Here is a 60,948-nt window from a genome sequence, read left to right as displayed (position 1 = left end):
TTTCCAATTGGTTACTTTCCTTCAGCAAAGAAAACGAAAGGCATTGATTGCGATTCGTCACCCACCAATAGTGTTATCATAATATAAAAAAAAATGGTTTTAAAAATCCCGGTTTAGAGGAATGGCAAAGGTCAATTTTAACTTCATTTTAAAAAGGCCAGATTGGCGCCCATGCGATGCCACTCCACGTGACGTCACAGGGACCTAGTTTCTATACGAAAAGATAGGAGTTTTGCATCGTCTGAGATTACCAATGCATGCATGAGGCACAGAGCTCAGGGAAACATCTATTAATAACCACCTATTAAAACTGGCTAAGGTCGGAAAGTTTCGTTCGTTTGATAAGGTATTAATAATCCTTAGTTGAGCCAAGCGCTACCTGCTAGCAGGCTACTCTGCTACAGGCTTACTCTGCTGCAACCTTTGTCGTATCAGCGCTCAAAGCCTCGCCCCAAGATCACCTAACATTGCGGCAGCGGGAACCAGAACGACGTCACACGGGCTTTTCCCGGCATTCATACTTACCCATCGCGTTTTCGCGCGCTTGAAAATTTTCACTCTTCATTTAATCGCGCAAAATAGATATTATCATCAAAAAATCTAAAAGCGTGAATTACGTATGACGAGGAATAATAATTTTTCATTATAGGCAATAAAAAAATAAAAGGAAACCATTCTATTGAGATTAGTCATAAAAAAAGGTACGAGCGTAGGTCACTTCTATGATGAGCGGAAAACGCACGAAAGGATGGGAAGGGATGCTTAGCTGCTGATGAAAAGAGTAGTGCTGACTTTACGGGCAATGGCCATGTTTCAGTGATGGGAGAAGGACTACGAGAAGGAATCTGCCACAATTAAAAATGTAGGTATTGTCAATTGTGAAATAATTACAAATTACTCTTCGAAAAAGTAATCAGTTAAAATTCCATTGCGATCAAATTGATTAATAATTTTGGTCCTGTGATAGTTACGATCGCGGTAAATATATTCTCAAACTCGGAGAACTGACGTGCAAAACATTGATGTGAAACGATCATGGTGGGCGATAGAAATTAGGTGGCTTGGGGAAGAGATAAATGGTCGCTATCGCTCAAATTCCATCGTTATCGTTCTCGAAGCTTTGTGCAGCTGATAAGAGGTTATTCCGGCTGCAAAGAGTTGTGTCCATCCCTAAAGTTAGACGTTAAATGCGTTTACGCCGAATAAATTAAGAAATTGGAGGTATATTTGATGCTTCATGACTCGTAAGTCCCTTACCTCGATCACAGAGAAAGTGTAGGAGGAAGAGGAGCAAGTAGTGCATATAGTGCCACTTAAGCTGTAATCCACCCAGTGCAGTAGACAGATTGATAAATAGAGGTAAGATCTCATTTTATTAAAAACTAATCCAATATGGGTTTCTTCCATTGCTTTGGTTCCACAACTTCCATTTCTGGTTGTGAATTTCTTTGGTTAGGAAATGTGGCTCTTCATGCGACCTTTAGCCTTGAATAAAGATTTACAAATATGTTAGTGATTTGATACCTCAGTCGGTGGTCGACTCGAGGTCGTCCGTTGTAATCGTTGAATCCAAAACACCACCATCATTTTCTTTAAGTGGCTACAGTATTTTGAAGGAAAACGCCAATTATTCACGACAGCCATGATCACCTTTTTCGATAACGTAAGTTAATCCACATCCAAATTCACATATTACGTCCTCAACCGTTATTATAGGCGTGTTGAGAGGGATGTTAGGCTAAGGCCTTTCACAGAGAACAAGCACAGTATGTCACTGCTGAGTATGACTTTATTTTTCCGAGTAACATAAAGTCGTATGCCTATACAGACGGCAAAATATCTCTCCCTCTATAATGCAGAACTTCAATTCTCAGGTACTGCCAGTAATCCGGCGTTTTTATACAGGTGCATATAGATAGCTCGGTACTTTCAAGTAGCCTGGTATGCTGGTTAATCTAGTCCAACTCAGAAAATAGGGCATGCAGTGATAGTAGTGCTGAGAAGGGAGCCTTCTTTTTCAATCGAATAGTATGGATTATTGATACGAAACAATTCTGTACAAACTTTAATGTGAGTTTAATTTTTATGTATTGTACCTTGCGTAGACATTCCAACTACTTGTAAGCACTAATTTAGTGTATAATAAGATATATTATATACTTGTAGGCATACAAAAAAACATAGCTTCTGCCGTTTATTTGCGTAATTATAAGTGATTTCCAGGGATCCGTCAGTTCCCTGGTCCGATATCTGCCAGATTACCAAGATACTACTTTATCTCCATTCCGTAGGACCTAGAAACATACAGAGATTCTAAGGTGATTTTCTCCGCGTCGCTCTGAAATACATCTGTTCTGAGCATCTCAAAGAATCACAGCATAGCGCGTAGCCTCAGAATCTTTTGCGGATCCCAGTCTAATTTGAGTGATAACTGTGCAGCGATTTCTGTTCGCTCTTATCAATTTTTAGACGAATCGAGCAGCTTTCCTTTGTTTTTTCTCGGCCAGAACATGAAAACGATAACTCTCAGTTTACGTGAATATCTCGTGAATATATATTACCATTTATTTTATTACCAGTGGCTCTCGTTAACTTCAAAGATCCAACTCGTAAGTAGGCATAGTAAGCAACAGAGAAGCAATTTATCTAAATTTTCTCCCTAATGATGCACTTCTTCCTGTTTCCTTGCCATATATAATGCTACCTCACTAAAAAATAGAATTACATACTAGCTCCACCAGAATCAAATGGTGGCATTTAACACTGGCAAATACAGAATAATGAAATTGAAAAATCGCCGCAGTGTCGGACAAGGATATGCTGCCATAGGCACTCTTCATCATGCACAGTAAGAACTGCAGCGCTTGGAAGTGAAGATGAAGAAATCAACGTGTAGCAATTAGCTTATGATATCACCGGCCCAGCAGGGGCCTAAGTCTGTAACTTTGTTTTCTCCCGAGTTGGGAGAAAATAGACTCGTGAAAATACCGTTTCATCCAACCCGAAGTCTGTAACTCGTTTCTCCCGGTAACGGAGAAAGTGTTTCTCCTGGAGAAAATGTTTCTCCCGACTCAAGTCTGTAACGCGATTGGAGAAACTTGTCGCACCCTGGACGGGTGCCAGGGAGTCACCCGCCCGGGACCCGCCGACTAATTTTCTCCCTGGGAGAAAGCGAGGAAAATAGCAATGGCAGTGTAAGGGTTGTGTAAAATAGGTTTACCTTTCAAATTAAGTTAAATATTCCAAATATGAATCAAAGAATTTGTGAGAAATTGAATTTCCTTCAAAATAGTATGATTGTCTCTTTCGCTGAAGTTTTCAATTGAAAGATGTGAAATAAAAATGCCTAAGTGTACCTTATTACCCGCTCTCTCCTAATTCATTATTCATTGTTCGACTTAATGAGCTTGGGGTGTCTTCCACCTCCGTAATCAACCTATTCTCTTGTGGTGTACCGAGTTACAGAAATTACCTCAAACCCTTCTGCCATTACCTCTTCTCTCTGCCTCTGGTATAGAAAGTGACTGGTGTGATTTTCTGGGACCGTGAAAATGATGTCATGAACTATTATATTCTATGTCTCACAGGTATTTTCCCCATCACTTGGGGAATCGATGGAAAAATCAATTCGGCGTAATTTTTAAGCAACTGTTACCGATGGCGTGAACATTATAATTTCTTTTAAAGAAATGGAACTGCTGCTTGAGTGTAGGCACATTAGATTGTCAATATGTTAGGAAACATTTAAGTGGATTTAATTTTTTTTTCTTGTTTGGGAAATGTAAATTTATATTACTGTAGAATATAAGTGCTGACAAAAGATATCACTGGGATATTTTTAGTAATACACTCAGGTATTGCACAGGTACTCCTTTGTTAGGTAGTAAAATTAAGTTTTCTTTTTCTTGCAATTAATTCTCTCATTCCCCGTTAAAAAAACTAAATGACAGTCTTAAAAAAACTTGGTACAGCTGGGAACGATGCGCAAAAATTAAAAAAAAATTATAATTACCTTTTTTGATTTTAATCATAGAAACATATCCAATATTGGAAGAACCCGCGATCCCCTAGGTGGAAGAAGGTGGTGTTGGCTGTGTAATCAGGCTCTGGCAGAGGGGCGGTTTTATCAGGCTCTGGCGGAGGGCTTGGCGGTAACTTTTCAGAAAGAATTAACTGCATGCGCGGTAGAGATGGAGGATGAACAATCAATAAATTCCAGGGCGAAGAGGACGAACTGTCATACGAAACGATTTCGCAGTCCGAGTCTTCGAAAATTTCGATCGGTTTAATTGGTTTTCTGATGTTAATTCTTTTATTTTTGTCCTTCCTTCTCGGGCACCTAAACAGGGCCTGGCAGGACCCTGGGAAAGACAAAAAAAGATAATTAGCGTAGGAATATAGACTTACGGGCAGACGAGCCCCCATGACTTTTAAGGAGAATGAGTAGTATTTCATTTAATAGCATTCGTATTATTAAAGTCAAATCCATGAAGTGATATGAATTTGTATTTTTCGTGATACATCATGCGAAGATGATGATTTATTTTTCCCACCATTTCTTCAAATTTTTTCTTTATATGATCAAAGTCAACTTTGTAAACCAAAACTCATTAACTCACCTTTGCTTCCTTAAGTTTATATTCAGTTAGGTGAGTAGTCCTAAGCGAGATAAAAAATACTCGCGCCCTGTGTCCATTCGGTTTTAACCTAATTAAAATAACTACTCTTAAAGGAGAATACTTTAGCCACCACCGAAAATTTATGAGTAGTTCGGTTGTATGTATGGTTCGTGGAATGTTCCTACTTTCTATCGTGAAGTCTATCGTAGTCGTCCATATTATTTAATTACTACTTACAACAGCAGCCCATGTTTAAGGCGGGAACCTTTGTTCTTCAGGTCTCCTATAGTTTACGTTCAAAGTTTTTAGTGTAGCGCTGGAACCGTCGTGCTCCTAGGCTATTTTTCTATCGCTGGAATCTTTTTGCTTGTCAGTTACTTTTTCAAATTATTGTTACCTTAGTGACGGTAGCCAAGAGTCGTCAATTTTTAATGCATCGTTTGGAAAAAAGATAGAATAGATCGATTTTATCAGCATTTTCGATTGTTATTCATCCTTTATAATGGAAGGAAATTGAATCTGAGTTATTTGAATGATATTTGTTTTTGTTCAATTTCTTTAATAATTAGATTTATGAGCTTATCTGGATGTATTTCGGGAAAACTCAAGTAATAAATTTGCCAGCAATATTCTCGCCAGTTTTTCTAAATCTTCTTCTTTTTTGGGAAATGGGAAATGGGAATCATTTAAAACAAATTTCTAAATGGAATCTTAAATTTTTTATAGCAAACCCTTTGAAATGAATCAGTTTCAACACGTCTTCTGGAGAATTTAATTCTTTCCTCCTCAAGTATTGACAATGAATGAAAGGAATAAATCAGCCTTTTTGGAAGATTTTGTAGAAAGTCAACCTAATTAAGTGGTGACCTGTCGCTTTGAAATCATTGTATACTGTACTCTCTATCACTTTTTGCCGTCAAATTAATTACCTTAATCTTCGCCCTTGACCTCGTAACTTTCGCATGACACACCAAGTTTCTTAACGTCGTACAAGTTCGTTATCAGATGAAGTCAATAGCAGTAATCGGTGAACATATTTAGGAATTGGAGTTAAAATATCTCCTTTGGTTTATAACGTAATGTTTTGTATGGGTAAACTACTTTTATAAGGTTTACATTTAGCTTTTACAAATGTATATACTGAAAATCTTCCTACTCCAATCAGTAATAGCTATCGGTAACACGCACAGGTGATGCGGGTATACATGCCTTCCGTTGATTATCACGTAATGTTTTTTTACGAAAAAATATAATTTATTAGCGCTTGTAAATATATGTGGCGGGAAATCCCCCTATTTCCTCTAGGCCGAGACAAAAGGGAATTTTGCACCGCGATCAAGAGTGTTAAACACTTACTGCTAGGCTAAAACACGTACTAGTAGGTGTATACAAAAGCGTCGCAATACGCGTCTGTGATTAAGATAACACTCGTAATTATTATATGCGATGTAATACTAACGAGTGCGAAAGGCTAGTTTTCGGTGTCAAAATAAAAAAACCAGTCGCCTTCAATAAAATAACTGTTCATTAAAAATTGTTGTCATAAATTAGGTATTTAGAGATATTAATCCTTAATGTATTTCTTCATAAATGGTGAGAAAACTTGAAAATCTTAAAAATTCAAACCAATTGTGAATGAATGCACGAGGAAATATTACATTTACATCATGTTCATTGCAATTAATTATTTGGACTTCATAGAAAATTTCACCATAACGGCAATCTATCGCGTATGGATATAGCAATGTAGGCCATGAACAGCTGAAATAGGACACACCTTAGAATGACACGTTTCATCCTTTGATTCATTGATTGCCATGAGCTCCTTATACTTACTTCTACACTATTTCATCCAGCAGCTTCGATTCTCTTCCTTTTGTTATCATCAGTTAATTACTGAGTAAATGATGGAGTCAGGGCTTGTTTATATCGAAATTCAGAAACGTTTAATAATTAAAATGATTTTTTACTTTGATTTATTTACATAGTCACGTATTTACGTATTAAGATTCAGTTGCATATATTTTCTATAAATTTGATACAATATTTATTTTTTGTTTCTCCTGTGAAGCGACTGGGGACAACCACTTACAACTCCTTTTCATAAATTGAAAAAGTATATTTAGAGCGAACGTTAAATGTTCATTACATACCTCAGGCTCATATTCCATCTCCAACTCAAGGAACCTCTCTGCTTTTGAAAGCATTGAGTCTCTCAATTTCTTTTATGAGGTGTGTCACAAAATTAATATCTGAAAATTAACAGAGCTTTTTTATTTACAAATTCTTATAAACCTCTTTTATGGACACGGCAAACTCTCAACATCATTAGTTATTCCTGGAAATGTTCTTTCCATAATTAATATCTGACTCCTGTCCTCAAATGTTTTCTTCGCAGAAAACTTATTCTTGCAGTTATTGCATTCAGTTTTAGCCAAGAGTCTCTTAATTGTCAAAGCATTCAAAATAAGGTTAGGGAATTTGAAACATTGGTCGACGCTTGTAATCCCAACATTGTGGTCGGCACGGATTCTTGGCTTCGCGATTATATCAAGTCAAACGAGATATTTCCAAGAGATTTTACGGCATGTAGAAGAGAGAGGAATGGTCGTGGAGGAGGTATAATAATTGTGTAAACGACAAGTTAATTAGCACTCAGGAAAGGGTTCGGGATGATTTTGAAATGATATGTATAACACCAACCCTTTCAACCAACAAAGCAACACACTGCCGTTCAATCTCCGAAAACCATCTCCTCACAGGCGGCCAAAAGATTAAAATGCGTTTCTTGTGGCCATGGAGCAGGGACTTCCAGGATGAGTGTGGTACACCCTCCGAAGGGTTGCAAATCGGGGACCCTTTACTCGACGAGCTCACCCTCGCTGGCCCTTATCTTGGACCCTCAGAGCGTGGGGTCCCCCTTCCGAAAAGTGACCGCTCTGACTGCATTTTGAAAATCTATCAATCGATCCGATCATCAACTAATGATTGTTTACATCGCACTCCTGTCAATCAAGCAATCAACAACGTCTTTGAACCGTGATTCTGCGATGAAAAATAGCGATTTTGTTAACTTTGGTAAAATGGCCATCCGGTGGTCCGCAGCCACGTTTAGATGAATTTTTAGCCATCAATGAATTTATGGAAGAAGAATCGGACCCTACGCATATCTATATAATTTGGGGCACCCAATTAAAGGCAGTTGAATCCGCGAAATATCTATGAGTTAGACTCAATAATGATCTATCCTGGAATAAACATTATGGGGAAATAACCGGTCAAGCTGATCGTAAAATGGGTTTTGTTGAAAGAATATTAGGAATTGCGACGACTAAGTGAGTGAAATTAGCTACTTTTCCCTCGTTAGACCACATTTAGAATACGCTGCCAGTGTTTGGGACCCTCGCGAAAAAGGCTTAATAACAGAGTTAGAACGAAGAAGTGCAAAGAAGAGCGGCCAGGTTTGTGAAAGGTCGTTACGATAGTCTTCCAGTGTAACTGACCTCTTGGATAAACTCAGATGGGGATCTCTGTCAGACCGTAGATTGAAAAATAGACTAAACCTTTTAGATAAATTCAAGAGCAGTGTCTTTTCAAACGAAGTAAGCCATATCATACGGACGCCTACGTTCTACGGAAGATCAGATCAGATAAATAAAATAAGAGAGATAGACTGTAGAACAGACAGATACAGGATCTCTATTTCTCCACGATCAATATGAGATTATAACGACAGCAATAAAACTCATTAATAGATTAGATGACTAGTAGTGTAGCCTACTAACCTATGTAAAACTTAATGCGTTTGCCTAAATTTTATTAATATATCTAACCGCACATGGTAGTATCATTTGTTAGTATGCGTGGTGTTTTTGGTACGGTGTGGTGTGCATGTTGCATTGCATGTGCAATTGCATGCTGTATGCTAGTGATTGATCACCCCCTGCCAAACACCCTAGAGGTGACTCGCAGGGTATTATGCAGATGTAGATTGCATTTCTGTGCTTATCGTCGAGCTATCTTCTGCAGGTGGAGGTTGGAATTATAAGGTATTTTATTCAATTTCTGTCATGTGTTCCCAAAGTTGAAGGAACTCTAATTATTCAATTGGCCATATAAATTTTCATCATCAGCCAGACAGCAGACCATGAAAATTGTTTGAAACTGATTCCTTTAAAAGAAAATAGTCTCCAATGGCCATAATGTAGGGATTACGCCACAGGTACCTGTGAGCTGCACCAAAAAAATACTGTGCTGGTTTGCTGGAACGTGAGAACTATAAGTAGTGACCAACCCCAGCCTCTAAACCGGAAACCCTTTACAAGAACTCACTAGACTCGGAGGAAACCGTTGCGAGGGTTGAAAGTACCACGCTAAAGTTTCTTCAGTTGGGACACACACATTCACTCAACGCAAACTTTTCGAGGGTTCTAAGGGGCCTCGCTGAGGTCGCTTCACTTTAGATTAACACAGACACTTATACATACCAAACTCAGTCATTGGGCTATTTTCTGGGAGAAAATGCTCCGTCACTGGCGATGGAAAGGTAAATCTGGACTAGAAAAATGGAGTTCTTCCGAATCAAAGATTTCCTTCACAACACAGTTGAGGGTCTGATCGCCACGTCATCACTCAACATTTTGTTTTCTATAATAGTCTTCAATTTTTTTCTGTAATTTAGCAACTTCACACTACCACGCTGACAACCATCAGGTGCATTTAAGTTTGTAGGCATTAGTGGTTTATTTTTTCCGTTGTTACCTTAACGAAGAGAAATGCACCTGATGATTCTAGCATTCAAGAAAATATATGGGTGCTGACTTAAAACCATCGGGGCTTTCTGCTAAACGGGGCCATACTTATGGCCGGCCGTATGCTTTCTATGGCCTGACAAGAACTTACGACCTACGCCGATTCCATTCACGAGGGGCCATATCGTATGGCCCGGACTAAGGTCTTTACGACCTTTCTGCAGGTGACTATGAAAATAGAGGTTAGTACTATATGTTCGGTTCACTTTTTTAAACACTGGTCATCTTTTGAGAAGGTAGTTTGTTCCAACGTTGAGAAAAAAATATTTTATTCTCCTTTACCTAAATGGACTCTTACAAAAGGATAAATTAGGATTTTCTTTAAACACTGGTCCGGCGGAAGACGCTGAAAAAAGCCTGAGACAGTAGATTCTGTCCCAAAAAATGCTTATCATGAGGAAATAAAGGCCATAAAATACCCGAAAATGATAGGATGGAATAATGTCTGCCTGCACTGATAACTACCTCAATTCACCATAAATACGTCAAAACGACTTAATTTTTCACCCAAGTGACATTACTAGCACTATGGTTTTATTCTAAAATTGGTGTGGCAAGTGACGAAGTATGAAGTGAGTCAAATAAATGAAAAAAATCAACAGTGATTTTTTGCGTTATTTAGACAATTATGAACTGGGAAAAGTTTGGCCAGTTACTATCATTAAAATTCGGGTTGATGTTTGGACTTAAATTTTCATCATCTTTAGTGCTATAAAATGTCTATATCTTGAGGGAGAGCTCTTGGTGTCCACAGTGGAAGTGGCCCCCTACTTACGAGCGAATTCTCTGCCGCTTCCCAGGGTGGAAATGTTCAGCGGGAGCTACTAAAGAAGAGTGTTAAGAATCATATAGCAACACACCATTGGCTACCTAATACTAAGACTTGAACCTCCACCAATCAGTGACGAGAGCTCAGACAAGTAGCCGCCGAAAAGACAACTCAGAGGAATAACTGAGCGATCACTGAGGGCCGCCCTGAATAGCGGTCGCATTTAGGGGAACTTTAACAGCTTCTGTTTCAGCGATCGCTTCCCCTACCCAAATTCACCATCTCCTCACATCATTTGATGCAATTTTGTGAATGTCTCTTTCTTCAGGTATGAGCGACGAAGAGGCGGAGAGGGAACTGGGCCTATCAGACGGCGAGGAGCAGGAGACCCCCCAAGATGAAGAACCTGAAGATATTTTGGAGAGCCATACAGATATATTCTACGAAACAGATGGACCAGAGGCTGTGGTATATGGTCCCCTTGGGCACCCCTTCTACGCTGTCAGCTGTCCGTTCGTCTGGCCGGATTTACCTTTCATCGATGAGTTTGCTTCTCTCAAGAGTGTTAAGGGATGTGTTTACCAGTATATGGAGGGGTGGGGAATGTTCTGCAATAACGTTCACGTCGCTTGGGTCAACGCCCGAATGGGAATGCTGCAAGACGCGCTGAAACAACTGGATGTTTGCGAGAAGAAGCTGCACGAGAGCAACGATGATTTTTACGTCGATATAATGGACGGATTGACTCATTGCATCCAAGCATCGCGAGCACATATTTATTTCCTGAAAGGAGACGTTGAGATGGCGGATGAAGCAATCGCCAAGGTTTTTCCCCTTGAGGTGAGTCTTATAATTAAGTGATGCGACCGATGCGCTGTGAGTGACTCACATGCGAAATCGTAACCTGTGTGATCAATAAGTGAACGGGAGAACTCCGAAGAATGACAGAATTTTTGCAACGAAGCCGTTTGTCGGTCATTAACGATCAAAGTCAGTCATTCGCAAAACATAAGACATTGTCGCTCTTGATAAAAGGAGTCCAGTGATTCTAAACCGAAAACTGTCATTGGCGAATAGAATTCTCCATTTACTGCCACGTCTCGGATAACCGTGGTTTTTCTAACTTTGGAATAAAGTGAGTAATCATGGAGTTCCACGCGGAATAAGCATGGGGAAATGCACATGGGCGTTGGTTGACACCCACATAAGCATCAACCGATAACGGTCGTTATGGGCATTGACAGAGACCAACGATGGAGTCCGTTCCCGATAGAGTCACTCGGGTGAATGGTGAGCGGTGATCAATACGACTGAAACGTCCGAATTGGCCCATCATCTTAATTGCTTCAAACACGCTTCACATCCATTATTCTAATAATAGGTAATAACGAGATGGTTAAAGCTCGAAATTTTTATGGGATATGTAGTAATATGGTTTCCTATTTTTTTGTTGCCTAGATCGAAATATTGTTACTCCTGGAGTGCGCATTTCACGCTTTTAGATTTTCGAATGACGATATCTATTTATCGCCATTAAATGAAAAGTGAAAAATTTCAAGCGCGCGATAACGCGACGGCTAAGTAAAACTGATGGGAAAGTCCGTGTGACGTATTTCTGGTTCCAGCTGTCGGCGTTTGAGGTGACCTTGGGGCGAGGCTTGAGCGCTGATACGACGCAGGCTGCTAGCAGGTAGCGCTTGGCGTAAATAAGGATTATTATTCCCCTATCAAACGAAGGAAACTATCCGAACGTAGGTATTTTTAATGTGTGATTATTATGAGATGTTTCTTTGAGCTCTGTGCCTCATGCATGCATTGGTGATCTCAGACGATATAAAACCCTTATCTACTCGTAAAGAAACTAGGTCCCTGTGACGCCACGTGGATTTGAACTGCATGGCCGAATATTTCTCAATTTTTTAAAAATTGATCGTGGCAATTCGTCTAAACCGGGATTTGTAAAACCAAATAATTTGCATATTATGAATACACTAATGGTGTGTAAGGAATCGAAATCAATGCATTTCGTTTTTTTGATGAAGGAAAATACCCTTTTGGAGAACAGATATAGTTTTGTAACGTGAGTTCCATTATTGTGTGCACAAGCGTTTCAAAAAGGAAAAAAGAGTGTTGGTATGCCGTTCAACGGTAATGGATAAGCTGAATAAAGCTGCAGGTCGCCTTAGTAGCCATTTCGAAGGTGAGCATAAAATGGTCGAAATATCATTTTGAATTGAATGATTTGTTATAGAATTACTCGTGCGGATAAAAATCATACCTATTTCTGTCACATTTTTTGTGACAGAAATACGAATGTAAAATAGGCAAAAAACGCAAAGTAAAAGCTTGTAATTGGCACCTAATACTCTTGTATTCTGTGCGAGTTACTCGCCTTTACAATCAATGTTAACAATTCCGAAAGTCTTGTGACCAGCCATTACAAAATTAACGATGAAAGTGTCGAAAGTTCCTTTTTGAATTGAATGGTCGCACATGCAAGTGGGTTGTAAATGTAATTAGTTAAGACACATTTTTGTGTCACATGTATTCAAGAATCGTGCCTAAGAAAGGTTAGGAAATTTTCAATGAAAAAAAATATCGATTATATGCAAGAATCTTAAACGAAATGCACTTATCTACTGTAAACAATGCTGGAGGTCGCGTTATCAAACATGCCGCATGGAAGAGTCTGAGGATATTTTGAAACTGACTTATTTCAATGAAAGAGCAATGACTAATGAACACAAGGAGTAACCATTATTGTCCCCGAAGTAGTATTTTGACGATGATAATAACTCTTTGATTCCAGCATAAATAAGACGAATAATGCAACAAAAGATAGATGGTGCGGATACTGACCAAACTGGAGATGCATAAGTTCCTAACGGCAGGAGGCAGGCTCTTTTGGGGTGAAATTTTGTGTCACAGCTCAGCACAGGAGGACTCAGGACTTCTCTTAACCTGTGTAATACAGCTAAGACTCCTATATCTTCCCTTGCCATCTCCACTTGCTGCTTTGAGATCAGGCCTCGCTCGTGTACGACTCCTATGTAAAGGACCTCCGATTCCCATTGCAGAACAGCGTCGCGTCACCTGCAGTGAATTTGCCTGCGTATTTCTCTGGAAGATTATCGACTTCGCGTTCCCGGCGTTGACCGTGATCCTCCATGGGTGATGTGAGGGTGAGATATCCTCCATGGTGATTTGCGGTCTAGTGGCTGGCCTCTCGCTCATCCTGGAGAGGCAAAGCGTCATCTGCGTAAAAAGAGGGCAGTGAATCTCTTCCTGGGCAGTGGATGTCATGTGAATGGATGCTATAAAGTAATGGTCCTCGCAAAGACCCATGCGCATGCCAACGAGTATCCGACGTGTCGAGAAGTCCCTGCCGAGCCATAGAACGCAGACTATATATTCCTTCTGGCAACATGCGGCACTATGGCTTGAACTGGAGGAGGTGTATGTTGATCAGAAGGGGTTGGCGCCATACACGATCTAAAGCTTTCCGCGTGAAGAGAAAAAATGCAACAACTGAGCCCATCTTGTTGAAAGCGTCGGTAATGAATTCGGAGACCTTAAACAGCTGATGTATGACAAAGTGGCCTTCTTGAAACACGAGTTGAACCTTCGGATACGTGTTTTGCTGCGTACGTAGTGCAGTATGAGATGTAGTAGTATGTACTCATTGGCATTTCCGATGTCGTCGAGGAGAGGAATGGGGTAAAAGTCTGTTAAAGCCATTTGACTTCGTAAGGCAGATAATTCGGGCAGGTTTCTCTTTGGCTGGAAGCGGCTACTCGTTGTGCATATGGTCATGATGCTGGCCAGGTACAACATAACCACTATTGGTAGCTCGCGGATGACGGTATTTGCTCGGTCTGGGAGCTTTCCTGGAGGGCAGTATTCTCAAGAATGCTTCGACCTCTTATCGTTTTTTTCGATGGCGGGTCATCTCTTCTGGCTCCAGTAGTATCCGCTCCGTTGTAGCAATGGTGTTAGCTCCTTCCCGGGATTCACCGTCCCTGTGTTTGTGGTGAAGACAATCTTCCGGTGATGTGCAAGCATTTAGGTTTTGTCCACCGGAGTAGTGGCCAACTTCTTGCCACTGAATATAACTAATGTAACCCTCAAAAGTTGGAGAATGAATCCCGAAAGTTCGGAGGCAAAGGAGCAGGTGGGAGGTGTTAGGATTAAAAGCTATATTTATTTTGTTTCTATTGCCTTATGTTGATTGTAAAGCAATTAGAGGAATGTTAAGTTTTTTTTTGTAAATACTAATGCACTCTGTTATTATTTTGGAATGTGTGAATATATTGTATTTATTTTGCTCCAAAGAAAAAAAAATTATTTTCTTTTGTTATCTCAGCCACAAATTATTTTCTTTAGATTTCGTATTTTTTTATCAAAGTTCATTGCCTCTGTAATTGGGAGGAATAAACTCAAATCCGATAGCCACGTACGTCAATAATCAAGTGTGTTTTGTTTTATTTATAAAGTTGTGTGCATGTATTTGAGGTTTGGGAGCACTCAGGACATCGGCGATCCACGGGTCCGCGGCAAAGGGACTGGTCACCCCTGGCCGTGGTCTGGGCGATACCCGCCTTCTTCTTCTGACGGCTGACCACCGCAAGAGAAAAGGTCAGGCTAACGCATGGCGCAGACTAACCAGAGCGCCCAGTTTGGATTCCCGCCGGCGAGGAGGCGCGCGCAGGTGTATGTGCCACCGGAATGAAGCGTCTGCTAGGGTGCGTTCCGAATCACGCATCATGTGCATCGATGCGCATCAGGCCGTTCCGAATCAAGCATTGATGCGCATTGATGCGGCCCTGCATCGAGCATATTTCGAGGTTTCGGAAGCATCAACTCGCATCGGTTTGCATCAGAAATTCTTGATGCAGTTGATGCGAAGGCGAAAATGGGCGCAACCTTTAAAATTGTGACTGTGTGTTTGGTGTTTGCATAGAGTGTTTACACGACTCTATTGTGCTTCTACGATCAGAGGAAATAGTTGAAGGAGTCATAGTTATTAGTTTTTGAAATAATAAGTCCATATAAAATGGAAAATGGGGAAATCTATATCCGATGCGTTGAAATGTGAGTGTATGTAACTTGTTTACAACCGTTATTAATTTCATTGGTGGTAACAATGCAAAATACGATCTATAATTTCACACATTGAAATGCAGGCGTGGTATTTTTAACCGTAATTTTGCTTCTGTACACTAACTTGTGGAAATTTTCGACACTTTAACGTTATATTGTGAAAAGATAAGTTGAAAAGCTACATCAGGGAGTGTTTATAGCACAGAGACTGTGGTTTATAGTATAATAGTATCTTCAAAATAACAATATAAGACTTTGTTCGTCGGAATATTAGAATTGCTTACGCTTTGCATAATCTCACTGGTCTATCATTTGAAGGCATATATGTTGCAAATTATTGCCATTTTGCCAAACGTTTATTAGCTATTTAATGTGCGAAACTATACATTCATTGCAAGTGAATTTGCTCGGTAGGTACTAAAATTATTATCCCCTGCTAAAGAGATCAGTTCACGTTATGGTACCACAAATAAAGGGACATTCAGGGTAGTGATGCCGTGATAAATAACATCATCAATTTATTTATGCAAGGATCATGGATGTGTGCTTGATTTACATGTACACTGCAGTGATGTGTGCTTGAAGAACCCCATCGAGTTGATTGAGTATTCAGTGCAATTGTTTTGTTCATAGCGTGTGATTTGGTAAGCCCGGATAAATACGTATTGCAGTACTGCAGTTAGTTTATAAATTGGCTCCAAATACTCTTTAATCGACGCATTGATGACGCGGCCAACTTATTTTCAGTGTCCTCCTAAATGCTATCCAACTAAAGGCACACTTCTATCAATGTTTTCAAAAGTAATGGGTTTCCAAAATGGTTCTCAGTTGAACTTGGGTATTTGTCTTAAGAAGCTGCATCATATGATATCAAACATTGAAAAGTAAACAAAAACATTGAAAATCGGAAATCGCCATAACTATAGTGATTACCGGTTTTCAATGTTTACGTTCAATTTTCAGTCATAATTACACCGTATAAAATTTTGTAAAATCAGGAGGAAATGCTAAATTCTATTTGATGAATGCCACTCTAAGCAAATGGACAATGCCCAACTATCCAATCCCCAAAATGTAATTAATTTTATTGTGATTTAGGCTTTTTTATGCACTCGGAACAGTAAAATATGTACCTATGTTGAAAAATGAGACATTGACCTACACTCCAAGAACTATTTTAACATGTTGTAGCTATTTATTTCTTAACTTTGCAACTAGGTTACAAGCGCAAAAACCCCCCTTCAACTAGTTGCTTCCATCAGCTAAAAAATTCTATTCATTAATGCAGTTCAAATGCTTACCATTGTTAAGCCCATTTGGAAGCACATTTGCTACCATATTTTGTAAACATGTAATCAGCAATTATTTTTTCCTATGGCAACAGAGTTTTTAACAAAATGATGTCTAACCTCTGTTCTTTGACCTTCCATGCACCACATCAGTGCCAAGTTATTTTGCTCCAGCTGCCTAACTTACATACTCGCCTTCTATTGTGTACATAACCACTGCACAGCACTGCTTTTTGTTTTCCCAAGCTACTGCTCCATTAACTAACTTGTCATGTATCCAGTACAGGACACTCAATCTATTGCAATATGGCAAAGTCAGTATTTTTGTATCCCTCCAGAAACGTTCCTGACTAAGAATAAGATAATTTATAGTTCCCATTATATATCTTAATATACTCTTTGCATATGCCCAGTATTGCATTGTAAAATCATCAATAAACCTTCTTAAGTTTCACACTGCAAAGACGCGATCTGGCCTTGTACAAATCATTGCATACATAAGACAACCAATCAAAATTAGAAATGGAGCATTAGGAAAAGTTTTTGGGTCACTGCAGGAGCTACATTCAAACCTGCTTCTGTGAGACAAAGGTTGATTGCAGGTCAAGTTAGTAGATAACAAGGAGATTATGTAATCTGGTAATTTTCGAGCCACTCCATTTTTTAAAGAAAACGTCTCTTCTGCTTCTCCTCCCTCGCTTCCAAACACTGACTCATTTTCTTGATTAGTCTCAAAACTACTGTCTACATTAGTTGGAACTTTGTCATTACCCTCACAACTTGATTCAGGGATGGAGTCTTCATTACTTGATATTCTGATATTCCCCTCACTACTTGGGTACCTTTGTTAGTTCAGCTCTGCCATTCTCTCCACTGCCAGGTTGAGGCTAGTAACTAATTATCCCTTATCCCCTAAGAGCCGAGGTAGAATAAAAGAGTTACCAAGAGATATTTGGACTGATTTAAGCTCCCTAAACATATTTACAAAGAATACTACATCACATGCTTCGATGAATCTTCCCGCAATATCAGGGTCAGTCAAAAAATTCCATTTTTGACTCCTCACAATTGCCAATACTTTTTGCATTTGGCATCCAGCATCTTTCATTGCTCTGTAGCCACATAAGCATAGAAAATACATCCAAATACTTTTAGATGCCTTCGATTAAATTTTCGTTCAGACCATCTCTCCTCAGGTAATGCATTCCCTCCTGCTTTGGATGTTACTGTTTCGAGATATACAGCTTCTCAACAAGCTTCAACCCAATAATATTTTAGTAAATTGATGCCAGAGAGTTTGTACCTAGCTTTCTATTTGCTCAGCGAATCATTTCTGCTTGAAGATTATAAGATTTTGTAGTTTAATCTTTTATCACACATGCCCTTAACCTCCCCTGTTATGCCTGTCCCATATATTCACCCCCATAATCTGTATGCAGGCATTTCATATTGTCCCCTGTCTCATTCTCCATGCTTGCCTTAAAAATTGTATAGCATTGTAGGACTAAATGAGACTCCTTACTTTTAATAAAGAAAACAAAAACCTTTCTTGTGCTGTCATCAGTTAAGGTGAGCATACATTGTCCTCGTCCTTTTTCTATTCCATGTTCCTATCCCTTTCTTTCCTTACCCCTGAATTTATATGTACATTTTGCATAAATAATATAAATATATTTTCACCTATAATACCATCAGACCACACAATTCTGAGAGGATCAGACTTAATTTATTACATACAGCTTCCATTCTAGCACTTATCTTGAATCATTTCTTTGCTAACATGCCATCAACATATGCTATACAAGGCTGAAATTTATTATTAGGGGGACAATCCACACCACTGACAACCACATTATAACCTGCATGTTACTCTGTCACAAGTCTGTTACCCTTGTGCCACAGACTTAGTAAACAGTCCTCTACTGCCTTGACAGTCAATCCTACGTAACAAGTTGCATTACTTTTACTATATGAATTATATTGTTTCAAATCTTGAAAACATATGCCATTTTCTTCTAAACTAGTGGCTAGATCACTCCTTTTACCTCCAAAGATCTGGCATCAAATAAGCTGTACCCAGATTCATTAAACAAGACAGCTGTGTCTTTTTAACTAGCTTGCTTACAGACAGTACATTGGTTGACAAATTTGTAACATTTTGATCTGGAGTATAGCACTTTACAGTGTGGGAACATGGGCTCTTAGGGAGGAGAATGGGAGAGGCTGGAGGTGTTCGAGATGTGGGTAAGGAGAAAGTGAAGTGGACCGAGAGTAGAAAGAAGGTCAAAGTGCGAGACATGTTGAGTGAGGAGAGACAGCTTCTGGATAGCATTCAAAGGAGACAGGAAGTATGGATTAGGCAAGTACTGAGCTGGGAGTGGATGTTGAAAACACTATTAGGGGATAAAATGTTGGGTAAACAAAGGAGAGAATAGGATTTTTAGATAGCATGAAAAGGGTGAAGTTGTGAATTCAGGAGGGAAGTCAATGAGGGCAAGGGGGACTTTTGGAATGCTCCATGCAAACCTACCTTAATACCAAGCGGTAGAATACTTAAATAAAAATGTCTTGGAGTTAATTTTTAAGCATTATATATGCAGTATGAAAAAGTGTTTATGAAAATTTTATCGAGGTTTTAAGTATTCCTTCCCGATTTTTATGAAAAAAATCTGTTTTCAAGTCGTATATCTTGTCGGAAACCCATAAATTGATGTCTAGCAGCTAAATCTACGTACTATTGACGTTAACAATCGTCTCTTCAAAACAATTTGACCCGTAAAACTCACTGATGGCTGAGATATACTATACACTACGCTTCCTTATCGACCGTTTTTCGAGTTAGCTGCAAAAATTCCCGTCAATTCGCTCAGTCTATCACTATTTTAAGTAAATATGAGTTGCAAGTAACGGATTGGAACTTTCGAACGACCGTAATGAATATAATTAAGTTTTAACATACGCATCAATAAACGTTTTTCGTCATCATAAGTACTATGCATATTAAATTTCGGCATATCTATCACTGTGTTATCGCTTAAACCGAACTATCTTCCAGCACGGGTGCCTGCGGGTATTTTGAACGGGGGAATACTTCCCGCTCATATCGCATCAAGCCGTTCCGAATCACGCATCAGCATAAGCGCATCAATGCCTTGATGCAATTTCGGAACGGCTGCATCAAGGTCATGCGTTGATGCGCATGATGCGTGATTCGGAACGCACCCCTAGTGTGCGACGCTGCTGCTGCCCTCCGTGAGGGAAATGCTAATCAAGTGTGCTTAAAAATTCAAACCAGTGTGTGTGTGTGTGTGTGTGTGTGAGTGAGGGATTGAGGTATGTGGCTAAAGGGCTTTGATGATTTCTAATGTTCAATTTTGCTTTTCGTGATTTTCTGTTACGTGCCCGTTATTGGGATCTAAATTCTTAGCGTTGATTTTGGTTTGTGTTCCTTGCTGTTTCCAATTCATGTGCATTTATGTCAGGTCTTCGGGACCACGTGCGCCTTATGCCAAACTTTACTTTGTGGTTGGGATTTCTATAGGCCTCGAGGAGGCGAGAATGTATTGTTAATTTGTCGTTCTTTCTGTGAGCTGCCAAATATTAAAATAGTTGGGGGAAAAACATTATTTTGTGATTAGGATTGCTATATTAGCCGATGAGGCGAGAATGTATTTTAAAATTGTTGTTCTTACTGTGTGCTGCCAAATATCCAAAAATAGTTGGAGAAATAAATATCTTACCTTGGCTTGTAACAGCTACTATTGAAACGTGTCGTTTTCTTCACGGTCATTAGAAACCCTGGATAGTACCTTTAATTTTTTTTCCGTTGCTTTTTATCTTATTTGTTTTCTTGTTATTATTCACTCCACTGTTAGCTATCCGCGTGCTTACGTGGTGGACGGGCCTCTAGTCGAAATAGGCTGAATTTGCAAGCCCGACGAGAGACACCCGTTACAAATGGCGCCCGAACAGGGACCCTAATGGGTCATTTAGATCATTTATTTTTGTTCTAGATTTGTTGGATATTTGCTTTGCGTTTAAGGGGAGTAAACTGTGTTTTCGAATGGTGAGATTAGTGCTCTGTGGTTTATATCTTTGTTTGAAATACTCATCGTGATGTCGGAGGAAGGTATTGAGGAGTTATTACATTTAGACAGTCCTACTTCAGCTGCAGGAGGCCCTACCCCTCAGGTTAGCTGGGTATATCACCTTCGAAGAAGTGGTTTAGTGACAGAATTGACTGAGAGGAATTTGGTTTCCACCGGGAACGTGTCTCAGTTGAGGGCTCGTCTAATTGCACATGTGAGGGGAGAATCAGGCGAGATAGCGGGAGACGCTAGGGCGGATGAAGTTAATGTGCAATTGCTGAACGCGTCTCCAAGCCAGATTAGGTACATAATGGACGTTCTGAGGCGCTGGAATTTGAAGTTTTCAGGGGCCAAAGGGGATAGCGTCGGAAATTTTCTGATTCGTTTACAAGAATTAAGGGAAGGCTATGGAATTACTGAGGATCAATTATGGATGGGTATGCCTGAACTTCTGAAAGATACGACTCTTTATTGGTTTCGTTTGAACAAATGTAAGTTAAATTCCTGGTCTGAGTTTGAGTCCGCGTTGAAAAGTCGATTTACCGATTACGATTTCCAGGAGCAGTTGGAACGTGAGATAAGGGAGAGAACTCAAGGGCCAGATGAGTCATTGGCAGACTATTTAACGGGTCTTGGTACGCTATTGAATAGGCTTGAGCAAATTCCTAACGAGGAGGAAAAGCTTAGATGGGCGTATCGCAACATGAGACTAGATTATAAACTATTCATAAGGCGTAGAGACTTCCATACGTTAGACGAGTTATCCAGTCTGGGGAAAGAATATGAATATATTCACAAATTAAAAAGCAATTTCCGATCTCCACCAAATGCTGCTCAGTCGGTAGTACCGGAGGCCGCATATAAACCTTTCAAAGTTCGTAAAAGCGAAAATTCATCTCACGATAAAGCCTCTCAAGGCAAGCACTATCGTCAGTCGATTGAGGCCGTCACAGTGACGAGGGGAAGTCAGGGCGTTAATCAGAATCTGAGAGTAAGACGGTCGGTGGAGAAGGGAAGCTCTGAGGAGGGGCTGGAATTCACACCGCACTCAAAAAGTGTAGAGCTCAATAGGTCGTCATGTTGGAATTGTGGTAAGGTTGGTCATAGATTTTCTCAGTGTTCATTGACTCTTGGTCGTTTCTGTTTCGGATGTGGTCGGCGCGGGGTAACGAAATTTACGTGTAAAAATTGTCAAACGGGAAATGGGACCGGAGTTTCGTACGGAAGGGAGCACGGAGCTCCAAGCCCTTAATTCCCTTCTCATCCTTACAAAACCAATTAAGGAATAAAGCCTACCAAGGATCTCGTCCATTTTCGAATTTTCAGGTTTCAGGTGATGGTAGGTGGTATTTAGATTTGACTATTGGACGCAATGTACTTAGTGCCCTGGTGGACTCTGGTTCCGGTAAAACTTATTTGGGCCTAGGGGGTTTAAAGGTAGTGAAAGACATGGGTTTATCAATCACTCTAGTGCATGATATGAAGGTTACTGTAGCGAATGGCACCACAGAGCGTGTTTTAGGGTCAGTTGACTTAGCTATTAACTTAAAAGGAAAGACGAAGGTAATTAAAGTGTATGTATTGCCTTGTTTATCTGTTCCGTGTATCGCAGGTAAGGATTTTCTTTCGCAATTCGCCCTTATAATAGACACACGGCGAAACGCGTGGAGTTTTGATTCTTCTCCTAGAGTGCGTTACAACTTTCGGACTGAGGGTAAAGTGACGGAGCAGATTCAGGGAGTTGTGAATTTGAATCATTTTGTGAAAGAACAACTGGAAAAATTTTTAGAGAGGGAATTAAGATTGTTTGATCACTTATCGGGTTGCACCAATTTAGTGTCACATCGCATTGACGTCGGAAACAACCCTCCGATAAAACAAAGATATTATCCGGTGAATCCCCGTATGCAGGAAGTAATAAATCAAGAGGTTGATCGTTTGTTGAATGAAGATATTATTGAACCGTCGCAAAGTTCCTGGTCGAGTCCAGTGGTTGTAGTCCGTAAGCCAGACGGGAAGTATCGTTTTTGTTTGGATTTTAGAAAGGTAAACGCGATATCCAAGAAGGATGCATATCCTTTGCCGTACATGTCGGCCATTCTAGATAAATTGCGTAGTGCGAAATATATCACAAAAATTGATCTGCATCAGGCTTATTTCCAAATTCCCTTAGAAAGCGCTAGTAAGGAAATCACCGCTTTTACGGTTCCGGGGAGAGGTCTATTCCAATTTAAGCGAATGCCCTTTGGTCTTACAGGGGCACCCGCGACCTTCCAAAGGTTGCTTGATAGATTAATTGGACCGGAGATGGAGCCACATTGCTTCGCCTATTTAGATGACATAGTAATAGTTACAAAAACATTTGAACATCATCTAAGGCTATTAACCGAAGTTTTTCGGATATTGAGGAGCGCCGGATTGAAGATAAATAAGGATAAATGCGAGTGGTGTTGCCAAGAGATTCGATATTTGGGGTTTTTAGTCAATAAACACGGTTTGTCGGTGGATATGGAGAAAGTCAGCCCAGTTGTAAATTATCCCGTGCCACGGAATATTCAACAATTGCGCAGGTTTCTTGGCATGGCTTCCTGGTATCGACGGTTTGTTCGCAATTTTTCCTCTATCGTAGCACCTTTGCGTCACTTGTTGAAGAAAGGAATTGTGTGGAAGTGGGATAAGGAGCAACAATCCTCATTTGAGAAAATAAAAGAATACTTGACTTCCACTCCGGTGTTATCGTGTCCAGATTTCAAAGAGACCTTTTATTTGCAAACGGATGCTAGTTCTATCGGTTTAGGGGCCGTGCTTACACAGTTCTTAGAGGGCTCTGAGAGGGTCATTGCATTCGCGAGTCGCTCACTGACAGCACAAGAACAAAAATATTCGGTGACCGAAAAGGAATGTTTGAGCGTGCTATGGAGCATTGAGAAATTTCGCTCATATTTGGAAGGCTATCATTTCGTGGTCATTACTGATCATAGCAGTTTAAAGTGGCTTCACAAATTAAGTAATCCAAGCGGTCGTCTCGCTCGTTGGTCATTATTCCTCCAAGGATATGATTTTGAGGTCTGGCATAGGAAGGGTTCGGAACATGTGGTGCCGGATGCATTGTCTCGTATCCCAGAATGTATAGATTTGGTTAATATGGAGACGGAGGAACCACCTAGTGAAGACACATGGTATAGAAAGCGTTTTCTTGGAGTGCAAAGTAGTCCAGCGAAATATCCGGATTGGAAAATTGTTAACGGGGAATTGTATATCCATAGAGAACGGGTAATAGACCATTTGTTAGAAGGCAGTAGTTGCCCATGGAAATTGTGTCTTCCGAAAGAAAGGATAAAGGCAGTGCTAAAGGAGAATCATGATTGCCCTCAAGCGGGTCATCTGGGAATAGAAAAAACGTGCTCTCGAATCAAAAGATTTTACTATTGGCCTGGTCTTGTGTTAGATGTAGCGCGGTATGTCCGTAAGTGCGACGTCTGTCAGCGGTTCAAAGTTGAACAACAACGCCCAATTGGCAAGATGAGTACACGTGAGATTCAGGAACCTTGGCTAGTAGTAGCAACTGATATTATGGGACCTTTAGTACGTTCATCAAAAGGAAATCAGTATGTTATAGTATTCCAGGATTTATTTACAAAATGGGTGGAATGTAAGGCCGTCAGGCGTGCGACGGCCGAGACCGTCAAGGCAGCGTTGCGGGAGTTAGTGATTTTGCGATAGGGAGCACCCAAATTTTTAGTTTCGGACAATGGCCCGCAATATGTTAATCGTATTATATCACAATTGGCGGCAGATCATGGCATGTCATTATCGTACACCCCGCCCTATCACCCGCAAGCTAACCCAGTTGAGCGGGTTAATAGAGTCTTACAAACTATGATTTCATCTTTTGTAGGAACAGATCATAAGAAATGGGATGTCCATTTAACCGATTTTTGTTTTGCGATGAACTCAGCTGTTCATTCATCCACAAGATATTCTCCCGCGTTGTTAAACTTCGGGCGAGAATTGAATATTTGCAAGTCCGAGAGAAGGTCAAGCGAGAGAACCGATGAGGTTGAAAGGCGCTCAGTAAAAGATTGGGCCACTCGATTAAATAGATTGAAGGAATTGCATGATTTAGTACAGCGGAACCTTACCGAGGCATATTCGCGGCAGAGTAAATATTATAATTTGCGACGAAGAGATCGCAAATATTCGCCTGGCGAATTGGTACTAAAGAGAAATTTTGTTTTATCTTCGGCAGCTCAAAACATTTCATCCAAATTATTGCCAAAATTTGTGGGTCCGTATCGCATTAGATGTTCTATTTCCCATAATGTTTATGAATTGGAAACAGAGAACCATAAGAGTATTGGAAAATGGCATGTTAAAGATTTAAAGCCATATCTCAACCCAACCTCATAAATTTTTTTTATTAAGTAAAGGGGGGAATATGTAACCCTCAAAAGTTGGAGAATGAATCCCGAAAGTTCGGAGGCAAAGGAGCAGGTGGGAGGTGTTAGGATTAAAAGCTATATTTATTTTGTTTCTATTGCCTTATGTTGATTGTAAAGCAATTAGAGGAATGTTAAGTTTTTTTTGTAAATACTAATGCACTCTGTTATTATTTTGGAATGTGTGAATATATTGTATCTATTTTGCTCCAAAGAAAAAAAAATTATTTTCTTTTGTTATCTCAGCCACAAATTATTTTCTTTAGATTTCGTATTTTTTTATCTAAGTTCATTGCCTCTGTAATTGGGAGGAATAAACTCAAATCCGATAGCCACGTACGTCAATAATCAAGTGTGTTTTGTTTTATTTATAAAGTTGTGTGCATGTATTTGAGGTTTGGGAGCACTCAGGACATCGGCGATCCACGGGTCCGCGGCAAAGGGACTGGTCACCCCTGGCCGTGGTCTGGGCGATACCCGCCTTCTTCTTCTGACGGCTGACCACCGCAAGAGAAAAGGTCAGGCTAACGCATGGCGCAGACTAACCAGAGCGCCCAGTTTGGATTCCCGCCGGCGAGGAGGCGCGCGCAGGTGTATGTGCCACCGGAATGAAGCGTCTGCTAGTGTGCGACGCTGCTGCTGCTCTCCGTGAGGGAAATGCTAGAGAGAAGAGCTCGCCACGAAAAGGCTCTCTTTGGCCTACGAACTTTCAGGAGTCCACATCTCTCCATCAAGTGTGCTTAAAAATTCAAACCAGTGTGTGTGTGTGTGTGTGTGTGTGTGTGTGTGAGTGAGGGATTGAGGTATGTGGCTAAAGGGCTTTGATGATTTCTAATGTTCAATTTTGCTTTTCGTGATTTTCTGTTACGTGCCCGTTATTGGGATCTAAATTCTTAGCGTTGATTTTGGTTTGTGTTCCTTGCTGTTTCCAATTCATGTGCATTTATGTCAGGTCTTCGGGACCACGTGCGCCTTATGCCAAACTTTACTTTGTGGTTGGGATTTCTATAGGCCTCGAGGAGGCGAGAATGTATTGTTAATTTGTCGTTCTTTCTGTGAGCTGCCAAATATTAAAATAGTTGGGGGAAAAACATTATTTTGTGATTAGGATTGCTATATTAGCCGATGAGGCGAGAATGTATTTTAAAATTGTTGTTCTTACTGTGTGCTGCCAAATATCCAAAAATAGTTGGAGAAATAAATATCTTACCTTGGCTTGTAACAGCTACTATTGAAACGTGTCGTTTTCTTCACGGTCATTAGAAACCCTGGATAGTACCTTTAATTTTTTTTCCGTTGCTTTTTATCTTATTTGTTTTCTTGTTATTATTCACTCCACTGTTAGCTATCCGCGTGCTTACGTGGTGGACGGGCCTCTAGTCGAAATAGGCTGACTATTGCAAACCCGACGAGAGACACCCGTTACAACTTCTTGCCACTGAATACAACTAGGTCCAATTTGGCTGTTACTTTGAGTCTGCATCACGTCTGCCAAATTGCCATATCGTCTTCTTTTTCGTTTTCGTGGCAGAGATATGTGCTCATGTACGTCTCGCAGTTATTCCGCCCAACGTCAAGGAGTTCCCACATGACGAGTTTGCTTAGGATTCAATGAACTCAAACATCATGCGGTAGCGTTTCCATTATCGGTTCCAGCGCTTCATCCTTCCGGATGATGTTCCAGCATCTTATTATGGTCCTTATTGCATGTGAAAGTATCCCGGTTTCACGGTTTTTTACCGGAATGTTCGCCTCCAAGGAGGCAATGATCGAGATGTTCAGCCAACTAATCGGCTTCATCCGGAGTCTTCGGCGGCATCGAGTTTCTTGGAAGCGATTGAGCAACATGACCCCAACAGCTGATCCAATCAGCCATCTCGAGATCGAGTGAAATTGTTGGTGGGAGTTTGGAAATCTCGTTCGTGTGTACAATAGGACTGTTAACTTGGCCATGAAGCGCAAGGCCTTCATCGTCTACCAGTTCCCTCAGTTGTTTTCTTCGTTGTTGGGAGAACATTAGTTCCTGGATTTATGCGTAGCATAATTTCCCCGATGGTGATGGACGCTTCGTCACCATTTCCTATGACTTTCAAGTTGAACTATGGGCTTCGCAGAGCGGTCGTTGACATAGTACACTCCGATCCATCCAAGAGCATTGGTATGAATATTGAGCGTGACTGCGCCTTTTTTAGGAACCCGCTTTACTGGAACAACTCGATGGGTGATCGTTTTGTAACGCAGCAGAGGCCTTTCCAGCGCTAGGATCTGGCATCGTCTCTCGATAGCCGCTGTGGATCGTCCATACCGGCATTATCCAGTCGTAAAGGTGGTCTCGTTAATGGCAACGACGCACGCGTTCTTCTCCTTCAGGAACACCCGTCACTCCTCCCGTTTGTACAGGACGCCTCGAGTGTTCTTTCGGGCAGAATAGGATTATTTAGCCATTTTGTTCTTTGGCTGTGTCTTTTATTGGCTTCTGCGTTGTTTTCGTAGATTCTGCGATTTGGGTTGGAAGAACCGCAGATGCCCTCTTCCCCTTGTTGATCTTCTTCTTCTTGACTGTAAGCGTGAACACAGGTTTGACCGTGTCTTGGCCTTCAAGACTGGCTGTATGATCATCAGCACTTGCAAAAACTTTGCCCTCGGTCTGTCTTGCGTGGTGGCAGAATGATAGGATCTTCAGTTTTTGATTCCGCTGCAGCTAAGATTTCAACCTGACTTTTTGAAGAGCCGTCTATATTTTGGAAAGGTATAAATGTTAGAAAAATTTAAGCCTTTGGGTAAAAGTGACTTATCAGCATCGCTCAGCTCGTATCCACTGTGTATGATTGTTGTCCTAGAGAACTTTGCAAGACTTTTGTCTTCATCTAATGGATGCTGCCTGCTCTTGAGTTTGTCGGTCATCTTAATTTGTTCCTCTTAGGTTGCAGGAAATCTCTTCGGGGAAGATTCAGATTTCTGTCCCAAGTGTTCCAATCTGATGCAATCGATGTTGAGCTAAATTTCAGATGCAGTTGGCATAATTCTTCTGCGTAGCGGTGATTTGAGAGGCAATTGTTGGGGATTCTTTCTCTCAGTAGAACTACGCGAAGGTTCGGTGAAGAATTCTCATCGCTGTCGGTGTTATTATATGATGCTTTACCGTGGCACTAGGAGACAAAGTGTCAGAATCACGGTATCTGTGAAGAAACGCCAAGGAAGATAAAAGTTTTACTTTACTCTTCCAAAGCGCCTCAATCTCCTCGTCTTCCTGTACATTTCCTCCCCCAGAGACGAAAAAAGATGACTGGAAGGCTTCCGGGGTGCAATGATAATGGATGCTTCTTTTTCCCGTCATCGTCGAGGTAGATAATTATACGCTGCGATTAGAAAGTACAAGCCACTTTAAGGTTCAGAGCGCAAGTAGCAATGACAAAGAGTGCAATAACTGTTCTGACTGAAAGTGAACACAAATTGAAATAAATGGAAGGATCCTCTAAAAGATCAACATTTACGACGTAAATAATGCTTCATCACAAGTGACAAGAAGAGGAGAGAGAGACGACAAAGGATAATATGGAATCTTCAATCATAAGATCTAAATTTGACGCCGCAATAAAGGGCCTACGGGTGAATGAATCACCCGAAATTGATGGAACTCATACAGACGTTATTAATTGTACTGGTAAAAAGGCATTAGCTCAGCTCTAGATAACCGACTACGACGTGCTAACAACAGTAAAAATACCAAGAACCTTCGGGAAGAAATACAGCATTTATAATCCCAAACAGAAAAGGCCAGAGAAATTAAAAGATTTCATGACCATTAGTTCAAAAACTTATACTCCGAACATATTAAACAGATTCATCTACAGTAGAATAGTACATAAAGCAGACGAGTTTCTGGACGAAAACCAATTCGGGTTTAGAAAAAAAGGTACAAGGGAAGACATATTGGCCTTTCGGTTCTTAGATAGAAGAGAATGGAGAAGAAAAAAACCCACATTCATCACATCTGTGGACTTAGAAAAGGATTTGGATAAGATGGGTAACGCGTTCTCCTTGTATGTGACTAAGTATGTCTTCCACCAACGGTGCCTCATTCAGCATGGTAGCTGACAATGGCATGGGCCTCCGTGAAAGGATTATCCCCAATGCCTTCAAAATGAGTAGGTATATTTTCTCGGCGCCGGGGCCAAAATACCTTTGGGCACCTATGACTCACACGTTTTCAGTGACAAAGTAAGGCGACTATGTACATTTGGCAACGTTATGTTCGCTCCTCCTCTCTCTCTCTCTCTCTCTCTCTCTCGATACTACCCCTCCCCTATCAGCGAAGCCATCTGAGTGTGTCCGGGCTCTCACGAAAGCTCACCCGCAGACATAAAGTGAATAGAATATAGTCGAGTGAGCAGCAATGGAAGAAGATGACGGAAATAGTGAACAGACTAGCCAAAGCAAACAGGACATTTCTCTAAAAGAGATACTTCATTCAGCCGGAAATATAAGTGCCTAAGCTGGGAAGCAATTGAGTAGGACTTACATTTGGAGTAGATGTCTGGTAGGGAGGAGTGGATGATTATAGCAGCAGAGGGATCATCAGTTAAATTTTCGAAATATGGTGTTATTGGAAGAGTTGTGACAATATACGGAATGGATCGTGTGCGTTATTTGGAAGTTCTAAGAAGAGTTATAGAAAAAGGATATCTTTTGGATACCTTGAGTAGAAGACGGAATAATATAATCAGATAAATGAGTGTGTTATGGGCAGAAATATTACGGGCCGAAATGACAAAATGTTAACGAAGAATAAGGAAAAGAAGAGGAAAAGTGAGAGTGAAGTCGCCCATAGCCTACTAGCATATTTATCCCATTTTATAGCCGCACTTCTCTTTGTATTGGGTATGAAATGAATATTTGCATTTTCAGTTGCATAACTAAGTGTACATCATTTATCCTATAATTACATAGTGGTTTATTATGGGGTGTTTGAAATTGGGTTAATTGGGTGAATATTTATTTGTTAGTCGTTGCATGATATTAAAATTTATGTATTATTTTTTATTATAGGTGTCCTTTGTTTCTTACTTAGAAATTATATTGGTGCAGTTGTTATTCATACGTGGAAATCAAATGCTGCCACCAGGAAATCCCATGGTTGAGAATAACGCCTTTGAAATCAGTGCATGAATTAATTCGACTACTTACCCTACAAAACCCTACTTGCAGCTATATGTAATAATAACAATAATAAAAATCATTATACTAATAATAATATAATCCATTCCTCAAATGAAATACAGTTCAAGTACCTTTTGGATGTCACAAGTAGGTTCTCCACTGATATAAACACGCGATTCGGATCGGATAAATGCAGATTGCTTCCCATAGAAAAAGGAAACTAAAGCAGTAACTTCAAAATTACAGAAGATCAGTCAATGGAAGCAAATGAGAGCTACAAATGCCTTGGATTGTTGCAAGAACATTCAATACAACATAAACAGATGAAGAAGGAATTAACGACTGACGTCAATAAAAGACTAAGATCCATTGTAAAAGCAGAATTAAATGTACGAATTACGATCAAAGCAATCAATACTTTTGCGGTACTTGTGTTGACGTATACATTTGGAGTGATTAACTGGACCGAAACTGAAATGGCAGGAGAATAAATATCACTACGTACATCATTCACAAACTTCAATGTAAATCACCCAATGGCTACATTAGAGAGACTAACGTTACTCCGCTATTTGGGAGGTTAATTGATATGCAGCAGCTCCTCAAACATCAAATTCATGGACTAAAACAGTTATTTTTCAATAAATCAAACAGTTCGATGCTGCACAGATCATTAGCATATGCCGACAAAAAATAACACCATTAAACTTAAAAATGACCCGAACTATGGAACAAACAACACAAGAACCGTTATATTGATTAGAAAGGTAAAACTAAGGGCCCAGAAGGAATAACATGGACGACACATCAATGACCTCAATCAACCATATGTTGATTAAATCTAATCAAACAAATGGTTTTCAGTGGGAGAACTTTATGGAGAAACCGAAGGGTTCATACTTGCAATACAAGACCAGGTTATCCGCACTGAAAATTATGCAAAGTACATCCTGGGTGATAAAAGAAAACAGATGGCAAATGCAGAATATGTTTTCAAGTGCCTGAAACAATCCAACACATTAAATCTGGCTGTGAGATGTTATCTAATGCAAAATATTTAAGTAGACATAATCAAGTTGCAAAAATTATCCACCAAAAAATGGCCTACCAGCAAAATTTAATAGATATCAAGAGCCATTACTATGACAACCACCCGGAAACAGTACTTGGAAACAGCTCATTTAAAATTCTCTATGATTTTCCTATCAAAACAGATAAAACTTTAGTTAAAAAAAATACCAGATATAATGTTGACTGACAAGAAATATAGAACTTGTTACATAGTTGATATTGCTGTGCCATTGTCGCATAACATCGAAAAGACAATAGCCGGAAAAATAAATAAGTACAAAGAATTGACAATAGAAATAAAAAGAATATGGAATAGGTTGATATAGCTCCAATATTCATCTCAGCAACCTTTATCACCCCAAAATATATGCAAAAATGTTTCAAAATAGTCATCCTTCATCCAAATACATACATCAAATTGCAAAAGGCTGTAATAATTTAAACCTGTCATATCACGAGAAAATTTCTCAACGCAATTTAATAGTAAAGAGTCACCTCGGTGAGAACCAGTGCTCTTTACACTAAAACTACTCATTGACAACTGAAGAAAATTTAAAGGTAAAAAAATAATAATATTAATAATAACTAGCCACCTCTCGTAAGTAGTTTTAACTTTCCCATCAGGAAGGTCAATAAAACTTCAAAAACGAATTTCTAAAATCTATTTGTCGATTAATTTCGACTAATAACCCACTAAACAATTTCCTAATATCTGTCATTGCGAACAATTACAAAAGGTCGACCAGTAGAACACCCACCTTCACCAGAACCACGGTTCGAATGCTGCTTGCATTGTGATAAGGGTGGGCCTCAGATTTAGCACCCTCTGGCAACCATGTTATTCTCTCTCGCTGCGACGTCCAGTCGCCAGGAGGGTCGTAAATCCTTGGCGTGTATTTATAGGACTCCAAGGACAGTAAAAATAAGCTCATAGAAAGCACGACTTGATATGTAATTGGGCTTGATCAGCTGACAACTTACCAAGGAACCCTCTGCCGTGACACGCCGAGAAAATAATCCGTTGTTTGGCTTCCCATGTCACAACAGCGAGACTCGAAGGAGAAGTGATAATTTTCGATGAAGGACGGGTTGGAAGTTAAAAACGGCAGAATTAGATAAATGGAGCTGATTATGAAGGCTGTAAATTGAAGAAGAATTACGTAGGCGTTGAAAGTGAAGCTGATTGGAGGGCTGCGTCTAACCAATCGTAGGACTTATGACTTTATTTGGGGCCATAACGACATTTGCCAAACTAATAAATAACTGCGACTTTTTTATCGCTTTCACGTGAGTTCGATAATATTTCTGATTGATTTACTAACTGGAGCAAAGAGACCCTTCTAACAATTTCACTTTTTCTTTCAGGAGATGAATGGTCCCTCCAAAGGGGCTCTTATTGCCGTGCATGCCACGGTGATGGGGGACTTTAATCGTTCTCATCGCGAAGTGGCTTTGGACATGATGCGGAAGGCAATTAAATTGGACCCAGACGATCAAGGAAAGCGGAGAGGACTTTGGTACTACATGGTGGGGAAAATGCTGGGAGAACTCAGAAGAATGGACCACAGGGCAGGGGTGAGAAAATGGACTCCATTTCCTTGCATTGCATACCTTCAAGCTTGCATTACGTAAGAGATATGATTGCTTATGTTTAATGATCACGACTCATATGTCATAACATAATGCACATTCCTAGTTAAAACTTAAACTTTTCATTGATAAAAAGGTGAATGCACGAGAGTTGAGTGTCGTATTTTTTCTTTCGTTCCCAAGAAAAATAGAAGTAGTCATTTAGTAGCTATCCGGTACAACTAGTTTCATTGTAATAAATGGTTTAAAGTCGTCAAAGTCGTCAAGTACTTCAAGACTTTCGTTATTGAAGCTTTCGCGGGTGATGGTGATCAAAGAGATACATACGGGTGAATTCCGCGTGTCGTATAAGTGGAGATTGCCCCGACTGCTAGTCACTTCTTCAAAGGGATGATGCTGGGATTTGTTTTTTTTCTGCCTTTTTTATTTCAGGTGGGCGGAAGGGGTGAGGACTGGAGGGGGAAGGTGAAGAAATGTTGTGGATGATTGGGTTCCATGTATTGCTAATTCACACACGCACGCATTGAGTTTCATTTTTGGATAAGACGCCCGTTTCCCAGCTGGCGTGCATTCTACAGGGTGTTTCTTCTCGAAGTTTTTTCTGCTGCGAAGTAATTAAATTGTAGGCTGCATCTTCCGGGTTTCACCGCGTCGTGGTGGTGTTGGTGAAAACAGTTTCTCCTGCATTCTAGCAGGCGTCTTCAGGCGACTTCGACCTGAAGACGCCTGCTGGAATGCAGGAGAAACTGTTGTCACCAACACAACCACGACGCGGTGAAACCCGGAAGATGCAGCCTACAGTACCAGCGCACCGCGGAAGCCTTCGCACCAAGTAATTAAATTGTCATAGCACTGACAGTATCAATTCAGGGGGAAGGGATATGGGAGGGATTGGGGGCGGTTTTAGGTTGTTTATGGCATAACCTTGTGTTATCATAGTCCCAGAGACAACAAGCATTTCGTTATTTGTATTGCCAAGCGTTTACGAAAATTTAATAATTTGCGATTTCAGTTCATTTAGTAATGGACAGATATTAAGTTTTTCTTGATATTGGCGTTGCTTAGAAACCACGAGGCTCCGGTGATCCGTCTGATTACATTGTTCTCTGCAGTTTGTAGCTTTATTAAGTTGCTAGGCGCTGCGTGAAGCCATGCCGGTGATGCAGAACTCAGTAGCGGCTTGACGGTAGTGTTGTATAGTAGGAGCTTAGTCTTCTGCGATAGCGGAGCCGATGGCCGTAGTAAAGGGTTCAGGGCTGCGGCAACTCCTTCGGCCTTATTGATGGCAGGTGAGATGTGGTGAGACCAGGTTAGGCGTTTGTCGAATTCCACACCAAGGTATTAGGTGACTTCATGCTTCGGAATAGTTTTATTTTTGAAATAGAGTCCTGGTCCTTCTCCGGCTCTTGGGCGTCTGGAAAATACTACGTGTACGCATTTACTTGGATTTATTGGCAGTTTCCAATCCTGGGACCAGTCTTCATATTCATCGATATGATCTTGTAGACGATCAGCTGTGGAGTCCGGATCTGAACCCTGAGCCAGAATCGTGGTGTCGCCTGCGTATAGGAAAAGTTGGGTTTCGGGATAGGTTGGAGTGTCGTTCACGTAGATATTAAATAGGGTAGGGGAAAGGATGGCTCCTTTGGGAACACCTGAGGTTACTGGGCGGAAAAAGGATTGAGCGGAATTGACTTGGACGAAGAAGGTTCGATCGGATGCAAAGGATTGGATTATCTTTAGTAGGTAAGATGGAGTTCCAATTGCAGACAGTTTGTGGATCAGGTCTAGGGTCCAGACTCGGTCGAAAGCCGCCTCCAGGTCTAAGAAGACGCAGTGACTGATCCATTTATTGTTGAAACCGGAAGTGATAGCTCCAGTCAGGCGTACAATTTGATGAGTAGTAGATATTTTCTGTCGGAATCCTGCTTGATCTGATCGCAGAATGTCGTTTTATCTGATGAATTCTTTCAGCCGGCGGTGAATGAGAATTTCGAAGAGTTTGCCAAGAGTGTTTAGAAGACTGATTGGCCGATAGGTAGAGGATTTGGTTGGAGGTTTGTGAGGTTTCGGGATCATTATAATTTTGGCTTTCTTCCAGGAAGTAGGAAAGTAGGAAATTTGTAAGAGGAAGTTGAAGAATTTGGTTAAAAGGTTTATTGTTGGAATAGGTAGATTTTTGAGCAGACGGTTAGGAATGTTATCAGGACCGGGAGCAGATTTGGGTTTAAGGTTTCGGCTAATTCATGTAATTTCGTATGAAGTTATAGGCGAAGGTTCGGAGAATGGGAAGTAATTTAGGTTTAGCCAGGATGTGGTACAGTCTTCCTCTAACTAAGATGGCAAGTCGTTAGAGAAACGATTTTCGAGCATTTCACTGAAAAGTTCAGCTTTTTGTTGATCCGTGGTCGCTCGGCCGTTGGCTGTCTTCAATGATGGAATGTCCCGGCGTGGTTTGCATAGAGCTTTCGACACTGGCCAGACGCTGTCGTGAGATAATTCGACATTCTTCAGTTTTTCGTGCCAGGATTTCTTGCGATGGTTTGCGAGAAGTCCTTGTACACGATTTCTCAGCGCGTTGAATTTCATACGATCTCGAAGTCTGGATGGCTGGCACGCCTTTCTGGCTGCATTTCTATGTCGGATTGTTGTAAGAATTTCCAAGGGAATGGCATTGGGATGCGATGTCGGAGGAGGAATGAGTTTCGCCTATGCAGCTGAATCGTTGATTAAATTCGTGAGTTTTTCTGTGAAGACATCAGCATCAGACCGGGATTGCAGCGGAAGATCATCGAGTTTGAAAGATTTGTCTCCTATTATTCTTGTGAACTCATTGTAATTGATTATTGGCTTCAAGGGATTAATTCGGTCGGCGGGTGAGCAAGAATGGTGTACAGGATGGGAAGATGATCAGAGGCGGATGAGTGAGTCTAGGGTAACGGGCAGATTTGGAAAAGGGATTTTGTAGGTTAAAACGATATCCAGTATGTCGCTGGAACCGCGGGAAGAAAAGTGGGTAGGAGATAAGGGAGACAGAATATCAAATTTCATCCCTTGCTGCAAGCGGAGGAGTAAGCTGCCAGGACGGTTTATTGCGTTGCATCCCCAGGTTGTATTTTTAGCGTTGAAATCGCCTCCTTGAACAGCCATTCCGCGCGAAAGTGATGCTAATGTTGAGAATTCTTCTTTTTCGGGCAGTTGTTTGGTGGCCGATAGATAGACCAGATGGCAACGTTTCCAATCCTGGTTCTGATCGATGCGCCAACAGCTTCAAAAGCAGAAGAGTGATTATAAGGGAGTCTTGACGCAGCAATTGAGTTTTTGACAAGTAGTAGGACTCCTCCGCCGGATTCCTCGCGGTCTTGCCGGAAGCGTTGATAGCCCGGAATGACGATATTCTTTTCTGGCTTTAATTTGGTTTCTTAAATTAATGCAATGTCAATGATTTGTTCATTGAGAATACGACGAAGTCCTTCTTGTTAATGTTGCAATCCACAGATATTCCACTGCAGAATCCGTACCTGAGTAATATTCTGATTAGCCATCGGACAGCAGACTGAGAGCTCCTTGGTTATTGCATTAAAAAGGATTTCGGATTTGAGAGTGGTGGAATGAGTATTTGGTTGCCTGACAATGCAAGAAATCCAGGAAGTGATTTTTTGCCGAAAGGATGAAGTGAATAAGGTTGATAGGAAGGATTGTAGATCGGAAGCAGGAGATGGTTGTTGAATAGCGGAATCTGCAGTGGAATTGGTACGTTAGTTTGGTAGCGGAAGAAAACTTCTCGTTGTTGTTTGCAGGGAAGGTTCTTGTAGCGGTTCGTCCAGCTCGCAGGTTTTCGGCGAAAGACTTATAATGAGGGCATTGCTCGTAGTTTTCTGGGTGCGGTCCATCATAATTAGCGCATTTAGCTGGATCCGGGCGGAATACTTGGCAATCGGTGTGAGAATGCTGGCCTCCACATCGAACACATCTTACTTGTAATCCATAGGATTTGTATGTGTGACCAAAGCGCTGACACTTGGCGCATTGAGGTGGCCCTGATGAAGGACGGAATGGTTCTATTGTGACGCCGAGTCCGAAGAGATTGGTGACTTTTTCAAACTTTTCTTTGTTCGCGGCTGATGACAGCTTCAGTTGAAAAAGCGGTAGCAGACGCGTAGGCAAAGGTTCTAGAGTTGCACCTGGATCGTCAGCAAGAATGCGCTCTCGGGGTTCGCGCTCTGATTTCAAGGGACGCGTTGTCCGAAGCTGCACAATGTCGTCCACGTTTAGTCCAATGGCTTCTAGTCTTTCTTGAATTTCCTCACTGGTAGTGTCCGCCTGCAAACCGTGAAGGAGAAGAAATATATTCTTGTCTTCTTGGAGCTGGTACGTGAAGTATTCCCAATTCCTTCTTTTTAACAGGCGAACAATACAGCGAAAATCGTCGGAATTGTGACATTGGATGCGGATGTTAGATATGTTTACACTGATACAAAAGAAATAGAAGCGCACAGAAGATCAGCCGCACTTGAATACACTGCCTGCAGGGAACAGCTATTCCGTGTCCGACGGGTGTATTGCTAATTCTCAATCCGGCATCTCTGTTATAACTGTTTTTGTCTTTATCTCTATGGCTTCGCGGATGAGTCGCGTTTTGGAATGTTTTACTTTCGCAATGATTCTAGATTTTTCAAAATCGACAGGACACACGCCGTATTTTGAGAAACGCCACTTCCCAACATCCAAGCGAAATACGAACAAAAGAAAGCCTTACATGGAAGGAATGACAGATAAGATCGGCAATATCCTTCGGAAGTTTGACATTAAGATATTTTTTAAACTACAGACCCAAGTACAACACCTCTTGGGAAATATCAAGGATAGGACGCCACTTCAATTTGAAGGAGTGTACGAAATCCCCTGTGGAACTTACGAGAAGAAATGCATCGAGAAAACAGAACGAACGGTCAAAACTCGAATAGACGAGCATAAGCGGGCCATTCGACTCGGTTACTCTTCAAAGTCAGCGGTAGCGGAGCATGAAGCTACCGGTAACGCGATCGATTTCAAAGAATCAAGAATAATCGCGAAGGTGAAACATTTGAAAACACGACTCATCCGCGAAGCCATAGAGATAAAGTAAAACAAAAATAATTTTAACAGACATACCGAATTGAGAATTAGCAATACATGGCACCCAATCATCCACAACATTTCTTCATCTTCCCCCTCCAGTCCTCACCCCTTCCGCCCACCGGAAATAATTAAGGCAGAAAAAACCAAATCCCAGCATCATTTCTTCTGAAGAAGTGACTATCTGTCGGTCAGGAAACGTCGGGTCAATCTCCACTACGTTACGCGGCATACACCCGTATGTCACTCTATCTTTTAATTAGGATCTATAATAGTTGTAATGTTTCCATGGTGGAGAGGAACCTAGAACATGACCTGGATGTGTATGCATGCTTCGTGGATTTTGAAAAAGCATTAGATGTGGTGAACGGGGTAAAGTTAATGAATATACTCAAGAAAATTGGTGTTGATTGGAGGTATACGCAACTCATTCGTAGTCTGTATATGGCCCAGACTGCGCAAGTGAGGGTAGCCGGCTGATATTTAGGGTGGGCAAGCATGGGCCGAAGAGTGAGGCAAGGCTGTACTCTTTCACCATTGCTTTTTTACGTATACGCTGGGGGAATTGTAAGGGAAGCTTGGGATGAGTTGGAAGCTGGAGTGAAAGTGGGAGGAATGATATTTAGATCGGTAAGGTTCGCGGATGATCAGGCGCTGATTAGCCAGTCAGCGAGGGGACATCAGGCTCTAGTGGATGCGTTAGACGAGCGGTGCGAGGAGTACGGGATGAGGATTAATCACAAGAAGACCAAGTTATTGCGGTTTTGTAAAGCATTGCGAGCGAGGAATGTGATACTAAAGAAAAAGTAGATGGGGGAGAAGCTTGATCCGGTAGAGCAATTCAACTATTTAGGCGTTACGTTGGAGGAAAACGGGTACATTACTTAGGACATCAGGAAGCGAATTAAATTAGCAAAGGAGGTGCTCGTGAACAGGAAGGAGGTTCTGAGAGGGTCGCTATGTAAGAATTTAAAGGAAAGGTTAGTGAAGTGTCTGATCTGGAGTGTAGCTCTTTACGGTGCGGAAACGTGGACACTTAGGGAGGAGGAAGAGAGAAGATTGGAGGCATTCGAGATGTGGGTGTGGAGAAGAATGGAGAAGGTCAAACGGACGGAGAGGAGAAGGAAAGGCGAAGTGCTTGACATGGTGGGTGAGGAGAGGTAGCTTTTAGATGAGATACGAAGGAGATTGAAGGTATGGATGGGAGGAGTACTTAGCGGGGAGGGGGTGTTGAAAACGTTTTTAGAGGGTAAAATGTTAAGTAAACGAGGGAGGGGAAAGAAAAGAATAGGATTTTAATACAAGTAGATTGAAAGGGAGTAGGCCTAATTCCTAGTTGAAGAGGAAGTCCATGTGCAGGGGCGCCGACTTATAAAAAATATTGGGGGGGCCCTTATCCGAGGTCTTGCCCCGGGAAGAGGTTAAATTCAAAGTGTGTCGCATCACCGAAACACTATCATGATTCACACCACCTGATTCAGTTAATCTGCTTAACCTTATAATTATTTGTTTTAACACATTGTTGAATTTATTTTAAAAGGTAACTATCGTCAAACATGGGAAATAAAAATTACCACCATATTTTTGCGATTTCATAAAGCATAATATAACTTAATTATTTTCTTGAAATATTGAGGGGACTCCGCCCCCCCAAACGAATCTTTGAGGGGGCTCGGGCCCCCTCAGGCCCCATGGAGTCGGCGCCACTGTCCATGTGTGAGGGGAGACTTCCAGAATGCATCTTAAGCACTCCAAGGAAACTAACCTCATCCGGTAGAGTAATTTAATATTGATTAATATCTAAGTTTTTCTGTGGCGTTCCCTCGCTTTTCCACCAATATGGATCGTCTCTCAGCATTTCCTCACACTGCAGACCGTCATCCCCATTTCTTCACTTAAAAAAAACTGAAAATATAGGCTACTTCAATGGAACCTTTCCACTATTAAACTGCGTTAATGAGAAGGGGGGAGCTGCCGGCTCTGACAGTTATTTCAGCTGCTAAGAGACTTACTTTCGTAGGCTACGTCTGGGTTTCCGATTCTTAAATGGTCAAACCTCTCTAGGAATTGACAAGGGAAATATTATCACGATGCATTGCTCGTCGGACTGTTTGCATTAACTCGATCGATACGTGGACGATGTTATTTTTTAAAAAAAGTGTCTATCTTCCTTTTAACACTTCAAGTAGCATTGATAAAATAAATCTTCATAAAATAGCCGCTGAATAGCCGGTGGAAATCTTTGCTGAGGCAGCCGGAAGTGTGTACACGGAGAGATAACTCAACGGAAGAAAAAAAATCCCTCGAAAAATTTGGGCTGTTCATATTAATGATTTTTATGTGCCACATATCATATGAAGGGTAATTTAAAAAGGGCTCCCTTGTTCGCTTGAAAAATGGTTTCACTACTTTAGTCAAGTCTACATTTAAGCGATTTAAGACGTTTCTAATGAATGATGCATGTCTTTGTAGATGCCATCGAGAGAGGAGCTGGAGATGCTGGAGAGGGCCACCAAAGTGAATCCGCTCCCATGCAGTCTGGCAGCACTGGCTGATGCATACAGGGAATATGTGAATCACATGAAAGTGAGCAATTCACGGAGACGAACTAAGAATAAGAAAGACGAAGAATATGCAAAGATGCTTAGCACAGCCGAGCACCTCTATAAGAAAGCATTCAAAATGGACCCGGACGACCTTCAAGTCTTAAGAAGGTAACTTCGGACACATCCCAACATGATTCTGGTCAAATTTCCTCACGACAGCTCTCATTACATGAAAAACAAATCCATTTCTTGAGCATATTTCGTGGCACTCGATTGTTCTGTGGGTTTCCTTGACAACATTCGCGGATTCAAACAATGCGGCTGGAGCGTTCTTCAGCTGTCCAGGGTGAGCTCTCGATCACCCTGATTAACGATGGAAAATTATTTTTTGTGCATTTCGCTTGCGTTAATGGTGAATTTTTGTTTGTATGGTAAGCAGGAAATTCAAATCCACATATTACTGTCATTGGTTACAAATGCATAGCAGAAAAATATGGAATAAACGGTTTTTAGTAATACGATACACTTCTTTGTTGTCACATATTGACCATTTATTTTTTAACCAAATATATATATATATATTATGTAAAGGAACTTCTTCTTGCCCTGGGGTGGGCACACAAAAAACTTAGAAATTGACAGAAAAACGAAAAATAAAATAAAAGTGAGGACCTACGGGGAAAGGTTGTTTTCAGAACACACAATAAAGAATAGAAACTCACACTCACTAAATAACTAAATTTTCGGTGGCATTACCACCTTCCTCGGAGTTTGGTAAGTACCTAACTCCGAGGAAGGTGGTAATGCCACCGAAAATTTAGTGAATGTGAGTTTATTATCTTTTTCGTGTTTGATCTGATACTGCCTATCCTAGGGTTTTTTATGTTATTTACCTCGCCGAGGAACATTTCGAAGTGTATATATATATTGTGACGGAACAGGCCCGTTTCCCTGCCAGCCCGTCGACCCGTCTCAGCCCTCACGCTCCCGAGTGTTACCCCCTCCTTCTTTCCTTCCCCGACAGCTCGCCACTCCGAAATCTGGTTTCGGTAGAATGTGATTTTGGGAAAAATATTGCAGAAGAATACGATCTTAGATCGTTTATTAGGGCGCCACCCAAAACCGCGGCCCACGAACTAGCTTTGCCGGTAGAAGCAAGGACGTTCCAAACTCCCAGGATTAAATAATTGTTAATACGGGTGGACAATATGACAATGCGGACACTGGTTGTTTGACTCACGCACGGACAAGGGTTTGAGGATCCGACGAATGAACACTGACCTTTTACATTATGCACAAAAATCACCATTTATTATTGAGACTTTGGCGAAAACAACGAAAAACCATCAACGCACTGATGAAAATCACCCTTGAACAATACTAAGCCTAATCTACAAACTAATGATGGATGAATGAACACAAGCAAAAAGATGAAATACCCTTGATGACACAAAGAAATAAGAATTGAAAAGCCATTACATGTTCCTCGTCTGCCTCCTGGAAAGACGGGAAATTATGATACATTAAATTGCCCTTATTTACGGGCGTAAGACGTGCAATCAATAGTCCTTTTCTGTTCAATTAACTATTTAAAAACTCGGTGCAGTTATTGACTTTTTGCAGTCTCGCATGAACTCTTGCGAAAGTGACTTGATTGGTCTTTACATGAATCACCGGTATTTGGATGAAGTAGACGGACTTTAGAGTTGTAATCTTTACCCTCTTGGTACTGCTTGAAGCACTTGGGAATGTGATAATACGGGAATAATTACTGGAGATTGATACTTATGGGCATGGCAGTCTGTGGTTCCCGACGACTCCGTCGCCAGCGATTCGGGGAGCTTTTTGGCTGCTCCGGATGAAAACGGCCCACAAGCGCAGCGACGGCCTCACTTTCGGCACAGATGTCGCCTTCTCAAACGCCTGGGCCAGCACCTTTATCCGTGCTCCGGAATCAGAAACTGCTCCACTTCCCCCGGTCGCTCTCCGTCACACACCTCTGCAATCACAGCCGTTGCCTTTCTTGGGTCTCCTTCCCTCTCACAGCTGAGCATTGACTGCCAGCTCCCAATTATGTGCTCTCTCTCTGCTGGTACCTCGAGACCGGCTTGTCTCCCTCTCGACCAACAGACCAGTACCGTGTCCGTTCACCAACTAACTTCATCCCCACTTCTCCTCCTACCACGTAACCTCGCTATTCCCGATTTTTCCGTTACGGAAAGCTGACACACGTCACTCACTTTGAATTTTAGCCAATCACGTCACTGCACAAGTGGCGTGATCGCCTTACATCCTATGGGTACAATTGAATGGGAACTAAAACCATGGTATTTTACCGTCTTATACTACATGAAGGTCAGAGTCACTTCGCCCGATCCACGTAATCTTCCACGGGGAAGATCGTAGCCGCGTGAGGCGCGCTAACATGGGACGAAAAGAAAAAATATCGTGACCACCCGTCACAATATATATATATATATATATATATATATATATATATATATATATATATTTATTTATTTATATATATTTTTTTTGCCGTAATATTTTTAAAAATTATTATTTCTCTGTTCAAACTGCACACAGAAACTTTTGCCTTAAAATATCCAATGATAGCAAACACGTTCGTTTTTCTAGGTCAACAATAGCTATAAAGAGCCCTTACATTGTTTTAACGCAGTTCTCCATTGAATTCCCCTGTCAGCTAACCTTGTCACATTTACGTATTGCTTCTCCTTCACATCTCTCTTCGCCATATTTAATTCGTGGTCTTCATTTTCTCTTCTTGCCATCCACTTGTACCTTGACGATTGTCTTCATCAGGCCATTCTCTCTCAAAATTTACCCTATTACGTTGTATCCTCTTCGTATCAGGGTTTTCAACTTGCGGCCTACCTTATCTCCTACTCTCCCAATTGACTTCGTCAATGGTCACTCGGCAATGACGGTTCGTGAGTCAAATGTTCGGGAGGGTCAAAATTTTTGAATGTTTTGTGTATTTTAGTAACTTTTTAAGGCTAACTAAGTATTAAATTTGTCTGATTTAAAATAATATAATGCAAATATTTATAATAATAAAATTTAAACAAAAAAAAGCATTCTGCGGCACTGCAGCACCAAGTAGACGCCAGATTATAATGCCACGAGCCGTAGCGGCGATGTCATCTCACTCACTCGTTCTGCGCATGCTCGGGCGGTGTCCCAATACTTCCATAAGGCACAAGCTTAGACGCGTCATAGCAACATCAGCCCTCACCACTACCACTCTTCGTAAAACTGCTTGTTAATGGATTGGGACGTTCTGGCCAGCGCCCCGCGGCTACAAATGCGAAATTCTCGCGCTACCTTTGCGTGTTCTTTTCCTGCATTTTCGATGTATAAGATTGAAAAAAACGCTTTGGTTAATTATGTGTATAATTACAAATGAATGGGCTTTTATTCCTTTTTTCTTTTTCAAATCCTTGTGAGGGGCGTCGTCCGAGAGTCTTTATGGGCAAGCCACCACTGTCACTCGGTCGATCCATTTGATCTTCATCATTTTTCTATGGATCCACATTTAAAGTGCCTCAACCCTTGATTGCTCTTTTACTGTCATCCTCCATTACTCCCTGCGACAGAGAAACATTTTCCAGATGGAAGGTTCAATGCTTAAACTTCGATCCACCTTGCCGTTGATTGTCCTGCCCGCCTTGGCCACTCTTATGCTATTTTCCTTCTTGCTTCTTCCATCCATTGTTATTCTAATCCTAAACACATCTAGCTCTTTCTCCTTTTCCACTTTTTGATTCTCTTTCTTCATACTTACTAATCTTCACTTCAACTCTCTTATTATTATTAATATTTTAAATTTCCTCGTCCTGATTCCCGGCTGCTATCTGGAAGTTAACTCTGAATATCCACATTTGGCTAATTCCTCTGAAACTGTCAACGTCAATGACTCACAGACATGGAGGACCCCACTGTACTCATTGTCATGTCAGTCTCCTTTCCTGTTTCTTCCGTCGCCGGTCATTTTGATCCCCAAACAACTATATTCATCCATCTCCAACAGTTTTCCTTTCCCTATTCAATGGTTAGTCTTGACCTACTCTATTCTGCTGCATACTTATATATTGGTTTTCTTCGCATTGAATTTTAGCTGATACCAGCCCTAAAATCTTATTCCACCATTTGATGGAAGCTTATTTATTTCAGATGCGGGAATGGTTTGATGAAATTGCCTCCTCCGTATAGAGATATCCCTTTCGCCAGAACTTGCCTTGAGAAGGCGACCCAAGCATACCCACACTCTGCCTCCGCCTTCCAATCTCTTGGAACGTTGGAAGATATAGACAACAAAAATACAAAAGAAGCCCTAAAAAATTATAAGATATCTTATGAAAATGGAAATCAAGTCTCGGCACTATTTATCCTGGAGGTGAGACAGCTATGTTCATTACCATTTTGCAAGTATACGCAAAGCAGAAATCTTAATTTCGAAGTTTTTTGCCCTTTCTTAAGAGAATTTTTTTACGCAACATACGTTAATGTAATTGAAAATAGCTCTTTCTTTTTTTTAACCATTCAACAGTACCACCGTTATCGCTAGTTTGACTCGGTGTTTTAATTACTAATCTTAGCATGCTACGAATTTGATCAATCGATTTCAATTATTCAATTAAATTAAGTATTTAGTATTATGCAATTTGTGTTTTAATTTCAGAACACTGCAACTTTTACCATTATTGGTGTCATTAGAATCACTGAAGTTTGTGCACGTTAGTAAGCTATTGTTAACAGTGTTATGTAAAGGCTGTACGCTAAACGTTGACTTAAAAAAGATAATTTTCCATTAAAAAAATGCAAAATGAAAGAAATAAAAATCAAGAGGTGCCTATAATAAAATAATTCTTTAAAAAAATCACAACATTTATGAACATGGGCTTGAAAAAAAGCTATACATTGATAATACAAGTCAATGTTTGCCCGTCGCCTTAGTACGCGTTGGTCTCCTAGATATGCTGTATGTTGTTTATGTACCAAAGTAGGTAATTGCTTATCTAATTTTCTACTCTTAATGTGTATTCTCTGAAGGCTCAAATGAAGACAGAGGAGAATTACGACCCATTGCCACACATTGACGAGTTCATTGGTAAATTACGCCCAGAATATATGCGCCTACGAAGCGAACTGTTGGTTCTCAAAGGAGAGTATGAACTTTTTCGCAGGAATGACCTTATCTCTGCTGCAAAGTTTTGGAAGGAAGCCATCTCCTTGGGACCTACGTCGGAGTACATAACGGTGAGTTCCAAGCCATGGACCGTGTGTGGTGTGTTGTAGTTTTAATTCTTATGAGAGTTTCCTCCTTCAGTGAAAGGTTCACCATGAACGAGTTAATGAACCGGATCTATAGTGACATAGCCGACTCGTAAACAGTTGGCTGTCTCTTTTGCGTTCTGTAATTCCTTACTTACGTGAGAATGACTGAATGATTGCATTTAGGTCGCCTTAGGTCCCATAAGGCGTATGATGGCCGTTTAAGACATTGTGGGTGTGATTCATAGCAGGAAGTCTAGGAGTGGATAATTGAAACAGCCTTGATGCAGTCATTATACACTCACGCTATAGTACTGGTGTAAGAATGCCTCTTACTATTGGTTGGCACGGTGGAAGGAACCAGAGTTGGGGTTGGGGGAGGAATCCATGGAAATCTGCATCATTAAATCAGGAAGAAGGGTGAGGAACGTGCGGCAGGCGACCTGCTTGGTCACGGGTTCGTAACCGGCACAATGCTGCTCCACGGTGACCTTATGATCACTCGGTCAATAGCCGGTGGCTGCTTTGAGGTAGAAAAAAACTCTTTCCTTTCCATCCATTCTGGAGACGAACGCGAGATGAGTTTGCTCAGCGGAAGTATCGCTCGGCCCATCGGCTCACACACACACGAAGGCAGCCGCTGCGATTCGGGAAAGATTCCGCCACGGTACCACATTACTTACAGCTTCATCCGCGATGGCGTGTTGCCCTGACGACGAGCGCTTCAGAAGAGAGTAGCCTCACAGTTCGTTGAAAGAGATAGCATGGACAGGATGCCCTGTATCATTCTTCTGCAGTCCAGCCGCACCCATCCGTACATGCGGTGTCCAATTGTTTCTTGGTCACATCGATGTCTCTAACGGAGTTTACTTCTAGATTAAATATCATAATATCCACATTCTTTTTGATTCCGAGGTATTCTCCTGCACGATTCAAGGTTAGAACTAACAAAATGCGGACGCGAAGTGCATGAAAACAAATGACGACGACCCATCGCGCACTCAACTTTCACACTTAATTTCCCTTTGATTCAATTTCGACCAAACCCCTTCAATCTAATTTCAACAGGTTTCTTTATCCACGCTATTTTTTCTGTGGCAGTGGCTACTGAAGTATCGGCACTGCAGTCTATTGCCAAGTGCTCCGTACCGATACTTAAGTTTCTAATTTCTCCATGTATCGGCCTTACTGTCATGTAAGTTTTTTGTCTAAATTTTCTTTGGAACCATGACACTCATCTCGATTTCTGATTACTATTTTTTCTGATCGTTTCAGAATCACACCACCAGATTTTTAATGGAAAAAAGGTATGAAAAGCCATATATGCGGTTTGCTGGCATAAGGTTCAAGTTCAATGTTTGCGACTGCCTGAGGTATGAAATAAGGAATGCTCTGAGAGAATCTAAGTATTCAAGTGAAGATGAAGATTTTTTAAAGGAACTGGAGAACGACTTACGTAAAATATGTCGCTAATGCCAAGAAGACATATAAGATGGGTACATTTCAATTTGCCATCAAAATCATTTCAAATATGTATACAAAGAGCACATTGTAGTGTATTGCACTTGTAAGGGGAGTGCGGGGGGGTGAGGGGTGGAGGGGGGGTGGAGGGTAGTTAGTGGCGGCAGCTGCCTAGCTTCACTGTTTTTAGATGCCTTAACTGTGTGACGCGTTGAAAGGGCGGAGAGAATCATGTTTCGGCTGACAGGTAGGACACCAATTCATATATTTTCCTCAGCACTCAAGGCTGCAGAGCGCTGGAGTGGATGTGTGCAACCTTACTGATTATTGCTCCCAAAAAGTATCCGTTTTGGGGGGGAGAACTCCCCTTCCATTCCCTCGGTGAGAGACATTGGCTCCCCGCCTACGAGGAATCAGAATATGAATCCATGGACCTGCCGGGAAGAGGACTATCCCGCAGTCGAAGGCCATTCGCATCTTCGGGGACTGGAAACTGTATGGTTTTGTAAAATAAAAGATTCTATCCCACTAGCATGTCTTCGATTTCATTTCGTAATTAAGTACCAAATAACCATTATCCACTTATTATGTCGACCTAGCCACTCGGGTCGATCTCTCCGTTTCTGCTATGCGCTTCGTGAAGTCGGGACACCACAATATTCACTTCATATACATGTGCAGATTTCAGGAATGCCACGAAATCGACTCCATCAACTAGCTTGAAACGTACTATAAGAAATAATAAAAATTGTTTTCAACTTTAAAACTTATACTTAATCAATTTTAATCTTTCTTGCTGTACATTTGAAATCAAGTAATTGTGTGGCATCTCAAAAGCAGACAATATTTTTGGCGGAAAACAAGTAAGTCATCAGGCCTTGAGTGCTTGTGAGCACCATTAGAAGTTTCGACCGTCGCGAACGAACTTACTTGTCAGCCCCTTGCATTGCATTGCCTTTGTGGAACTGCTATCGTTGTTCTCCAAAATCTAAGTCTCTCCAGGATGCATGCATCGACCTAATTACCCGTTCACGTGTATATCCAACGAGTTCTTCAACAAATACCTACATGGAGGCGTACAGGTGAGTAATACAAACATGAGTATGCATGAGTTTTTCGAACTATTGCTACACCTCTGCGTGCACCGAAACAGAAGTATTCTAAAATGGAGTGGAACGATTGGATTGGTGGGTTGGAAGTTTTCGGAGCGATTTCTTTCTGTCGGAGCAACCGATGACCATTCATGGCTGACGTGAGATTTTCGGTATGTCTTTTTTTTCATAAAATGTAAACTATAAATCCATTACAAGCTGCATTCACTTCTGAATTGCAATACACAGACCAAAATGTCTGCAATTCTTATTGTTAGTACAAAAGATATGTTAGAATGTTAAGTTTTTAATGGATCGTTACTATTTGTAATAGTAAAAGCATGTGGCATTTATGGTTGTTTGGTGCTGTAGTTCTGTGCCTGAGTAGGCTGATACAGACTGGAAAAGAATTATCAATGAAATATAGCTTAGGTAAAGCTGAAAAACTAAACAATAAGAGTCAAACTTTGCTGGAATTTTTCAATGAATGTATGGTGAATTTTGGATATGTATTTCTTTTATTTCTTCTTGGGTGTAAACATTTCTTTTTTTTTAAATTTACAGTTCGCCGAAAACACGGTGCGTCAACATCAGTGTTCAAACCCATTATTAGGTTAAATAGGTGAGGTCAGAGCTCATCACAAACTAATCCAGGGGCATGTAAACTCAGATATTCTGTTACAGTCGGTTTCTTCCTCTGATCCACACTGTGCTATTTTATGCTGCGATGATTTAACTTCGGGGTGTCATAAGGCTTACCTCGGGATATGAACTAGGAACCCTTACATCAGAGTCAGCTATAGTGTTACACATTAATCCTAGCGGTTACGAAAATACTTTATATTGAAGAATAATTTCTATAAGTGCTTAATTTTCACGTTGTGAGCGCCAAAAGACATTGATTCTGATTCAGCAAGATACGAATAATCTCCAAAATGCATAGTCAACTCTTAGATGCCACATCTGATTGTTTACTCCGTTTAGCAAACAAACATTACCCACTGTATCGTACCTGTGATTGCCAGTGGCAGCGCACACTTGAAGTCATTTTTAGTTGGTAAGGTTTGAGTTTTATATCACCAGAATTCTATTGCGTCCCTGGTCTATACCCACCAATGACATATCGATGCCGAATAAGAGCATTACCTGAACCCAAGGCATAGCATGACTTTAAAAAATACGAAGATTCGATGCCGCACTGACAGATACTGGGATCGCTTCGTTAGACAAGAGATGCATGATAGCTTGGAAGAAAGGGCATCGGTGGGAACCGAGACATCCAGTAAATCAATGCGTGGAAAAGCGTGATTAACTTCAAAACAACACAAATAGAGAGAGAGGGAGAGAGAGAGAGGCAATCAGGCCCCACTTCAAAGGTAATTGAGGGAGTTAATACCGACAAAAAACAAGTACATTGTAGAGACTGCAGATACCGAAAAAAAACTCAAGTATAAAGTGGAGGGATATAGGAGTATCTGTTGGAATGGAAGGCAAGGGGAACTTTAATTTCTGATGATTCTCAGAGGTGACGAATGTTGAAGCTTGAGCAGTAACATCATTGTGTTTCCCAGGGAGAGATGTGTCTGCCAGATGGATGCCACTACGAGACAAATATCACACTCTGCACCTACTGCAAATGGACGTGTGCATGTGAGTAATGGGTTCGCAGAGAAAATGGAAGAGTTATTATTATTTTGGTTAGATATACCATAAAAGATAACTATGGCACTGGTAATGTGGAAGTCTTCACGGTTGTCCAAGAAAGTCATGGTATTGCTTATGACGATATGCTGTCCTTACCTCTGAATTTATTTAAATTTTTACATTTAAGGCGTCTTGTGAAAGAATGAGGTATTCTTGTTTCCACGATCAATAAGGGACTGTAACGGCAGCATTATAACTCATAAATAGATGAGATAACTTCTATTGCAGCCTACTATCCTATGTATGCTTAATGCATGTTTCTGAATTTTTTTATTATTTCTAACAGAAAGTTGTGAATTTGCTAGGTTTATTGTCTGATAACCTCAATGAGTAGTTGGCCTGTACATAAATGTGATAGCATAATTTGTTATCATGCGTAACGTTTATGGACTGAGTGGTGTGCATTTAAGAATCCTATTGCATGCTGGTGACTGATCACCCCCTAACGAACACTCAAAAAGTTGCTCACTTGTTCCTCTCCACGAGGGACCTTATAATCTCTAATGCGTTAGCCCATCAAGGTCAAACTGGGCGAAAAGCACACAGGTTGGCACGGCTTGTCTCCCATTTGACTCCTTCGAGAAAGGACTTCCACCCAGTCACTCCCGCTCCTTTTGCCTAACTTCATTTCATCTACATCTACATAATACCCTGCGAGCCACCTCTAGGGTGTTTGGCAGGGGATGATCAAACTCCAGCATGCAATTGGACTCCCACATGCACACCACACGGTCCAAAAAACGTCACGCATACTAACAAATTATACTACCAGATGCTGTTAGAAATAATAATATTTATATATTTTAATAAGGGGTCGTGAAGTATAAAGTTTGAGAAATAATAATAAAATTTAGAAACATGCTTTAAGTTTTACATAGGTTAAGAGGTTACACTACAAGTCATCTAATATATTTGTGAGTTTTAACGCTGCCGTTATAATCTCTTATTGATCGTGGAAAAAAAGACATTCTGAATATGTCTGTTATACAATCTATCTCTCTTACTTCATTTATATGATCTGATCTTCCGTAGTATGTTGGCGCCCGTAAGATATGGCTTACTTCGTTAGAAAAGGCTCTGCTCTTGGATTTATCTAAAAGGTTTAGTCTATTTTTCAATTTACGGCCCGACAGAGATTCCCATCCGAGTTTATCTAAGAGGTCAATTACAATAACAAGACTATCGTAACGACCTCTCACGTACCCGGCAGCTCTTCTTTGCACGCGTTCTAACTCTGTTATTAAGCCTTTTTCATGAGGGTTCCAAACACTGGCAGCGTATTCTAAATGTGGTCTAACGAGGGAAAAGTAGCTAATTTTTCTCACTATGTCATCGCACTGTCCTAACATTCTTTTAACAAAACCCATTTTACGATTAGCTTGACCGGTTATTTCCAGAATATGTTTTTTCCAGGATAGATCATTGTTGAGGTTCACAACTCGGAATAAGCGCATTTAACTCTGCCATCGGATTGTATACCATTTGAATAATCGCTTTCGCGCTCCTATGGCATCCAAATAGAAATGACAAGAGGGAAGCCCATTTTTAGAGCTAATCATCGCTTTATTATAAAAAAACAATAAAAGTTTCCCATGAAATACGATTTGATGCTTTCCCGGCGAATGATTTGGGAAAAATTTTCTCGGGATTCCCACCGGGTTAATTTAACCGTATTAGTCAACGTTGCGCGCACCTACTCAGGGCTCATCTTCAGGGCTGCTAATATGGATAATTTAATCGGGTGGGATTCCCGAGATGAGTTCGCCCACAAAACGTCTCCTATTTCTGTTTTGATTAAATGGAGGAAAATTCCCAATTGTTATGAGAAGTTCTTTGCTCGTCTTGGCTCCCAAGACTGCGTTTTATAGCATCATGTAAAAAAATTGTATTGAAAGCTAGAACCACGGCGGTTGCGAAGTGACGCCATTCCGTTTAATTTCGCGTTCAATTGTCAAAACTGAAAGTTCATTGAAAGACGACCCATAGTGCACTCATGTGGAGTATTTTCCTCTTTTAAGTAGACGTCTGTCTTGGTCTATTTCCGATTATCTATCAACCGTTCGCGGCAAAAGGGGCCATTTTTAGAGGATATGGAATTCCATCAGCTGGAAAATGGATATATTAACTTCACTCGAGAAGTTAATGCATCTTTCCAATAGGGTAGTTTCCTTCAGCAAAGAAAACGAAAGGCATTGATTGCGATTCGTCACCCACCGATAGTGTTATCATAATATTAAAAAAAAATGGTTTTAAAAATCCCGGTTTAGAGGAATGGCAAAGGTCAATTTTAACTTCATTTTAAAAAGGCCAGATTGGCGCCCATGCGATGCCACTCCACGTGACGTCACAATGACCTAGTTTCTATACGAGCAGATAGGAGTTTTGCATCGTCTGAGATTACCAATGCATGCATGAGGCACCGAGCTCAGCGAAACATCTCTTAATAATCTCTCATTAAAATTGCCTAAGGTCGGAAAGTTTCCTTCGTTTGACAAGGTATTAATAATCCTTAGTTGAGCCAAGCGCTACCTGCTAGCAGGGTACTCTGCTACCTGCTAGCAACCTTCGTGGTATCAGCGCTCAAAGCCTCGCCCCAAGATCACCTCATTTTGCGGCAGCGGGAACCAGAACGACGTCACACGGGCTTTTTCCGGCATTCATACTAAGCCGTCGCGTTTTCGCGCGCTTGAAAATTTTAACTTATCATTTAATCGCGAAAAATAGATATTGTCATTCGAAAATCTAAAAAATCTGAAAGCGTGAACTACGTACTCCAGTAGTAATAATCTTTCATTATAGGCGATAAAAAAGTAAAAGGAAACCATTCTATTCAGATAAGCCATAAAAGAAGGTACGAGCGTAGGTCACTTCTATGATGAGCGGAAAACGCACGAAAGGATGGGAAGAGATGCTTAGCTGCTGATGAAAAGAGTAGTGCTGACTTTTACGGGCAATGGCCATGTTTCAGTGATGGGAGAAGGACTACGAGAAGAAATCTGCCACAGTTAAAAATGTAGGTATTGTCAATTGTGTAATAATTACAAATTACTCTTCGAAAAAGTAATCAGTTAAATTTCTGTTACGATCAAATTTGTTTATAATTTTGGTCCCGTGAAAGATACGATCGCGGTCAATATATTCTCAAACTCGGAGAACTGACGTGCAAAACATTGATGTGAAAAGATCATGGTGGGCGATAAATATTAGATGGCTTGGGGAAGAGATAAATGGTCGCTATCGCTCAAATTCCATCGTTATCGTTCTGGAAGCTTTGTGCAGCTGATAAGAGGTTATTCCGGCTGCAAATAATTATGTCCATCCCTAAAGTTAGAAGTTAAATGCGTTTACGCCGAATAAATTAAGACATTGAAGGTATATTGGATGCTTCATGACTCGTAAGTCCCTTACCTCGATCACAGAGAAAGTGTGGGAGGAAGAGGAGCAAGTAATGCATATAGTGCCACTTAATCTGTAATCCACCCAGTGCAGTAGACAGAGTGACAAGTAGAGGTAAGATCTCATTTTATTAAAAAATAATCCAATATGGGTTTCTTCCATTGCTTTGGTTATACAGCTTCTATTTCTGGTTGCTCATTTCTTTGGTTAGGAAATGTGGCTCTTCATGCGACCTTTAGCCTTGAATAAAGATTTACAAATATGTTAGTGACTTGATACCACAGTTGGTGGTCGACTCGAGGTCGTCCGTTGTAATCGTTGAATCCAAAACACCACCATCATTTTCTTTAAGTGGCTAGAGTATTTTGAAGGAAAACGCCAATTATTCACGACAGCCATGATCACCTTTTTCGATAACGTAAGTTAATCTACATCCAAATTCACATATTACCTCGTCAACCGTTATTATAGCCGTGTTGAGAGGGATGTTAGGGTACAGCCATTCACAGAGAACAAGCACAGTATGTCACTGCTGATTATGACTTTATTTTTCGGAGTAACATAAAGTCGTATACCTATACAGACGGCAAAATATCTCTCTTAATACAGTGCTCCCTCTATAATACAGAACTTCAATTCTCCGGTACTGCCAGTAATCCGGCGTTTTTATACAGGTGAATATAAATAGCTCGGTAATTTGAAGTAGCCTGCGATGCTGGTTAATCTAGTCCAACTCAGAAAATAGGGCATGCAGTTATAGTAGTGCTGAGAAGGGAGCCTTCTTCTTCAATAGAATAGTGTGGATTATTGATACGAAACAATTCAGTACACACTTTAATGTAAGTTTAATTTTTATATATTGTAGTTTTACCTAGCGTAAACATTCCAACTACTTAGTGCACTACTTATGCACTAATTTAGTGTATAGTATGATGTATTATATACTTGTAGGCATACAATAAAACATAGCTTCTGCCGTTTAAAATCGTAATTATAAGTGATTTCTAGGGATCCGTCAGTTCCCTGGTCCGATATCTGCCAGATTACCAAGATACTACTTTATCTCCATTCCGTAGGACCTAGAAACATACAGAGATTCTAAGGTGATTTTCTCCGCGTCGCTCTGAAATACATCTGTTCTGAGCATCTCAAAGAATCACAGCATAGCGCGTAGCCTCAGAATCTTTTGCGGATCCCAGTCTAATTTGAGTGATAACTGTGCAGCGATTTCTGTTCGCTCTTATCAATTTTTAGACGAATCGAGGAGCTTTCCTTTGTATTTTCCCGGCCAGAACAGGAAAACGATAACTCTCAGTTTACGTGAATATCTCGTGAATATATATCACCATTTATTTTATTACCAGTGGCTCTCGTTAACTTCAAAGATCCAACTCGTAAGTAGGTACAGTAAGCAACAAAGAAGCGGTTTATCTAAATTTCCTCCCTAATGATGCACTTCTTCCTGTTTCCTTGCCATATATAATGCTACCTCAATAAAAAATAGAATTACATACTAGCTCCACCAGAATCAAATGGTGGCATTTAACACTGACAAATACAGAATAATGAAATTGAAAAATCGCCGCAGTGTCGGACAAGGATATGCTGCCATAGGCACTCTTCATCATGCACAGTAAGAACTGCAGCGCTTGGAAGTGAAGATGAAGAATCGACGTACCTATATATCAACGTGTATATATAATCAACGTGTAGAGCGTTCCACATTTAGTTGACAGTATGGGCTCTTATGGAGAATCGTTTCCCATGTTAATCTCCATAAGGCCAGGAGGGCGGTGTTGTCAATAAGAGCACGAAAATTAATGTTGCGTTATGCACTAATTAAAAATTGCAATCTAATGTAGAATGAGATGCTGCATTCATTGGTTATAATAGTTTTTCGATAAAAAATATAACAAAAGCTATAAAAATCATTTCCTTAAATTTCCGTCAGAAAAGTGTATTTTTTTACTTTACATTCTTCTCGCAATTTATGCCTGACCGTTGATTGTATTGAATTTAATCTTCCGCACTAAATTCTTCACACTATTTTCTCTTTGAAGATCTTCACCAATTGTACAAATATTGAGTGAAAATGTCGACCCTTTAGGATAAAAACACTTCTGCCGACCCTTTAGGACAAGAAAATTTTGATTTTCGAAAGGTAAAAAGTAGTCGCTTACTAACTTACGTTTCTTACGTCGTAGGTCACTATATGCTGCGTATCAAATGTGAAGAAAACTACAAAATTATTTTTGGTGAAAAAATAATTAACTTATATCAATTCTGAAGCGAGTTACAAGGTTTTGATCTTAAGAAAAAATATTACGGCGCCGCTTGGCCGGGCTTCTTGCTTTTTCTTGCGCGCAGAGGGAAAATTCTCGGACGGAAAAGGAGTTTTTTGTCAATGCATACTATGAAATGTATTTATCTATTCGTTTGATATCCTTAACAGAGAATACTCATACGTCGTAACAGAAGTGTTTTTATCTGAATACATTGATACACGAAAGTAAGCAAGCGGCTTGGAAATGAGACGCTTTCGCCTTGGGTGTTTCGATCCCATCGCGGAAACCAAGAAAGAGAATCTCATAATCTGTGCGAAACACTACCCCATCCAGTGCACGACTTTTACAAAAGGGGGCTTGGGTTTTTTCTGAGTTCCTTTCATAGGGTACCATAAAACCGGCACCAGATAATCGACCCTAGCCGAAGGGGCCGTGGGAAGAATTTATGAAGGCGTTCAGTTTGCCATTGCATTTTTTTGGAGTGAGAAAGTGTTGTGTGGTCTGCTGTTTTTAGAACTGTGAAGTGTGTTTTACACTTATCTTTGCTGTAAAACGCCCAATCAATATGTCCAGTACAAAGAGGAGAAAAGGTGAGAAGCTCATAAGCCGCGAAAGACAGTTGGTGCTCAAAGCCTTCTCGTACTTAATTAAGGAAATCTCTCAGCATTAGAGAGGCCTGCCGAGAAGCTTCGAAGGCTACTGGGTACTAGGAGTCCACTATTTACAGAGTGAGAAAGGAAAGCTCCCGTGGTCCATTGGTAACTCATTCAAAAACCTAAGAAATTAGACAGCCTTACAAAAATTCGAGAGCAGTGATTTTCGACGGTTGGTGAGATCGGGAATTAGAAGGAAGGTACATGAATCCTTCGTGTAAAATATTCCTCCGACTTTAAAATCCATCTTTCTCTCGGTAAATATGAATAGTATTCTCCCAGATTACAAAAGGACAACACTATATCGTCTTCTTTTGGACGTAGGCTTCGTGTACGAACGCAGGGGGAAAAGAATCATCCTTATCGAAAGGGATGATATTTTTAGTTGGTGGCGCAGTTAATTAGTTAAGGCAGCTAAAAAATATCGTCGCGAACACAGGACGAGTGTATTCACAGGCGAAAGTTGGATTAATGTTGGACAAATTGTGAACATTATTTTGCGAAACAAACAATTAGAAAATCCGCTTCAAGCTTTCCTTGCTGGACTAAATACTGGGCTTGGCCCCCACTTCCTGAGGAGGACGATTTGCAATTACGCAGGAACGGAAAATGGGTTCATAAAAGGAGCATGTGTTTCTGTACAAAAAGGACTCAATGGATGAGCATGAAGAAGTGGGTGGCGAGTGTTACGAGAGATGGTATGAGCACTCACTTCTTGCAAACTTTCCCGAAGGATCAATTTTAGTGGTAGATAATGGCTCTTATTATTCAAGGAAATTGAAATCCTTGCCTACGACAAGGTGGAGGAAAGAGAACATTAAGGAAATTAGCTTTGAAGATGTCAGCTTGAAAAGAGATCTTTTATTTACAATAAACCAAGTACGAGAAATTTTTGAAAAATTAAAGATTGATGATGTCTTATACAACATCGCCTTTCATGTAATACGAGCCAGAGCCAAAAAATATTGCATAACATGGAAGGAATAGAAATTCTGTCTCATTCAGGAGTGGCGATAATTTGTATTATCCTTCAATTTATTGTTATTTTTTACATTACAGATTATTCATTATTCAGCTTTTGCATTGAATAAGTACATACATGAAAAAACAAAAGACTTTTCCTTTTATATTGCAGCAAAGGTATTGTAATTTACGCTAAAAAAATCCTTAATTTACGTCGTCTTTCATGTGCGATCCCTAACTCCTCTTTGAACTAAACCATTTTGGCTCACTATTATTTGTGGTTGCATACGCTGTTAGGATGCCTGCCGGCGGAGCGGATGCTTGGCAACACTGTTATCCATAAGGCCCGTACTGTCAACTAAATGTGGAACGCTCTAGCAATTAGCTTATGATATCACCGTCCCAGCAGGGGCCTAAGTCTGTAACTTCGTTTTCTCCCGAGTTGGGAGAAACTAGACTCGTGAAGCTACCGTTTCATCCAACCCGAAGTCTGTAACTCGTTTCTCCCGGTAACAGAGGAAACATTCTCCCAGTAACGGAGAAAGTGTTTCTCCTGGAGAAAATGTTTCTCCCGACTCAAGTCTGTAACGACCAGCCGACTAATTTTCTCCCTGGGAGAAAGCGAGGAAAATAGTAACGGCAGTGTAAGGGTTTTGTGAAATAGGTTTAACATTCAAATTAAGTTAAGTATTCCAAATATGAATCAAAGAATTGGTGAGAAATCTAATTTCCTTCAAAATAGTATGATTGTCTCTTTCGCTGAAGTTTTCAATTGAAAGATATGAAATAAAAATGCCTAAGTTTACCCTCTTACCCTGCTCTCTCCTAATTTATGATTCATTGTGCGACTTAATGAGCTTGGGGTGTCTTCCACCTCCGTAATCAACCTATTCTCTTGTGGTGTACCGAGTTACAGAAATTACCTCAAACCCTTCTGCCATTACCTCTTCTCTCTGCCTCTGGTACAGAAAGTGCCTGGTATGATTTTTTGGCACCGTGAAAATGATGCCATGAACTATTGTATTCTATGTCTCACAGGTATTTTCCCCATCACTTGGGGAATCGATGGAAAAATCAATTCGGCGTAATTTTTAAGCAACTGTCACCAATAGCGTGAACATTATAATTTATTTTAAAGAAAGGGAACAACTGCTTGAGTATAGGCACATTGGGTTGCCAATATGTTAGGAAACATTCAAGTGGATTTAATTATTTTTCTTGTTCGGCAAATGGAAATTTATATTACTGTAGAATATGAGTGCTGACAAAAGATATCACTCGGACACTTCCAGTAATACTATCAGGTATTGCATAGGTACTCCTTTGTTAGGTTTTAAAATTAAGTTTTCTTTTTCTTGCAATTAATTCTCTCATTCCCCGTTAAAAAAACTAAATGACAGTCTTAAATAAACTTGGTACAGCTGGGAACGATACGCAAAAATAAAAAAAATATTGTAATTACCTTCATTGGATTTTAATCATGGCCACATCTCCAATTTTTAACCTAATCAAAATAACCACTCTTAAAGGAGAATACTTTAGCAACCACCGAAAATTTATGAGTAGTTCGGTTGTATGAATGGTTCGTGAAATGTTCCTACTTTCTATCGTAAAGTCTATCGTAGTCATCCATATTATTTAATTAGTACTTACAACAGCAGCCCATGTTTAAGGCGGGAACCTTTGTTCTTCTGGTCTCCTATAGTTTACGTTCAAAGTTTTTAGTGTAGCGCTGGAACCGTCGTGCTCCTAGGCTATTTTTCTATCGCTGGAATCTTTTTGCTTGTCAGTTACTTTTTCAAATTATTGTTACCTTAGTGACGGTAGCCAAGAGTCGTCAATTACAAATGTACTGTTTGGAAAAAAAGATAGAATAGATCGATTTTATCAGCATTTTCGATTGTTATATGACTTGTTTGAATGATATTTGATTTGTTTAATTTCTTTTATAATTAGATTTATGAGCTTATCTGGATGCAACTCGGGAAAACTTAAGTAATAAATTTGCCAGCAATATTCTCGCCAGTTTTTCAAAATCTTCTTCTTTTTTGGGAAATGCTTGCATTTAAAACTAATTTCTAGATGGAATCTTAAATTTTTTATAGCAAACCCTTTGAAATGAATCAGTGTCACCACGTCTTCTGGAGAATTTAATACTTTCCTCCTCAAGTATTGACAATGAATGAAAGGAATAAATCAGCCTTTTTGGAAGATTTTGTAGAAAGTCAACCTAATTAAGTGGTGACCTGTCGCTTTGAAATCATTGTATACTGTACTCTCTATCACTTTTTGCCGTCAAATTAATTACCTTAATCTTCGCCCTTGACCTCGTAACTTTCGCATGACACACCAAGTTTCTTAACGTCGTACAAGTTCGTTATCAGATGAACTCAGTAGCAGTAATCGGTGAACATATTTAGGAATTGGAGTTAAATATCTCCTTTGGTTTAAAACGTAATGTTTTGTATAGGTTAACTACTATTATAAGGTTTACATTTAGCTTTTACAAATGTATTTGCTGAAAATCTTCCTACTACAATCAGTAATAGCTATCGGTAAAACGCACAGGTGATGCGGGCATAAATGTCTTCCGTAGATTATCACGTAATGTTTTTTTACGAAAAAATATAATTTATTAGCGTTTGTAAATATATGTGGCGTGAAATCCCCCTATTCCTCTAGGCCGGGACGAAAGGGAATTTATGCACCGGGATCAAGAGTGTTAATCACTTACTGCTAGGCTATAACACGTACTAGTAGGTGTATACAAAAGCGTCGCAATACGCGTCTGTGATTAAGATAACACTCGTTAGCATTACATGCGATGTAATACTAACGAGTGCGAAAGGTTAGTTTTCGGCGTCAAAATCGAAAAACCAGGCGCCTTCAATAAAATAACTGTTGATTAAAAATTGTTGTTATAAATTAGGTATTAAGAGATATTAATTCTTAATGTATTTCTCCATAAATGGTGAGCAGGCTTGAACATCTTAAAAATTCAAACCAATTGTGAATGAATGCAGGAGGACATATTACATTTACATCATGTTCATTGCAATTATTTCTTTGGACTTTATAGAAAATTTCAGCATAACGGCAATTTATCGCGTATGAATATAGCAATGTAGGCCATGAACAGCTGAAATAGGTCACACCTTAGATCGACACGTTTCATCCTTTGATTCATTGATTGCCATGAGCTCCTCATACTTACTTCTACACTATTTCATCCAGCAGCTTCGATTCTCTTCCTTTTGTTATCATCAGTTAATTACTGAGTAAATGATGGAGTCAGGGCTTGTTTATATCGAAATTCAGAAACGTTTAATAATTAAAATGATTTTTTTACTTTGATGTATTTACATAGCTACGTATTCACGTTATAAGATTCAGTTGCATATATTTTCTATAAATTTGGTAAAATATTTATTTTTTGTTTCACCTGTGAAGCGACTGGGGACAACTACTTACAACTCCTTTTCATAAATTGAAAAAGTATA

General features: G+C 40.4%; 1 protein-coding gene across 1 annotated transcript; it reads left to right on the top strand.

Moving 5' to 3' along the window:
- Nucleotides 1-1,158: 1,158 nt before the first annotated feature.
- On the top strand, nt 1,159-47,887 carry LOC124161585. Its single transcript, XM_046537964.1, has 7 exons — nt 1,159-1,359; nt 10,528-11,039; nt 32,712-32,921; nt 40,527-40,768; nt 44,795-45,017; nt 45,674-45,880; nt 47,171-47,887. The coding sequence occupies exons 2-7, from the start codon at nt 10,530-10,532 to the stop codon at nt 47,366-47,368; spliced, it is 1,590 nt and encodes a 529-aa protein (XP_046393920.1). The 5' UTR covers nt 1,159-1,359; nt 10,528-10,529; the 3' UTR covers nt 47,369-47,887.
- Nucleotides 47,888-60,948: the final 13,061 nt, after the last annotated feature.

The sequence above is a fragment of the Ischnura elegans genome, chromosome 6 (assembly GCF_921293095.1).
Source record: "Ischnura elegans chromosome 6, ioIscEleg1.1, whole genome shotgun sequence".
Lineage (NCBI taxonomy): Eukaryota > Metazoa > Arthropoda > Insecta > Odonata > Coenagrionidae > Ischnura > Ischnura elegans.
Note: the sequence above shows the minus strand (reverse complement) of the source record. Positions and strands in the feature narration are given on the sequence as shown.

What these genes read in the sequence shown, in the direction of transcription:
- LOC124161585 (XM_046537964.1), top strand. Translation starts at nt 10,530, where the DNA reads ATGAGCGACGAAGAGGCGGAGAGGGAACTGGGCCTATCAGACGGCGAG. An exon ending in CCAAGGTTTTTCCCCTTGAG is followed by an intron (nt 11,040 to 32,711) that starts GTGAGTCTTATA and finishes TTTTTCTTTCAG; the next exon opens with GAGATGAATGGTCCCTCCAA. An exon ending in GACCTTCAAGTCTTAAGAAG is followed by an intron (nt 40,769 to 44,794) that starts GTAACTTCGGAC and finishes TATTTATTTCAG; the next exon opens with ATGCGGGAATGGTTTGATGA.